A 72,089-nucleotide genomic window follows, 5' to 3' on the forward strand; every position below is an offset into this window, starting at 1 on the left:
AAAAATAATTGTTGCTTGAGGTAAAATGTATATTCACAGACATGGCAAAAGCATATCATCTTCACTAAGGAAAGGCAGGAGATTTATAAAACATTGCTCCCAGATGAAACATAGCAACATAAGGAAAAAATTCAGTGAGCTCAAGGTGAAGAAAGCCTGCAAGCAGATCATCTGATGGGAATATATATCAATGAGTAAACATCTAAAAGACTGTTGAGATGGAAAACACTTTCATCAGTCAGGCAGTCAAGAGGTATCTCAGAGCGATATCCAGAAGATTCTTTCTTTTTTTCTCATTTTTTTAAAAATACTTTGGAAACAACTTTTTGAGAAGCCAGGCCAGTTAATTATTATAAAACTGAGAATTCACTGGAAAATCGAATGGGAGAAGTGTAGTAGTATGTTTGCCARGTGAAGAATGAAAATCACTGATGAAAGTTCTGACAAGGAGCAGGGGGTCTTGAAAGGGAACAGGGAGATGCATCTGGAAYCGTAGCAAAATGACCTCTGATATCTGAGGCTTAAATGGCAGAGGAATGTTCGGACTGCTGCCGAACACTGGGAATGAGATAAAATGAGAAACCTCATGTCTGTCATGACCTAACAGCACTGGAGATGAGGTTTTCACATGAGCTGTTAGAAGAGGTGACCAGATTGCTGAAGCTGCAGTAATAAAAGTTCAATAGCTTAGTTCCTACGTGGGAGTAAATGYGGACAAATACAAAGCATTAGGATGGGCTGTGAACAAGGGCATTGGTTTTAAGGAAAAAAAAAATCAGATAGACATATAGAAAGATGTGGGAGGAAGCTTGTCTCTGAYGTCTGTATTCTCAATACATTGTGCCAATACTTCTGACAAGGTAAGATAGAAAGATTTAATGTCAGGGGATATCTATGTGACCATCAATAAAATAAAGGAAGACTGAAGTCTACTGAAAGGCTTAGAAAGGAAGGGTGATTTAGTAGTTAGACTCTATAATCTGCATCTTGGAAGACCTGCATTTGATTCTGTTTTTGGCTATAGGTTTTCTAAGGAAGCTTGGGCAAGACATTTCAGCCACATCCACAAATGTAATTCTTTGTCTTGGTTTCCCCAGGCCCTGTATGGTGGCACTAAGATGTAATGTGTATATTTGTGTGTTTCAATTCACAGTGTCTAAAACAGTATAGGGACTGCATTGCAGTCGACTGAACTGTGTTTTTATAGCCTGAAATTGAGATTGTATGTTGAATGTCCTAGGAAGGAAGAGATTGAGGATGTATGAGGTATGTTTCAGGATAAAAAATCTGATGAGATTGAAGGATCACYTGAGATTGCATTTTGAGAGGGGTCCTGGAGTGAACTCAACCCAGAACCATGCTCAGATTTTGTCTGGGAGAGAGCTAGCTGGAGCACACCAAGACGGAGCAAAGAGTAAGCTAAAATTGCCTCCTACTGGCTTTTCCGTCTGAGAGTTTCTGATTCCCACAGGTGATATGCGAGGAAGTATCAGCAGAGAGAGTTGAAGCCGTCAGGAACTACAGTAACGATGCTGGATTCCCATTTGAATGGCTGTGAAAACAGCAGCATAAAACACCATTAGATATAGTTACACTGAAGGAAAAAGTAGAGTAAAATAGAAGTTCAGAGTAATGGATGTCACTGGTGGCTGAGATAGGATATCTCTAAGAAGAAGCAGAATGAGGCAGAACTGGGGAAATACAGAGTTTTAAAAGATTGTATGGCATTTGTGTTATCTTTACAGGTACATCCATCTGCCTTTATTAATTCAGCCCTGGAATATGAAATGTTCAGAATATGTCTGCTACATTTGAATCTGCTATCAAAAATTAGAACTTACATTTTTATTATCTGATTGAGAATCTGGAAATTGGTGTAGGCCTAATATTCGAGACTAATGCTTGAATTTTTGGGAACAACGTACCTTCTTTGCACAGAAAGATTTTGAAACTGCAGAAGTGGATTTTGCTTGAGTTCCAGATGGAAAGCCCCAAGTGGGGTTTGCCACTTTCAGAATCCTCCAGAGAGAGTTATTGTTGTGCACTCCTACAGCTGGCCGCTGCCTCCTGGGACTGCACAATGCCTGTGGAGGAGTGCAGTAGTCTGCCAAGGGGGAGCACAGAAAGCGTACCTAATGGGTCTTGTTGAAATGGGACTGTTTCCATAAGATCATGATAAACCTGCAAACTCCACTAAAAAATGTTCTCTTGGAACATTCCCAAGGGGAAGCGCCCATTAGTGACACCACATCAAAAGCATTCAGGCTCCACTCAGTCRTCAGCAGTGAGCTGGGCTTGCTGAAGCTCAGAAAACAGAGTTGTTAAAAGGTACTTGAGTCACAGTCCCTGAAAAATGCCTTGCAAAGTGAAAGCATGTGATTGTAAAAGGCCCCAGTTCTCATGAGCTGCTTCTCTTTGCTGGAACGTGTTGATGGATATACATATCCTCTCGTTTACCTGAAGACAAAGGCTAGCTTTCTGCTAATTAAATCTGTCAGGACTTGTGTGGGAATTTGCTGATATGGATCATGAGGTCAAGATGCAGACTATGAGCATTATTAGTGGCCAATCTTTAGAGAGTCTCTTTGACAAAGTGGAGCTATACTGTGCTGACTTTTGAACATTGAAAAGCTCCAGAAACATCATTGTTTCCTTGAGAAATAAAAACTTCTGGTTATATCTTTGGTGACAGGTAAAGCAAAACAGCTTTTTAAAAAAAGATATGATTGCATGTGAATAGATTGCAATGACTATAGTGATAGCCATAAGCAAAAGGAAATTCAGGACACACCAGCTAAGAAAAGCTAGGATTGAGGGACAATTCATAGTAAGRGGAGGAACTGAGTTTGCTGTAGGTATCTCACATAGATGCTTCTTATGCCCTRCTCCTTGCCTATAATTACTTACCTCTCTTCTGGATTTTCCTGGGAACTTGAGCTCTTAATTTCAATTCTCCAACTTGCACTGAAGTTATATATTTAAAAGCTGCCTAAAGTAGTTCGCATCACACCTACATTGCCCAGCCTGTCTTTTCTTCTGGATCATGCAGGGATTTTGGAGCCTTAGTGCGTGAAAGAAACACTCTAAAGAAGAAATTTTTAAATCTTCTGCACAAAAATAAAAAGATTCGAGAAATGAGGACCTATTATTAAATGAGCTCAAACCTATCAAAACCTGCAGCAAAGACACCATTTGCAAAGCATTGCAAGACTATAAGGTTTTGAATGAGACAAGTCAGAAGTGAGTAAACAGGGGACTGCAAAATCTTCTAATAACCACAGTCCTCATTGAAACTGGAAAGAAAAGCAATAGAAGCTCACGCTAAGTCTTGCAAAGCACGGGGGAAGGATATAAAGTTATGAACAGTTAAGGTCATAGTATTATAATCTGCGAACACGAACGCTGCTGGCAGTGTTTGCTGTAAGAGGGTGCCAGTAGGAGTAGTGATTGCTGTATGATGAATGCCTTGGAGCCCTCTCACAKCCCATGAGTCACTCTGCGAGGAATGGTACAAACAGGGTGAGTGGTCTTGGAGCGAGGGAGGGAGGGAGCTGGGTGCTCAGCCCAACACGCCAACAGGCAGTGCAGGTGGCACTGAAGAGGGACAAGGAACCTCTTTCACCCCGGCTGGCATGAGCCCYCACGGGTATTACTAAGGGGTAGTCACTACCCCAAAGTGCCTGGATCTGTCTCTGCAGAACAATGCCATTAATCTTTTCTTTGCACCCTGGGGAACTTAACTTGCATGAATAGTTGCAAAATTCAGCTTCTTAAAATTTTGTTTGGCTAAAGTTTTCATGGTCACATTGTTGTTGTTATAATGGAAGAAGTATTTATCTCATTCTCATTTTTTTCCCCCAAAAATGACTTGCCTATCAAATTGGACAATGTAAAGGTAATGGGGATGATATAGTACTCATCACTACTACATTTTCCACTTTTTTTTTATGTGATAGTCTACTTTTCTACTCTGGGAGAGACCAGAGATCACTTTCTTCACAGTTTTAAGGAAATATATTAGACATACTTAAAACTCTAAGTGTGATATCATTTGGCTTCATACAGTGAAACACAGACAGCAGTATATTGCAACCATCCCTCTCAGATATTCATGAATATTTTTAATTTATGGTATATTGCACAGGAGCTGGATTAGTGATTCCCTTCAGTTCAGCATATCCTTAATGCACAGTGAGCATCTCTGCATTGTCTGTGCATTTTTTTGTCCATCTCCACCCTATCTCAAATGCGGCCTCACCCCACCTCTCCAATGTTGCTTCGGGGTTTCTCCCTCTTCTTTTCTTTGTCCCTCATTTGGCTCCTACTAGAATTTTATAATTCTCTTATGTCTGTTACCTCTTAATCCCACTGTTTGGTCCAGTAGCACCAAAAAAAAAAWTTTGTTAGTGCCAAACCTGATTTCTAAAATTGGATTATGATGGCTTCACACCAACATGCACGCACGTACACATGCTATGTCTGACAGAGGGAGGTACATTCTCTGTCCCTGAAGTGCAGTGGTGGAGCTGGGCTCCCACAGCCAGAGGAGAGCAGTGGGGCTGCTCTAACCCAAATTTTCAAAATGTTCTTAGGAAATGGAGGCCAAGAATACTCCTAGCTAGCTGTGATTCCTATCCAAAACAAATGAAATTATATGCAGAAATAAGGCAATAAAAACTTTAGCGTTCACTGGCTGTAGCCTGCACCTAGTTACTGCTCCGCATGTTTTTGTTTAGCACCAGTGTCTCACTGGAAACATGGAGAAAGCTACGCACAGAGAAACATGACCTTGCTTTTGAAGGATACCAAAAATAAAATAATATCATATTAAAATCAGAAATTATAAAAAATACAATAGACCAACCCTGTAAGCAGCTCAAACACAACTTGAGCTGACTGTGTCTTCATCCATCTCTTCGTTGCTTCAGCGATTGTCCTAGAGTGAGAAACACYATTAGGAGAATAGCTACTACTCACAAGTGATTTGTTCTTAACATCTAGTAACAGGAACAGCTTGTGAATCATTTTCAGCTTCTGCCTGCCATGCTCCCAAGTACCCTGAGCAGGTGTTTAATGTTTCTTCTGAGCAGTTCACATTTTTTGGGGATCCATGACTACAAGCAATTGGATTCTTTTAGCAGTGRTCTCCCAAATTCTTAATAAGCTCTTGTATTTTAATGGTGGAAGAAGTCTTAATTTTTTGCTATTGATTGTCTTTCTGGTCTTTTTCTTCCAATGCCACTTTTTAAAGACATCCTTAATAGTGTGTCCTGTTTCCTGCAGTCAAGCATTTGCACCTCTGTTACAGAGGAATTCACCAAATGAGTCTTCACATTGCAGTGGCTCTTCTCACAACAGTCTAGGTACTATTTATAGAAATCCTCTTGCTGTGCTGCTTGTTCTGAACAAAGTTTTCATTATGTGCACAACACATTGAACTAACCTGGGCTACATATTTTATTCTGACACTGCTTTGTCTTTTATTCATGTTCTGCTAATTGGATGTTTTAGTGTTGGAAGTCCTCCCTAGGTAATCTCACAGGGTATTTTTGTTAAGAGCCAGGATAATCCATTATTTAAAGAGCCTTTTAATATTCCATATTCACAGAACTGGCTTTTTAGCTGTAAGCCTCTGAAAAATTCCTCTCCTGTGTAGCCCTTCTCCTTTATTTTTTATCTTAAGTAGTTTGTCTTTTCATGAGGAAAATTTGTCTACAAATGAAGAACTTCCAAGTCTTTCATTGTTCAGCAATGCTTCTCTATATTTCCACACTTCAGTCCTCATGGAGTGCACTGAACACACTCTAAAGTCTCTGCCTCCTGCTGAAGAATATGTGAGTAAGAACATATAATGTTCAAGTTGCTGTTTGAATCCTTTCCAGGCATGTGCAATGTTTCCCTGGATTCTTAGGGTTGATGAGGATATTCTTAAACAAGCTCTGTAGTTGCCATTTTAATATTTCACAGGGCCTTCTGGTATGCTACATCTTGTACTTCTGACACCACTAAAAACTAGCAAGACTAGTTTCAAAATAATATTTTATTAAGATCTTATTAGGAAAACTACATGCAGAAATAAGGTAACAGGATGTCCTGCTGTACTCACTAGTGTTATTGCAGTTCTTCACAAAAAACACAAAAAAATGAYGTTCTCTCAAGATATCATCAAGAGATTTCCTGGTTAATACTTGGGTAGGTGAAGGAGTCAAAGTACACAAGCTGCAGGGTGTTGCTCCCAGCAGACCCAGCTGAGCTTGGAGATGGAAGATGAAGTAAATCTGCTAGATCTACTTTTATATGGGTCTCAAAAACTGTGGACACAAGGTCATAGTATCACAGAACCACAAAACAGCTKTGGTTGGAAGGGATATCTGAAGATCATCTGGTCCAATACCCCTGTTCAAAGCAAGGTCAACTAGAGCAGGGTACTCAGGACCATATCCAGTCATGTTTTGAATATCTCCCAGGATAGAGACTCCACAACTTCTCTGGACAATCWGTTCCAGTGTTCAACCACCCTCAYAGTGAAGAAGCATTTTCTTTTGTYCAAGTGGAATTTCCTGTGTTTCAGTTTATGCCCAGTGCCTCTTGTCCTGTCACTGGACACCACTGAGAAGATTCTGGCCCTGTCCTCTTTACACCTTCACATCAGGTATTTATACACATTGATAAGAGCTCCCTGAGCTTTCTCTTCTCCAGGCTAAATGGTCTTTGTATGCTTCTCTTTGTATGTCAAATGCTCCAGCCCCATACTCATCTGGAGCAAAACTCAGTTCTGAGGTAGGGAACTGAGATCTAACTTAATGTTAGTGCCCTTAAATTCACCCAGGTATATCTCAGTGATTAATGATACCAACACACAAGATTAAACACAATGTTGCATCCCCTAGGAAAAAGCTTTTGTTGACTTTAGGTCTTGGCCTGAAGACTTCAGGTCTGCTGTGATCTGCTCAGACAGCACTGACCCAAGAAAGACTTCTCTTGAATATTAATTCTATCTTAGGGAAAGTCTTACTAATAACAGTTGTGGATAGGTGGCTTGTAGGACCTCTAACTCATTAGGCAGTACTGAACCGCAGGCAGCAGAAGATACATAATCACATCACAAACCATCAGTGTATCTCCGCAGGCAATGAAAGATCCCTAGACAAGCTCTAGGTTGGCAGTGCTGTCTGGACTACATATTGCTGCTCTTGATACAGGGACATTTCTTGTGCTTCTTTTAAAGTTATTTTTTAGATGAGCCATATAATTGGTAGGGAAAGATGACCCCACAAAATCTGCCAGCTGTTTTGTAAACAGAAAAAAGTGACAAAAACTTCTTTTTACAAYAGTGTTTGAAATGTAAATACTTTAGAATATATTTTAAAATTGGTTGCAATGGGTAAGAAGCATAAAACTGTACTAAGAAGTTTATCAAAAATATGAGAGAGAAATGGGTATTCTGACTTGGTCATCTGTGTTATGTGTTGTGCTTTGCTGATGATATATCTGAGGGTAGCATAAAAGGCCTCAGKGTAGCAATGCATTTAAGCTTAGGAATATTCCCACTTTGACTTTAGATATGCTGGGTCAAACAGTACCTTCCTGTCTGACTCTGAATTSCATATGGATACAGGGGTTCACTCCCATGCCAGACACTGACAGATCAGCATCAGCCATTTAAAATAAGTTATTTCCATATGCAGAGCTTCAAAAGTCATGGAAGCAGCAACAATCTGTTTCTGCAGTTTTGGAATTATTACTAATTTAAATGATTTTTTTTTTATCCAAAGAAATTGCAAATGTCTGTTTAAGGAAGAAACGTGAGACAAACATTTACTTTTTTCTTAAAAACAAACCCAACATTTCTCTAATCCTATTTTTTACCCTGACCTATTATGCAATTTATAGGTTTACTTTCATAATACRTGAACAATCCGAGTGTTTGATTGCAGGTCAGTACACTAGACCTSTTAGCCAYTGTCATCAATTTTATAACCTRTCTTTTTTCCYTAAGAACATTTGCTGCCTTGGGTARCAGAGGAAGCATTGGTTTTGCTCCAGGCAGGAGAGATGAAGGAAGTCACACCCCTGTTTTTAATARTTGTGCTCTRTTTTTCCTTCAATACCTGCATGTTAATCYCCCTAGGCATATGAAATTGATAGTAGGAGTGTGAAATTTAAGAACTGGATTTCTGTAAACTTTCAGCCATCAAAACCAAGTTTTTACATTGTCTCYCCTTTTCATCTCCAAGAGAATTTTGCAGTTTAGGAACCTGAAATGGCAAAGAAAATCTACTGTTTTTTGATATATCACAAATAGCTAGACTAGAAGTACATGCAAAAATATGTTGTGATGCAAGTTGACTATTTTTATTCTGAATTTTTGTTATCTCAGTAATAAGAATGCTATTAGCATCCTTCAACAAAAATTATTTGGACCCAAATTGGTAGTCTCCTTCCTTTTGTAGGTCCTATCTGAATGCATTATAAATGAATGTTTGAGTGCTAAGTAGCTAGGTYTGTGTGCACTAGACATGATCAAGAAGGACATGGTGCAGCTACAGAGCATCTCCATGGAAGTGACTCCAGACCAAAGATATGAATATTTAGTACAGTAATCRTGTGACTGTCTGTCATGGACCAGAAATCCCTGGGTTTGGCCTTTGCTGCTTCTTAGAAGRAGCCAGTTAGGCTTCTGACTGAGGCACCTGACTGAGCCACTGGGYTCTGACTAGCAAAGAAATAAATGGACTCGTCAGATAGCATGCATCTCAGGCATCTCCTATCTTAATTCCTTCTTGGAATAAAGAAACTATTTTGAAACCAAGAGARAGCTGAGTTTGGAGCTGAGAGCCAGTTCATGCTGGCTCAGCATGAACCTTGTAGATGACCAGAGCAAAGTTGCTGACTGTCTTTCTCTTCATGGAAGATGTAGGAGATCCCTAAAATTCATGGCTTTAGCATGGAGCAGGGAGTTGAACACAGTGCAGTGTAGAGGGGAAACTGGCAGCCCAGTGAAAGTCCTGGCRTGGACAGGGTGCATTGCAGACCATCAGTGGATAAACACATAAATACAAGGGATATACAGTAGATGAAGGTGTAATTTCTGCTCTGAGGAGCTCATGTACAAGACATAATAAAACAGTATACAGGAAAATACACAGAAAAGAGAGAGCGGAGAGATGCAGCCAGGGGAAGGTTTATGCAGAGGGCCCTGCTCGTCCTTCCTTGCTGTGTCCTTTGTGGATCTGGATCTCACCCCACCGCACATGATTTAAAGACTTATTCATAATGTAGAAAGGGCATTTCTGCATCACTATTCAAATGCTGTGCTTGTGGAAACCATTTAATGTGCTTCCTTTTATGTATTACTCACAAACACRTATTTTCAGTCTCACTAGAAGTCAGGGACTGAGCAGGGCGCTGCAGTTTCTCTGAGCATCTTCTGCAAGRAGAGCTGTTCATAAGCATCACTCCCAAACTTCCTCCCCTCCCCAGAAGGATGTTAGAGGAGTGAGCCCATCCCAAACTACTCTGGGATGGGGATGGGAGTGGAAGGCATCTCCTTCAGGGCACATCCCTCACAGAGCTGCCAGCAGCAGCAGCTGCCCCTATCAGAATCAACCKGGGGAAAAATTTCTTTCAGCATCTTGGAAAAGTGCCCTGGGCTCGTGAAGGAGCTACCATCTTTCCATCTCGGACGCATAACATAGTCAGCAAAGGCTGTGTGTACCACAAAGCCCCCACCTGTTAGGGACAGCAGTTCACTRACAAACTACTAGGCCTAGCTTCTGCGTTTCTTCATACTACCAGTTCTATGACAAAAAGCCGCACTTCCTATGTTTTTGTCCGTTGACTGAAAGGCCCAGATGCAATGGAGGCCTTGGGGCAGAGGCAACTGTCCTATCTCAGAAAGGAAGAGTATATCCTAATGAGAAAGACCATCATAATTACTTATCGCTCTGTCTAGTGTGTTTTCAAATTCCTTTGGGTATTAACAGGCCTTTCTATGCATATTAAATCCTCTCATGGGTTTACTGAGGCAGTATGGAGTGCAGTGAATTAGAGGTAGTCTGTATTCTATTTTGAAGCAACTAATGACAAATTATTTCCACAAAAACAACAATTATTCTTTTTTATTGCAGTGAAAATCGTAAATGGTTAGTGCAAATTTGTAATTTTTCCTTGAGAATAAAAACGTGGGATTAACTACATGTTCCAAATTCAGCTAGGCTTTCCTTGCTTGTTCACAATCCTCTGGGCCTATGTGCTCTAAACTTCTCTGGATCAGCAGGGCTTTTTCTCCCATGCTTCCCTGATACATTTCCTGGACACAGGTTCTGTGTTTTTTACCTCTTGTGAGTGCCCACAGCTCCCTGAACCAGCACTGAAATCTCACTGGCCCATTTGCTCCCACTTCTTTATGAGGGTCCTTTGGGATTCCAGTTTAACTTTTCAAGGCATCTGGTAAGTTTAGACCATAGACAGGCTGTGCAAAAGATTTTAAAATATCCTAAAATGTGTTATGGAAAATCACCACTAATAAAGATATAAAGACATTAAACCAAAAACATTAAATGCATTTGCATTGCATTCCTTCATTTTCAGTTTGCTTTTTCTGGCCTTKCTTAGTTTCATGGTAACACTAGGTACCGTACAGAAGTCTGTCCATCTTTTCTTTTCTCCTTCATGAAGTTTCTTCTGTGAATACTTTTTAAATCCCCAGCATTACATTTGTCTTTGACCTGTGCTCCTTTCTTCTTGGGATACATTTGAATTTTCATTTTTGCCTCTTAAGCTCATTACATGATTTTGGTGATCATTTTGGGGTCCTACGTGGTGCCTAGAGTACCTCTTTAACCATAAGCTCGGCTGCTGCAGGGGCCTTGAAGGACCATTCCAGGCCTATCATCAACTTTATCTTCTTCATTCTTTTATAATGTCTAGGGCAGTTTTCATTTCCTAAAACCTTTCAGGGGCCTTTTTCAGCCAATACCTTTAGCACAGAAATTGTTCAGTCAATATAAACGCCATTGTCCCTTGGCAGAGACCTCCTGAAAATGACATGTTCTCATGGCTAGAAGCCTGTTCTGTGCTAGAAAGGAGCCCTTTCCAACATCCTGTCAGGCTCATCACAGTTCTTTTTCCTCCAAAATGTAGAACTTAGTCCTGTCAACAAGAAGAGTTAACTCCTGATCCTCCTTCTCCTTTGGTATTCAGAAGACCTTCCTGCCCTCAAGTCAAACTAGTCTACCAGAGCTTCATATCCTAGAAACCCTTCCCTTCWGCTGTCATGCTAAGAAAAGAGAAATAGAAAAATAGAAAATATGCTGCTGAGTGCTGTGTTATTGTGTCTTGCTTTGCTTTTAATATCACTCTTCCCATTTCTCAGCTTGGCTGCAGCATATTATAACACTGTCTGGAAGATTAATTAGGTCTATGCASTGCATGGCTTCGAGGCTGTCGTCCACCGTCTCCTGAGGGCATGTTAGAGGCATTATTGCATGGTAGGATCATTCTAAAATGTCTACAGAACAGTAAGAATGAAGTGCTGTTACCGAGATTATGATTCATTAGCACGTCAGATGAATCGTTTCATGCAGGTATTGAAGAAGTCCTAGAAGGTTACCTGTAGAATAKATACATTGTTCTTAAAGTGTCAGATTGCTAAAAGAAGCAACACAAGAGATGCATGTAAATAAATAAGGTAGATTAACATAAGAAGTCCATGGGCATATGTTAATTTTAGTACATCTTTGTATGTCCAGGTGACTGGGGAACAGTTATTCCTAGTGTTACACAATACGTTCGTGCTAAGTTGCAGCTGAAAGTAAAATGGCCCGTAACATCAAACAGGGAATTTTGGTAGGAAGAGTGAAGGATTGTACGAATTGAACAGGACAATGTACTATGAATGATCAGGATTTTTCACACAGAATACTATGCACTGCTGAATAAATGAAAACTTATATGTTCTTGGTACCTGATAATTCTAGTCACCATTTTTTGGGGAGCASGTTAAATAAGAGGGTCATCTTAAGGGGTAAAACTCTTGGTCCAACTGTAGCTGAAGTGAAAACTCTTGTTGTCTTCCACAAAGCTAGTTTTTCTCATCATAGTCTTTCAAGGAAATTGCAGGCCATGTCCAGCTTTTGCTTTTTTAGAAATGAWTTTTTCAGCCCTGTCTCTGCAAGTTATTAAATACCTTCAAAATTCATGCCCCATTACCTGCAAATCCAGATGTTCATAGGGCATATCAAAACATAAGAGTCAAAATCATTAATGTCTTTAAAAAAACTTTACCTAATTTTTTTGGCATGCTCTCCTTTTCRACATATTCCATATCTCTGTATATGGAATTCTTGGTCTATGTGGACCAAGAATGCAAGCAGCCTCCCCTCATTACCATGAGTTATTTAAAAGCACAATCCRCTATTGCTTTACATAGCCCCCTGTAGCTATGGAGTGGGCTTTTTGCTTATTCCAATACTCAATATTTATAAAAATTAGTTTTTTGTTTTTTCTCTGGCAATGARCATTTGCAATTTTAACATTCATTTTTGTCACTAATTTATGAAACCTCAGTTTGTTTTGGGAAATGTTTATGACACAAGCCAAGTAATTAATCATCCCATTCCACAATCTTTTCAGAAGTGTTGTTTACAGAAAATGAGCAATGCTTATCTGGTGAGAGCCCACATAAGGGTGTGAGCACACTGTTGGCCCAGATGAAATACCTGTCAGATTAAGTGACCTCTTCTACATTTACACATGGGCTTGAGCTGCACAGCACCAGTCTGCTCAAATGGGCTCTTATCTCTAAGTGAGAGAGAATGGAAAACATGTCAGATGGCTCATCTCACAGATTTTTAAAAAATAGCATAAATCTTTTTTAAAAACTGAGGATGAGAGATGAAAAGAAGGTATGTGTGAGAGAGAACTCATTTGTCTCTGACACTAGAGAACACAGACTGATGCTTTCTTAGCTATATTTGTTCAGCTAATTTGTTTAGGTCCCTTCTCACATAAGTGGCACAAACCCATTGGTCAGCTATAGCAAGAAAGAGGATTTATTAACAAATAAATAAAACATGAAATTATTTTTTCTCTGTAGTTACATGATTTAGAAAAGAAAATGAAAAATAAGTTAAGACTGTTGAATGGAAACTTGCTATATATTTTTGACAACCTTGCTTTGACAGCTTTTCAGATTATGCTGCTTCCCATGCCAATTTGCATTGAATTTATAGAAAGAATTTATGAGGTAGTCTCATATCTAGGTTGGGGGATTTCATACATTTTCATTAGGCACATTGTATTTTGACAGGAACATTGTCTCTTGGAGAAACTCCATTTCCTTTCCCAATCTTTTGCAACTGATGACTGGTACAGTTCACATTTTTAATGTACAGTTATATATCAACATTGTATTACTTACTTTTTCATTACAATTTCAAAAAGCTGTTAATTTTATTTTCTTACCTTCACTCATTTTTGTCTGTYCTTTTGCCTTCTGATATATATTTCTGCATTAACTGATCCTCCTTTTGTCCAGCTTCCCTTTCCCATGTATCTTTTTTTCCTTAGGTTTCCTCAATGCTGTTACATACTTCTCTGTGTTGTGATTCCTCTYCCTCTCCCATGCTGTCCAGACACTCGCGTCTTTGCTTCTGAGCAATCCTTTAACACYGGTGGCTCTTGTCTGTTTTCCTCCTCTAAGCAACACTGAGGTCACAGGTCTCCTCATWAGGATAAAAGAAAAAAACATCTATAAACCATGAGTTTGAAAATGCTGCCAGAGGGATTATTTTTCTTCATGGAACTGCATAACGAGGGGATGAAAAGTCTATTGCTGTACAGACTGGAATCTTTTTTTGTTTTTTGTTCTTGTTTGCACAGAGTGATCCTAGCCTATGATCGTGGCACYTTAGCTACCACAACAGTATGCATATGTTATTATTTTGAATGCCTTAGATTGATAAGGGTTTTAGGAAAAGATCTGAGACAGTAACTCAGAAAACAGCACCATAAGATCCAGTCCTACCTTGCAAACATCTGACACAGTGCTCTTAAACCAAATCCTTTAGATCTTATATTGTCAATGGAGCAAAGATTTTTGAAAGCGCCCGAGGCAGAACCTTTCTTCCTTCGATAGCCACGTTTAAGTAGATGTAGACAAGAGACTTCTCTGGAACCCTTCAAAAGTGCCTGCCTCTCCATTGATTAGAGCATTTAGGCACATACTTGGAGGATTGCTTCCTCAGGCCCTTACAAATAGATTTGCAAACCAAGTACATAMGTCAGACAGCATAGATCTGAGCTGTGTTTTCAAATTTATTTATTTCCTACTGGGTTGGGTACAATCACACTCTGAAGGCTTCTCCATGTGGGGTAAAAGTCCCCAGTCTATAAGCAGCTTCTATTTGAACAAACCTAAATTAGGAGATTTAATCTCTTCCGCCCTGTGTGCCCACTATGTCTATTTTCCTACTTGCTAACATATCAATAAAAGCCCTCTTTATTCAGGTTAGCACTGACTTCTCCCAGATATTAACTTTATTCCAATCATATTCTTGCTCCTACCCAGCTTAGAGTCTCACAATTGGGACATCTGTATGTTCATAAAGCAATACTTATGTACTGTACAGCTAAGTCATGGGTTCTAGTAACCAAGGCAATACTAGAAGCTTGTAATTCAGATCAAGAAATGGCAGCTTGATTTGCATTTTCTACAGAATAACGTAATCCAAGATAAGGTAAAATCAAATTTTAAGTACCTGCTGTGCTTAACATGTTTTAGCATATTATTTCTGGTTGACTGACTCCTATCAATGGGTATTTCAGGTCTGTTTAAAACATATAAAAACTTCCTTGTTGTGTGTCCTGAATAATGCACAAAAATTTATTGCTTAAATCCAGCTGGATTTTATATGCATAATATAATCAAATAATAAAGACTTAAAGCTCATGGGGTGTTATAAAAGCACAGTCTTATTCAGTCTTACAAAYGAAAAATTCTAGAGACTCAGCCTAGAGATGTATGCATAATTTCTTTAAGAGTTATATGTCCAGGATAAAAGTTATTTGTAAAGCCATCAAAGAAGCTTTAAAGTGCCTGGCTTTAATTTGCGGGATGACAAATAATGTTTCTTGTACTTTCATAGCAGTTTTAAATGGAAACTAAATTGTCTTAGATATACTATTACTGTTAATGGCGTTTCACTTTTTTTTAGGTGATGAGAGAGTTTTCTCTCTGTTCTCACTCTTTTTCCAGTCAAATAATCATTAATCAGCGCTTCCTTCTTGTATCTGGCTATGCTATATTCAGACTGAGGGAAAGAAAAGGAAAACAGAAAGAAAAAGAAAAGGGGAGGCAATGAAATCTGCTTAACTGTATAATTAGAAAAATACAGATAAACAGATATATCTGAATTATTTACATGAAATAAGATGTGGATTTTTTCTTATATCTAGATACATAAGCACAAAAATCTGTATTTGGTGGAAAACACTTGCTTCAAATCCAAACTACCCTGAAACCAAAGAGTGAATCCAAGAACTGAAATGAAAGTGAAGCTTTTCTCGTAATAGCATCCACCAAAAGCATGGGCAGTTTGGGAAGCCCAACTGTAGCAATGTCTCACTGACATGAAAACCAAGTGGATGGAGAGATCAACAACTGGACTGAGATAGACCAGAAGGCTTCTCATGAAATGAAAAAGATCAAGGAGGTTTTGGTCAGTTGAGGTCTTGTTTATATCTTAGACATGACCTATCATAAATATCTGGATAGCAAGAAATCTATTTGTGAGGAAAGCAAGGATCATAATTTATACTCAGATACTATAGAAGAAACTGGACTAGACAGAAAATTTGGAAAAGAGGGGATATTAATCACAGTTTTCTAGCTTCTTTGTAGCCTACAAGTCTCACTGTTCCAGTTCAAACGTTACAAAAGTCTATTCAATATTTTGGGGAAAAAATTCTTGTGGGACAAGAATTCTTGTGGCACAATAACTTGTTGTTGATGTGCCTTGGCATCTTTTCCATAGGATGCTTACAGGTAGCTGCTGATAGTTTATGGATTGCTTCACAAAACCCACTGGGTTTTGCCTCATGAGAAATCAAGCAGTTATGCAATACTCAGATGAATGAATTCTGCATCATATTTGGTCTAAATGGGTTATCCAAAAGTTTGGGATGAAATTTTGAATACAGAGAACTGAAGAAGACTAGTGAGAGTTTAGGGATCCTTACATTTGTCTTATCTCTGTGTCTTCACAATCTTGTGAAATCTTTAGCTCAATCCTTTYTAGGACTTGAGCTGGCTGATTTGTAGAATACCAACTAAGCATAAGAGACCAAATGATTGCAAAGTCCTTGTCATCAAAAATGGTCAGAGCAGCCAGGGAGAATGCAAAATTCACATTGGTAGTTCTCATCTCTCTGCCCTGGATTAACTCTGAGATACATTTTTTTCTGAGGTGCCTAAAAAAGAAGAACTGGAGGCCAAGGTCTTGGTCTTTTCTTTTTTTTTCTTTTTTTTTTTCCCTACCACAGAACTGAGACTCTAACTGTGGAAACTGATGCTGGAAGAGTGAAAATACATGGAGCAGTAAGTATTACTCAGGTCTACAGTGAATGTGAACTTGACATGGAAAGGAAAACTCTGAGATTGTTTAAATGGTACTACATGGTACTACAGTGGTTTCGGACGGGTGACAGAAAGATATCCTGGGAAAAGGAAAAACATGATGAGTATAGCTAAGAATGTATCATCTAAGATTTACATCAGATTATAGTGCTGGGAGAGACCTCCTGAGTCATAAAGTCCACAATCCAGTTACTGCAATACTCCACCACATTATATAATACCTTTCATTACATTATCGAGCTCCAGATTAAAAAGCAATGTTTTTTTTCCAGCTACTCTTTATGAAAGGTTGTTTCAAAACCTCACTGCTGTTATGAGCAGAAGCCTTCCAGTTTGTGAGCTGAATTTATCAATGKCTTTTTCATATCTATTTATTTTTGAGTCCAGCTTAAATATGTCTCCTTCTCTTGCTGATATATAACTTTACAGATAATAACAGATAATTCTTCCTGCCTTTTCTCTACTAGGCTAAAAAAGCCACGCTTTGCATTTGTCTGTCCATTCCCTCATCACCCCAATAGCCTTTCTTTCTCTGAGTTATTGCATGAAATGAACTGTTATATGACCTCAGTGGCTAATAATCATCCAAGATCTTTCTAAAGCCATGCCCTTATACCTTATTTTATTTTATCTCATTTCATCCATTCCCATTACATTTTATTTGCTTTTTTACCCTCTGTTTGGGTAGTAGCTTTTACTTTAATAGGGTCAGATCTATAGATTACGAAGAGATGGTAAAGAGGTATTTGGAGGAGTTACTATGAGTTGGCCATTGTTTTAGTGAGCTGTAAAAAAAAATGTGAATCTGATTTATGGAAACAGTAAAGTATATGTGCAGCACGCTTACAAATGGATGAGAGCTTCCTCACTTTCTTTGTGAAGGTTCACCTGTCTGTGAGGGAGAGGCTAAGGGACAAAGAAAATGAGTGCAGAAAAACTGAGGTAAGCTTAGTGTGGGAATTTTTGGGTCCATATGTCAGATGAAAGATGTTTGGAGCTTTAAGCAAATATCTGTTTTTGATCCTGGTGGTGCTCAGAGGAATGGGGTTTGCTTTAATTCTTTGTAAATAAATATTTCTGTAACAAAGATACAAATCAGTTTTTCCGAACGGAAAGAACCTGGGAGACCTTGAACTTTGGCTAACCACTTGAAGATGTAACGAAATTTTGGCGTGAGTTTAAACAACTCAGATTGCCTAAACCTTTTTCCAGAAGAGGTGGCAACTGAAGGGATGTGGAAGAAATGCAAAAATGAAAAATGTTGTGAGCTGGATTCACCTGAGTTCTTTACAGCTCCTTACATCACACATAGTTCTTTACATTACACAGTTCACTGCTGCAAGGATAGACAGGCTGCCTCTGAAGGAGATGGCATGAGAACAGAAAGCATTATAGTCAGTGAGTCACAGCTGGGACTAGCAGGGACAGCATGAGTTTGGTATTAAAGACAAACCTTTAATACAGTTAAATACAAGAATGGGTAAACTCTCACAGCTGGGCAATAAGAATTGAGTAAACCTTCTGTTGCCCAAGCTAAGAAAAGCAGTGCTAGTTTATTTGTGCCTACCTCGAGCACTGCTGCTTTCTTTTGCCAGAAAGCATGGTCCATGGTACCAAGGACATGGAGCGCAGCAGGGAATTTGGGCAGGAAAGGAGGYGACGCATTGCTGTATTCTTTTTTCTCCAAGTGTTTGTGTCTTACTGCTAGACATAATCTAACCATTGCAGATGCAATTCTCTAGGACTCTGATTGACCTAAAATTATTCTACTCACTCATTTGAAATCTAGAAAGTGGAACTTAATAATAAAGTTTACTGACAGATAGAGTAAGACTGAAAGGAAAACAGAGAGAAATGAAATCTGCTGTCAAACTTATCTTTGCAAGAGGAAAAAAAATCAAAGAATAGCAGACACACAATGAATTAGATGAGATGATATTGACGGCAATATTTTGAGGTCAGAATAGTGTCATTATTTTAAGATGAATGCTAGCTTTGTGATGGTGAAATGTAAATGCTGGGCTTTGGCATTTGCTCCATTTCTGCTCAATGATACTTTCCATGAGCCAGTCACTATAATTTCTTTGTGGTTTTTCTTTCTTGTACAAAAAGTTCTTTATTTAAGTAAAATCTCTGACAGTTTATCCCAAGATATACCACACCATCAGGACAGTGCTTAAGAGACCCGGAGAAGAAACATTAAGAAAAACTGATAGGCTAAGAAGCAAATTAAATCCTTGCCCTACTGAATCYAATGGGAAAACCCTATTGATTACTATGAGGGCAGAATTTCTCTTTAAAAATTAAAATATCATTCAAGTTCAGTATGAAAAATGTTCACACAAAAAATATTCTTAAAATATTTCTCGCTATTTTCCCTTCTATTGCGTACCTTCTGCATATTTTCTACATTCACTCTTCAATAAGAATATGAGCCTGAACAGGGGCTTTTGGGAGGCCCAAAAGATGAAGGGAAGTCAGTCAGAAAGGTTTTGATCACATTGCCACTGAAGTTAGGAGTCTTTCCATCAGCTGTTCTCAAGAAAGTAAAACGGTCTCCAGACTGAGATAAAAAGTTCTTTAAACATCACGTGTTAATTATGTACACCAAAGTGAAGTCACTTTTATCAGTAATTATACAATCAAAGTGAAGAAATCTTKTTTTATTGTTTATTTCACTTAAGAGGTATTGCATCAAGAGGGCAAGCAGATTTTGGTATTCTGGTTCTCTTTCAGCTTCTTAGAAATTATGCAGTTACTGAAGTAATTTATTTTTCACCTCAAGTTAAATATACTGATATTTTAACAAAATTATTATGGAAGCTGAAGTAATTTGAAGTTTTCATCACTCTTATACACTGTGGCTAAAAACATGATGTTTCAAAAGACATATAAACAGAATTTGGCTCTGAAGCTTAAAGTGTAGCTTATAGCATTCTTCRGGTATTATTTCATCTAGCATTTGGCAGCTAATAAATCTTGTTAATTGAAATGGCTTTTCTGAAATTACCAAGAGATCTGAAAAAAAAGACACTTCCAAGTACACTGATTAAACTGCTGGAGAGTCTTCTTTGGCTCTCTTTTGCCAGGAACAAGATGCTGTTGTGTTGACTTGGAGTCATGGCAGGAGAATAGAAAAGATGAAATGTAAGTTATATGTCACACATCTTGGCTGCAAAGGTTTTAAGCATTTGGGAGGGGGATATTTCTTTTCTTTCCTCTTTCTCATCATGACTCCTGTGCAGCTAGTCCTGAATTTACTTGGTGAATGGATTTAAACATTATTTTGCCTCTTTCTATGTAAGAAAACACAGGATATGTAATATTTTCTATTACTCAAATCAACATTATCGTTAGTGGAAGGTCGTTCCTCTTTGTTACAGATTTCAGTGGAAAGTTAGCTAAAAACATAAGTACTTAAACTAAACCCCAATGTGCTTCCTCAGAGAGACAGGAAGATGTTGAAATTTTGAAAATTATGATTATTAATTTACAGAGTTGAACTTAAACTCAAAGTAAACTCTGGGCTAGCTGTATAAAGTCTATCTTCCAAATCTGAACCCTGTATCCAAAAACACCTGACAGTCTTGGAAATAGGAGGTGCATAACAGCTTTACTTTTGAAAATCTGGCAAAACAAATGCATAAAATGTTTTGAAGTTACTGAATCCAGACTTTTTTTTCTGAAAAACATTATGTGTGAAAAAATTTGTTACCTTTACTTCTAAAACCTCTGCTGATATATTTCTTAAAGCAACAGTACCAAATGCTCTTGTTTTTTTCCCTTTTAGAAGCACAAAAGTACAGCACTATTTTAGCACTTAGTCTAATACAGTTTAATAAGGTATCATAAAGCTGTGAGTTGTAGCCTCTTTTGATTTTTAATAGCTGACATAAAAATCAGTACAAGCTACTAGACAAAATGGGCCTATACAGGAAAAATTTCTACTGCCCTACCTATAAATGCTCAGTAATTGTATCATTCAGGCTCATCACAGTCAGAAAACAAAGCATCAGGGAAAAACGTAGYGCATAATGACTGTAAGGGATCACCCAGTTCATTAGTCCAAATGTTTAGCTATCACAGGCCACCATACAATCTCATCAGTAAGTATATCAGGGTTCTTGAAATCTGGTAGGTTTTGAACCTAGTTGTTTTGTTAATGTACTAGTTTTGACTCTTCAAAACTCTTTCTTGGTTAACTATAGGTGTTATTTAAGTAGTATCAAGTAGTAATAATGAAAGTATAGATAACATATTCGTATCCAGCTCATACAGATTAAATGTCAGAGGGAGACTATTTTGGAGGAAGTATTATTTCAAGGAGAAAGTCACAAATCGCTACATGTATTTCATCAATGAAATGTAGGAAATATATGGAATTATTATTTGAAAAGTCTTGTTTCAATTAAATCTCACTTTCTAAACATCTGTTACATAGGTTGTTTTTATGAGCTAGTGAAAAACTCATTGGAGTATATGAAAGAAGAAATCCTTGATTAGGGACTCTAGGGCAGTATGCAAGTGCTTGCTGCTTGATTTGGTTTATCTAAGAAAAATTTGGATGGACAATTTCTGACTCTGAAAAAAAGAGACCACTTCTAGGGGGTAGATTATACAAGGGATGTTTTATGGCTCACTAATAAAGCAATTTTCTCAGGACCTCCCTTCCTCCCCCCAGTGACTGATTCTAAGATAAATTTTCTTTCATGGTAAGTGAAAATTGATATTTAGGATGATCGCTTGACAGAGTMTGACAAATGTGAGGCCAAAAAGAAACTTGCTTAGCAGAGAGTATGAGTGATAGAACTCTGCAAAAAGGTATAAAGGAGTTATAAGAAGAGATTTTCCGAAGTCTACTATTGAAGTTAATAGGGCTGTTTCCATTTAAGGTTAACACTGAGGTCATTTACRTTGCTGAGTGTCCACTTTGCAGTCCTTTTCCTCCACTTGCACCAGTTTGAGCACTCATATAAGCCAGCAATGAATTGCTAAGACCGTTATAAATGCACTCTGTGTCAAGGGATGAGGAGTGGAAGAAGATGCATCACAAATATTTATATTGGGCCAATGGAGGTCAGTGACAAATTTCAGTATACTTGAAACTGAAGTGAGGTTTTGGGGCATATCTAGAAGATAGTCAGATAAACAGAGCATAGAGGAAGCAGTTACTGCTTTGGAAAAGCACCAGCCTCACTTATAGGAACCCTCAGTTAAGAAAAGAAAGTGGAAAAGGTAGTAAAAAGTATGTGAGAAATATTATTTATTTTTTCTTTTGCACATTTTTAAAAATGTCATAGTAGATGGGTCAAACTTTGCTTAATTTGAGTTAATTTCATCCAGTTTACAGGATCGGTAGTACCCATTTTGACCACAGCTTATTCTCTARACAAAACACCTTTGTGCCTGTAGAAGAAGGACAGACTATGGGAAACCATTTACTTGTGAAGCTGAGAAATATTTTGTAAAAGCTTCTCTGCTCATCACTTGAGTTTTTTCACCACTTTGAAGACATATTGTAAGGCAGAATTAAATTGCATGAAAGAAATGAGGCTGGGAGGCCTCACAATGCCAGAAAAACATCTCAGACCAACACAGTATAGAATGTGCTGAGAAGAGCCAGATAATGATCACAATAAATACAATGATCAGGCTCTTTCAGACACTGCACAGAAAGCCAAAGGGTGGACAAAATCACTTCTTAAGACAGAAACTCATTAAAATCCTCTCTGAAATCCATCTGGCACTGCACATACCACACTGATTATCAGTCTGCTCACTTGGAAACTGTCCATCATGGATCTTACAGAGGGGATGGAAACCAGCAAGGCTACCTCCATGGCATCCTCAGCTCCTTCATAAGGGGGTCAATTACACAGTGTTGGTGACTGTCAAGCAGAGAGATCAAAAAGGTTAATGCTGTTGAAGTGATACATAAAGTTCCACCAGCATATAGGACTAGGACTAGGTCTCAGGCTGCAGGGAGTGCTTGGGGCCTCTCCAGAAGGCCTGGGCTGACAGTCAGCTCTGCTGCAGAAGGTGTGCTGTTGTTGACTAACTGTGTTGTCAGGTAAAGGAATTATGGGAGGAAGTCAGTAGACTGTGAAACATTTGCAAAAATGAGCAGGAGACAGGGCATTCTCRGAGACAGTACTGCTCTAGGAGTCCCAATTGCCACAGCAGAGGAGTTGCTGGAGGGCTCTGTGCTGAGTGAAACAGTACATCATAAGACTSYAGAAAAAGRCTGGAAACTGGTCACTTCTCTTGGGAGGAGAAAGGCCCCTACTCCTGAAGACTTGCACATGCAGTTGAAGAACTGCTTAAGTGCCCTCCAGGATGAGGAGGAGTTGGGCATGGCTTCAAGGAAAGCAAGTGGGCTGACAGACCCCGTGCCTTGTGGGAACACTTGGAAGAAGTGACAAGTGATTGTTGTGGATRACTCCATGCTGCGGGGAATGGAGTCACCTATCTGCTGACCTGACCTCTTGTCTGGAGCAGTTTGCTGCCTGCTGGGGGCTCATATACAAGATGTCATTGAAAGACTGCCAAGGTTTGTGCACGTGTCAGACCTTCTACTGCTCTTTCACATGGGTGCTAATGATAACAAATTTAAATTTATGATAACAATTTAAATAAATGATAACAATTGAAACAAATAAATAGGATTTCAGAGCCCTGGGGATAGTGGTCAAGAGTCTGGGAGCCCAGGTGATCTCCTCAGTCTTGCCATTGAGGTGAAAGGATAGGAGAAGGAGTAGATGGATTTTACCAAGTTAACAAATGGCTASACTGCTGGTGCTRTCARCAAGGTTTGGGTTTCTAYGATCATGGGAGCCTGTYTGAAGAYCAGCAAYTGATGGAGAGAAATGGGATCCACCTCATTAAGTGGGGCATGTGTGTCTTTGCCAACAGGCTAGCCAGTCTAGTAAGAAGGGCTTTAAACCAGGAAGGATGGGGGAAGGGGAGAGTTACAGAGACARGGTAGTCAACAAAATGCAGCTTAAGTCAGGAGGCCTCCAGTGGTGCATGCAGCCGGGGATACGCATATGAGATATGGCTATGGGGGATCCCCTTTGATCCCCCCTGYGAAATCTGCATGCACAACTACCTTTCTGAAATGCCTGTACACCAATGCATGCAGCATGGGGAATAAACAAGAGGAACTGGAGATCTGTGTGCAGTGGCAGGGCCATGATCTCRCTGCAGTTACAGAGATATGATGGGATAACACATGACTGGAATGTTGTCATGGATGGCTGTGTGCTTTTTAGGAAAGACAGGCYAGGAAGGTGAGGTGGTGGAGTTGCCCTTTATGTGAGAGAGCAACTGGAATGCATGCAGCTTTGCATACGGGTGGATGAAGAGCAAGTTGAGAGCTAATGGGTAAAGATTAAAGGGCAAGCTAAGATGGGGGACACTGTTGTGGGTGTCTACTGCAGGCCACCTGATCAAGAAGAGGAAGTCRATGAGGCCTTCTACAGACAGCTGGAAGTAGCCAGAAYTTCCAGCTGGAAGAACCAGATCAGAGGACAACACAGCTAGACACGAACAGTCCAGGAGGCTCCTATAGAGCATAGATGATAAATTTTTGTCATAGGAGGTTGAGAAGCTAATGAGGAGAGGTGTGCTGCTGGACCTTGTACTAACAAAGAATGACTGGTTGGAGATGTGAAGACTGGGAGTAGCCTTGGCTGCAGTGACCATGAGATGGTGGAGTTCAGGATCCTGAGAGGCAGAAGCAAGGCAATAAGTAGGATTGCAACCCTGGACTTCAGGATAGAAAACTTTGGCCTCTTCAGGGAACTACTTGGAAGAATCCCATRGGTTAAGGCCCTAGAAGGAAGGAGGGTCCAGGAGAACTGGCTAGTATTCAAACATCACTTCCTCCAGGCTCAAGAGCGGGGCAGGTGACCGGTATAGGTGAGCAAGGAGCTCCTAGCAAAACTCAAACAGAAGAACTATACAKAATTTGGAAAAATGGATAGGCCACTTGGGAAGAACATAGGAATGTTGTCAGAGTRTGCAGGGATGCAATGAGGAAGGCTAAGGCCCATTTGGAATTAAAYATTGCRATGGATGTCAAGGACAACAARAAGGACTTCTTCAAAATACATTGGCAGCAAGAGGAAGACTAGGGAAAATGTGGAGATGCTACTGAATGGTGTGGGTATCCTGGTGACAAAGGATACAGAGGAGGCAGAGTTACTGAATGCCTTCTTTGCTTCAGACTTCACTGCTAAGGAAACCCAGACCTAAGAGATGAGAGAGAAAGTCTGGAGAAAGCAAGACTTTCTTTTGGTTGAGAAGGATTGGGTTGGAGATCCTTTAGGCAAACTTGACATCTGCAAATCCATGGGCCCTGATGGGATGTACCCACGAGTGCTGAGGGAGCTGGCGGATGTTGTTGCTARGYTGCAAGGTCATGGAGAACTGGAGAGGTGCCTGAAGACTGGAAGAAAGTCAGTGTCACTCCAGTCTTCAAAAAGGGCAAGGAGGAGGACCCAGGGAACTTCAGGGCAGGTAATCTYACCTTGCATTCCCAGAAGGATGATGGAACAGCTTATTCTGCATGTCATCTCCAAGCATATGGAGGAAAAGAAGGTGATCAGGAGTAGCCAGTATGGATTCACCAAAGGGAAATCCTGATTAACCAATCTGATAGCCTTCTCTGATGGAAAGATTGGCTGGGTAGATGAGGGGAGAGCAGTGGATGTTGTCTCCCTTGACTTCAGCAAGGCTTTTGATACTGTCTCCCGTAACATCCTCATAGATAAGCTCAGGAAGCGTGGGTTAGACGAGTGGACAGTGAGGTAGATTGAGAACTATCTGAAAGGCAGAGCTCAGAGGGTCGTAATCAGTGGCAAAGAATCTAGTTGGAGGCCTGTAGCTAGCAGTGTCCTCCACGGCTCAGTACTAGGTCCAGTCTTGTTCAACTTCTTCATCGGTGACCTGGATGAGGGGACAGAGTGCCTCCTCAGCAAGTTTGCTGATGGTACCAAGCTGGGAGGAGTGGCTGACACACCTGAGGGCTGTGCTGCCATTCAGAGAGACCTGGACAAGCTGGAGAGTTGCGCAGAGCAGAACCTCATGAGGTCCACCAAGGGCAAGTGCAGAGTCCTGCACTGAGGAAAAAACAACTCTATGCACCAGTACAAGCTGGGGGCTGATCTTCTGGAAAGTAGCTCCGCAGAGAAGGATCTGTGGACAAGAGTGATGGGTGAGTGGACAAGAAGTTGACTATGTGCCAGCCATGTGCCCTTGTGGCCAGGAAGGCCAATGGTCTCCTGGGGTGCATYRGGAAGASTGTTGCCAGCAGGTGGAGGGAGGTGATCCTGCCCCTCTACTCAAMCCTGGTGAGGCCACATTGGAGCCTGTGTCYAGWTCTGGGCTTTCCAGTACAAGAAACACAGGGTATTTTCATCTAAGATTTTTTTTTATTGTCACTAGAGAAAAATAAGCAACTTTAAAGTGTGGATTATCTCATCCTAAAGTAGAAATCTACATATAATCAGAGGCACTCTTAAAGATCCTATTTCTCTCCATTGACTACAAAAGGAACTGGGAGTGATGGGGCTCAGATATAAATCCTTACATTGTAGCTGTCTAAAGATAAATAAGATGAARCATATGCTTGGTATGCACAGTCCCAAATTATTGCAACTGAGAGCTGCACTGAAAAGATGAAATAATCATTCCAAACATTAGGTTCCTACTTCTGGCTATATGTTTTCTCTGAACTAATTCCTGTATGAAATGCAGCACCTTTTTTTTTCAGAAAAATGTTGATTTTAAAAACTCAGTGAGATAGGATATACTGTAGTTATTGGTAAATCATTGCAGTAAACTGAAAATAATAATAAAAAAAAATAGGCTGGCTAATTCTGCTTAACAGACTGATTTTGTTATATCTCTGTAAAATCCTGTACTATCAAGCTTCTATTCCTTGTGTAAATAATTATGGCCTTTGAGAAAGCAACACCACAACCTGCCCTTTAAATAACTAGTAGATGTAATTTATTGTGTGTTTCAGTCTCAAAAATGTTTTTAAGCCCTGTAATACAGTGGTTTCTGAATGAAGGCTTGTTGTTCCCACTGGAATTGCAAACTCAGAAGTAGAAATGGAAGAGGGATTGCAGTTCTGGGAACAGGGTCACAGGAGAAAAAATACCCCACGAACTGTTACACTGTGCTGTAATCATCCCCAGAGCTCTTATCTGAACCTCGTCCAGCTGATCAACATTCTGCTTGAACTAAGAACCCAGCAGTTCAAGGCCAGCTGTGCAAGCAAGAACTGTATTCAAATCTAGTGATATTTGAAAAATACAGTACTTTTATTTTCACTTGAAGGGGGCAACATCATTCTTGATTATTTTGGAATATACCTCCGATCTTTGTGCCATCTTTAGCAGTAAGTGCTACATGGCATACAGAGACTGATCTTTGCAGAACCTCACCTGAAAAATGTTGGTGTGATGTGTGTTTCCCAAAAATTCTCTGGCAGTTACATTTTGAAACCTGTCACTCAGGTACTGAACCAACAATATATCTACTTGTTTTTAGCTAGAATTTCTTTTGTGTATTTCAAAGAGTTTAACATTAACATTCCCTTTAGACATTTAAAGCCCACCAAATTTCATGGTTGTTGTCAAATAAAAGCCCATCTGATGTAGAGTTATAAAGAGAAATGAATATAAAGAGAAATGAATTTGTGCTGGACTGTAGCACAAATGAGATCTGTAGTCAGAACTGCAGTCAACTAGAATTTGTAGGCTTAGAAGTTACACAACAGTGCTGCAAGCCTCTAGATCTGACAAAAAGAAAAGTAATAAGTAAAACTGACTTTTTAACATTTCTATTCAAGAAAAAGCAACAGAACAGCAGCTGAAAATATTGTTAGAATTCTCAATTTTTAAAGTGGGCAATTAAGTATCCATTTCAAGTTCTAAATAATTTCTCTTTAGTACTGATGTACAAATATTCTAATTTATAAATTACTTGGCTGTTTTGATAAATTGTTTTTCTTTGGAAAGGAAACCCAGACAAATTACTGCCATGTGAAAATCACAGAGAAAATATGTGAACTACAATATGTTTTACTGAAGGACTGCTTTTGTCAACAAGTATTAACATTTGAATTCATCTGTACTCCTTGAAAACAGATGTTTAAATGCTGTCATGCCTGACTCAGCCTTTTGACCTTTTAGGACAGACAAGCTATGTATTGTTGTAGGTCTTTTCAGTGACATCTAAAAAAGTCTAAGTCATCAATGTCTCTATGARAAGTAAAGGAGAATGAGTTTGTTCTGTATCTTCATCCAAAACAGCTTTTATTTCTGTGTGTTGGCTATTTTCCTGCTTGCCACCCTTGAGATAATTTAATACTGCTTTATRTAGTTACTTTGTGAAATGGATAAGCTGTAAAGCTGCTGGGAAACTTTCTCATTGGAAAGTCATTATTTTAGTAAAATCTTCATCAGACTTCCTGTTTTTTGGAATTGTTTTTGATTTTCACACAAGCCACTCCAAACCTCAAAAACTTTGGCTGGAAGAAAAAAAGTAAAGATACGTTTTGATTCTCTTGAAGTGCTACTGTGATGCTTCATCTGACTTGTTTTTTGGCAATTCCAGGAGCCTCCTTGCATTTCTAGGCTCAATACTCAATCTGCAAACTTTATAACCCATCACACACCATTGCCATACGACTGAGTTGATTTACTACTATGCATCATGATGAATGATGGGAGATGTAGTTTAGGACAACAACTTTGTCTAGGCAGGAGGATGGGATCATGAATTGTCTCATTCAGTATTCCTGTGAGGCACCATGGGTGCATTTTAGAAATATTTTGGAGCCTGTGTTTGTTTTGTAACTTTTATGAAGTCTGAATATTTTCTATGAAGAAAACATCTCATTTTCTCATCAGTTTTTAGGACAAATCTTGAATACATGTATCCCACCATTATATAAAATCCACTACAGACTTTATGACTTGTATGAGTTCAGTTGTTCAATTCAAAAACAAAGGAATAGTGAGTCTGGGCAGATGCATTCTGTACAACATCTTTGTTGATCTCATGCCTTACAAGGTTAGGGGCTAGTACAACAACTAAACTATGATGCAGTTAATTCTCAGAAGGTCAGTACCATAAGATGAGTAAATTTGCATTGGTTGAAATAAAGCTTGAGCTAAAAAGGTGGAGAAATGCTGATCTTGACAATTTACAAAAATGCCCTGGAATGAAATGTAAAGCTAAAACTGATATGCTGATTTAATTTTTTTTAAAAAAGCCTTTTGTGTCACATACAAGCAGTCTATTAAGGACAATTGTGTAAGGGATAGTGAAGAGTATTGGTACAGAGTGACTGGGAAAAACTGTGCTACCAGTTTTAGGGGGAAGACTGTCAGTAACACCTGGGATTTCATTTAGAGACATCAATTGTACGAAAAGACATTAGGGAAGAACAGATCAAAAAATGCCTGAAGGATGCAAAAATGTAAGATGAGGGTCGGAGATGTATGGGCTTCAGATAAACAGAAAAAGCTGTTAYGGCTGACATTTTTTGTAAATCATACACGCCAAGTCCAGCAAGAGGGCCTCTGTTGATCACTGAGAAAAAAATGTCATTCAGCAACAAATTAATAACTTCATTTAAAATTGCTAAGAAAACTAACAGAAACCAACCTCTGATTGTATTTGGCCTGGACAATTTTTTCGAAACCCCTGGGACTGCATTGCTAGGTAACATGCTAGCTAAATAGCTTGAGTAGCTATTTAGCTACTCAATTCAGCTCATTTTGTGAATGTGCTGAATTCTGCTCCTTGCTACAAGAACGATTTTTTTTTAGCCTATGATTTTATAATGTTAAATACATTCTTGAGACCTGCTCTTTCTTAGCTGCTGCTGCAAATTTTGCGGTCACATGTTGTAAACGTTTTGATTGTCTTTGTTACAGCCCATGATCCATCATTCTTGGCATCATGACCCACCTTCAACACTGCAGGATAAGAGAAGGTGAAGCAGACAAAGATGCAGATTTGTGTCCTCTTGGACTGAGGAGAGAATGAGATTCAAATCTCTCATTTCTCTGTTGTGTGCTCTGCTAACAGATGAGTAGCAATTCATATAGCTTTTTGTTTTTTCTAATTAAGGGTAGTTGCAGCATTTTGGACTCAATGCTTTCAATGTCTCTTAAGCTTAGAGCAAATCTAATGTGTTGGACACTTCTGGGTATTCAAGTGGTCTTTAGATACCTCTTTGCAGAGCCCTTTCTGCTTTAGGTTTAAATCATGCCAAAGCACAACAAGAACTAAGAAGCATCTTCTATACATGCTTAGGTGTACACTGAGAAACCTGGGGAAATATTCAGTGTATCCATATAGCAAAATAGGAGATGTCCAGGGAATAAGCTTGAAAATCACATCTCTCCCATACTGTTTGCTTGTTAGCCCTCTCATTGTCTCTGTTTTGGACCTCTCCTGCTACCTCTTGCCAAGACAATACCCAGGTGTGGTCAAAGGAAAATCCTCTTAGGGACCTCCAGAGAATGTGGACAAGATTGTGCTAGGTTTATCTCCATGATCCTTGTACAGTCCTCCAAAACTATCTCAGCAGGCTTTATACCCTCAGAAACCCATATATACCCTCAATATATACCCTCAATCTAATACATCCTGAATTTTGCCATCTAAGAACATAACTCAGGTGGCCATAATATAACCCTTGCATTATTTTGGATGCTTTAAAATGGWTGAAATGCACAGTATTAATGATAAGCCACACTAATGAGCTACAAATGTTAATGAATGTCCACACAGAAACAAAGACATAGGGGGCTCATCTGAGACATAGGTTAAGTTCTAGTTTATGCGGAAATGATCCAGGTATCATGTGGCTTCAGGATGGCAAGTGGTTCATGATCCTCTTTTTTATCAGTATAAACTTAGTCTTTGAGTCCAAAGCACGGGCATCTCCAGGGTTATGGAACCTGTGCTTCATACTTCTTTCTGATACTTTAATACTGTAAAGATATTCTGTATTTCAACCCAAGTAATTTATCTCAGATCCCATAAGTACCCTTCTGTAGCAGAAAAGTGAATTGATCTCAGAACTTTAGTATCTAAGCTAACTGATGAGCTAGTTCATTTATCCACACCTTGCCTCAGAAAATCTCTGGATTTCTGGTAGCTGGAAAATAAATAATTTTTGATCAACCATCTTACCTCTACAGTCCGTATTCTTGAAACTAGTTTATTTTCTGGGGATGATTCTTCATGTTCAACAATTTCAGGCTTCAGGGGCACCCCTCCTACCTAACATATTTTCCCAGGGCCAAGATTATGTACTGTTAAGTCACTTATTAAAATTAGCCCCAAACAGCACACATATCAGTCTAGTTGTCAAGTTTGAATTTTATCTTTTCTCTCTAGAAATACTGAAAAAATACTCAAAAAGTAAGTGGGAAAAGTTGCTCACAAAATGCCATTCTTGACTTTGAATTTCTTAAAAGGCTACATATGACATCATGACACTGATACTGATTTATGCTGGGAATAGGCTTTCTTCAAATATAGGAAAAAAAGTAGAGAATTAACAGAAAAAAACTGTCAAAACTGTGTTCTGAAAGACGACATAAGAGATGGACTGGACTTCTTTTTGTTGCCAGTCCTCCAATGGCCACTAGCAATTATTCTACAATATCTGCAGAAACAGTGGAAATAACTAACTTGCATCCCATAGTCAATTTGCAAACCCCAAGCTTCTTGGCATTTTTCACATTTTTTCTTCTGACTGTAAAGAGACTAGTCACTGAATATTTTGCACTTGCCCCATGCCCTCCACTTTAGCTAAAACCATATTTCAATGCTCTTAATGTGTAATGTGTCCCAGCTTTCTGGANAAAAAAAAAAAAAAAAAAAAAAAAAAAGTGGCTGAATATGATTTTTTGAAAATAGCATTTTTTTTGCTATAAAACTGAAATTTGGTCCTGAGAAAGATGCAAAAAATGGTGTGTATCCCTCAGTAATACTGTGAATGGTTTTGGACCAGATTCTACATATTTAACTGTATATCCCTGATTACTTGCACTGACTGCAGTGGTGTTACTCACTAGGAAGAATTTAAGAACTCACTCAAATATTAGTGGTCAAGAAAAGTAATTTGTGTTAAATCAGTCCATCATTCCTAGCCCTTGTCCATGCTTAGCAGTCATTGCTGGGGTTTCTGCTAATGAAGTGAAACCCCCCAAGCAATACCTCAGAGTACTAGCTTTGATGGGTTCAAGAATTACTTAGAAACAAGACTAGGCAGGACAGTAAACCAAATCCATCTTCCACTGATTTAGCAGGAATAGCCATTTGAAACTGCTCTAGTATAACTACTAGAGCACTATAACACTTCGCTATAGCTGTTGCTTGTCAGTATCTCCAAGTTTAAAACCTGTAKCAGAAGAATATGAGACTTATGAAAAGCCATCAACTTTGGAATAGTTCAGGCCCTCATGGAGAAGGACTGCTGAGAGAAAGAAGTCRAAAGCCTGGATTTGTACCACCTCACATCAGGTGTGTATGTATGTATCAGGTATGTAAGATACTGTAGTCACACTAAGCTCCATCTGTAGTCAGGGGAAAGAGATCTCTGGGAAGATTTTACCACACTTTTGATATCTAATATAGGCACTTTGAGAATGTAGTTGATCCTAATGCAGATATCCAGAGCAGATCAAATAAACTGTATTCAAAAGATAACTATTTTCTTCCCCTGACAATGAAAAAAATCTAGAATGACTATCTCAGATAATAAACATTTATACTGTGGTTATATAAAATTAGATGAGCTGAATCCTAACCACCTAAGTGCTAATTAATACTCTCTTGTCAGTTAATATGCAGAGACCCTGAAATAGCTACACTACTAAGTGCCTTGCTCAAGTGCCTAAATTTACCTGCAGCTGCTTTTCTGCAGGAATTGACAATAGCTAGTCTTTGAAAATCAGTGGAAGGTGACTGTAGAACTATTGTAGGGTGATTTGAAGGAAAGAACTGAAAAACTAGGATATTTCATGCTATTACTGAATGGTTCCTGAGAAGCTATCGAAAGGACAAACCCAGACCAGTGTGACTCAGTTTTGCCACTGACAAGAAACTGTACAGAACAATACAGAACCAGTGAGGGTAAAGAGGAAGGAAAAGAGGGTAGGATACAAAGGATCTGTTTTCTCACAGTCGGTGGACATGTACTTGCAGAAAGAGTAGCAAGGGTCCAGGGRTGGTTAGAACTCTCCAGTCTGTGATTAAAACAGAAAACAACCATGTACTCAAGGCTTTTTCTTTGAATAGATTCAAAGGGCTATGACATAGATCTTTGTCTGTAAGCAGAGATATTTTATATCTTTTTATTCTAGCTTTCRCCTACTGTTAAGCACAGTGAAGCCCCTAAACACTGGTAGGTCAAAACCCAGCAGCCAGAAGTTTTTTCTTCCCCTAAATAAATTGCACAGAAATTAATTTGAACTAGTTATCTACATAGGGAAAGCTAATCAGACTGTTTTAATTTTAAGAGGTTCATGCTCTATTTCCATAACTGTGCTATACTTATATAAATATTATAGAAAACAGATATGTTAACTAGCACATCATGCACCCATGTGGCTTTGCATTTTTTATGAATAAAAGTTTTTTGGGGCTTTTTTTTTTTTTTTTTTAACCACATGAGCTACTTCCCACAATGTTTTGTAATCTATATAAATGCTTACTTTAGCAAAGTTTCTGAGGAATCAGATTGTTCTATAAACTCTCTCATGGCTAGTATGCAGAGAAAGTTGCCTGAAAACTGTTGTTCTGCTCCTAGGACTGTAAGTTAGATGGGAAKATCTGAGTCAGTAATTGTAGACATATGAAATAAGATTTATTTCACCTTAATTGCACAGTTGTAGAGATTACATAAAAAATGTAAATAATCAAAAGCAATTGCACCTTCCATATTTTTTWTATATATACACATATATAATTGGCTGGCTTTATCCTCGCTGACACAGAAAAGTGTTTATCGCTAAAGATTGCAGATGATACTGGCATCAGCTCCATGGTAGCTCTACCTTGTTATTTCTAGGATATTGATTCACTCTGGGTCTTCTGTGTAACAGACTTTTAAAGGCTTCCCTAGATGCCTTATATCTTCCCTGCACCAAAGAAATGCTTTTCTATGGGCACTACAGAGTAAATTAAGCACAGTATAACTTAAGGTTAACTCTAAGGGTATTGTAGATTTCTAAAATCCTGTATTTTTTTAATAGTTCTTCTTGGGCGGATAAGTTTTCTTCTATTCTTGCATAAATCACAACAACAGCAGCCACATCCAGTCATATGATCTTGGATTGTGGAATCACAGTTGGTAATTACATATACTCTTTTTTAGGGCAAAACTGTTCCAGCTTAATTTCCACATTTTGAAGAGATTAGAAGGTGAAGTAATGACAGTTAGGGAAAGGATTATATCTCTGCCAAACTACTTGAAACTGCTGACATTTTAAAAATTGCCTCAGGCAAAGCTTCACTTCAGATGATCTAGTGGGAAGCATACAACATTTTTTCAATGAGGAAAAAATCTTAGCATTAAAATCAGTGGATAGAGTCAATGCCTGATCAATGTTTTTTAGGATGTCACTGCTAGGATGAAAATAATTAAAAATATGTTTGCATTCTTAATAAAATCTTTTATTTGTTTAACCAGAAACTATTTCTTAATATCTAAAGCTTCTGAGCATGCTATTTGCCATTATCCAACATGGATAATGATACCTGGAGATGATCAATTTCCCTGCACTTTCCAGCTACAACTTCCCTTGAAGTTCATAAATGTTTTTAAGCTCACATACTAGTAACAGTATGGAATTAAGGAAATCACTTGTACGGAAACAAACAAAACCTTCCTGTTTATCAGTTTTACTCAAATATTTATGCTGATAGTCTTTCARAAACAGTATTTGCTTTCATAAACAGAACTGTAGAGTTAACCTAGTTAGATTGCRCTCTTGAAGCTTATCTTACTGAACAGTCTCCATTTTGAGAATTTTTTGTCAGTGTGACAGAGCTTGCTGTCAGAAATAGAGTTTTCTGTTAGAAATTTCTGTTGTTTACCTATCTATCTTGGAATTCAAAAAAAAAGCGTCTAAGCTGTACTTGGTAGAATTACCACAGTAATAGTTTTATTGTTATTCTAGTGTTTGTATTGCAGCAGAAAAGTCCTACTGTACTGGACAAATGTATAACAGAAAGATGTTCCCTGCTTCAGGGTATTTAGTCTTTAAAAATATGTTTTTGTAGCTAAATTCCAGGAAAACTATGGTTCATTCTGCTATCTTGACCCCTTGACTATCAAATTTAGAGAAACCTTCTGGCCTCCCCACTGCTGCTCTCTTAGCCTGATTCTCGGATGTACTTCCAATTGAAATCTGTGCAAGTGCAAGGAGGACGATGTCCAGTAGCTGGGTCATGCTTTGATATGGATTCAAGTTATTTTTCGTGTTTGCATCCTGAGTTAGGACCTGAGACATGGTGGTACATTACCTCTTTACTATTATTTGTTAGTCCAAAAAAATGTTATTAGCTATGATTACATTGTCGTGTTCTTGGTCTTACTAACAGTTAAAATATGAACATTCTGTTGTTACATGATCTCGCCAGTGTTAAATCAACCAACYGGCATGGTGCTACCAGTACTGCCTAACACTTTTCATTATGGCAGGATGGATGTCTGTGATTGTTAAGATGAAGTTTCTAGTTTAAGCACAGCTCATGTACTATTACCTTACAAATCTGAACTTAATGTGGTGTGAAGTTCAAAAAGCAAAAAGATGTGAAAATAATAACCATATTTTTCACATTTAGTGATTTCAGGTTTCATTTCCAGGAAATTTTGTAGCCCTTTGTAGGGGTCACTGGGAAAGGGAGAAGTCAATAACATGATTTTCAAATATTGTGATCATCATCATTGTGATCACTTACAAGGGAACTGCAGATGGTCTGCTGGAAGTTGATTGTGTTCATATGATTAGTCACAGGATTGCTTGTCTGTCAGTCTTGAAAGAACAACAATATCAGATCGGTCACTACGGTTCCATCTTCCGACAACAGGTAGGAAACAAGGAAACCAACCAATCAACCAGAGTTGTTGTTGGTGGGTTGTTGCAAAGATCATTTTTTGTATATCTTCTGCACAAATCTGGACCACCCTAACGAGGTACTTAATTTTGATGCAAATACACCTCAAAATGTAATCTTTGGATTTCAGACCTTTGTCTAGCAGGGTGATCCTAATTTGCTATGATAGCACCTGGATGGAGGCCCCTGAGAAACTCTGAGGKAGAGAAATGCCCATTAGGAGGCCCTGTAAAAAAAGTTTCAGATCTAGCCAGTAGCAAGCAAGGTACAGAGGTGGGTATCTACTGTTTTTCACAGTTTTARCCCCACAATTCAGATGTGTGAACATCAGGTGTACTTATAATTCAGGGTATCCTGCTGGGAATGGAGAGGCAGAGTGCCACTCTCTAATGCAGCRTGCAAAAGGCACAAAATTGGAGAGCCCTCCTAACAAGTGGCAYATTTTAGGTGCAAGTCCTTCCAAGAGTAGGCATATATGAACCTGTATTGCCATCACTATCAGGCTAGAAAGCACTGCAAAAAAYTGGTAATGCCATACTGTTTGTTAAAAACGATGATGTGGGGCCAGAAGATAGCACAAAAGAAAKAAAACAGTGGAAAATCTGTAAAATTCCCCTCTAGCTCCCAGTTTGTAGTTAGCACATGTAGGCAAATTAAAAAAAAAAAAAAGTTTGGAACCATCATGCTGGACAAGGAGATGTCCTTTGCTTTAGACAGTGCTGCTGGGARCTGGGGAGTAGGTAGTTAGGATTGCTTTCTCAGATTAGGTGCTTCTAATTCACTTGAAGTTCTGATTTAAGTGATCTGAATATAGCCTGTGAGTGTTAYTGTAGTCATAAAAGGTTTTCAGCTCAGTCAAGCCCAAGTACTCATGCTCATTTACAAATGATAGATCATAGTACCTTCAGCAACAGGACAGTCAAAAAAAGAAAGCAGCACTTCAAAAGAAAAGTAGCAATGAGAGAGTAGTGTGAGCTATTTGAACAAATTTGCTTGACAGGGAATGAAGGCAGCAAACCTAGACACAGACTGTACAGGAAGTGGTTGGATGGCATAAATTACTGTCCTAAGCTGCGGTATGCTGAAGTGTAAGGCTGAACACAAGAACTTGGGTACAACATGTGCCTGGCCCCTTTAGCACCTAGACTGTAAGGCAAAGAGGAAGRAAAGACCACATAACTTGGATTTTCTTCTTGCCCGTCTTGCTACTTGACACTAATCATGCTGCTATAATTTCTTCTCTTTTAGCTGTGAAACTACTTTACTTGTTTTCTTTTGAACAAGGGCAAGCATTAAGAAAAGCCAAATGACACAGCAGCTTTTGACTGCTGGAAGCTAGAATGCAAACAACTTTGCAGACATCCTAATAAGAATAGGAAACTAGTAGTGTTTCTTTTTCCTTTGTGTTTTAAAAATAGCTCTAACTTAATCACTCTTGAGGACAGACTACCTCAGGGAATTGCTATGAATACATGGAAGCCTGTCAACTCAGCTGCATTGGTTTGAAACTCACTATTATCAAAAATGACTAAGTGCTGGACTGGAAATGCATTGATTTACTCAGCCCATATTGAAGGATATATGCCTCTTTCATAAGAGCTATCACTGATTTTCACCTTTTGGCACTCTGAGAGAAGAAGTGTCTCATCTCTGAAGGGGGACTTTAACTGGAAAGAGGTGAGTGTCAGGAAATTTGTACTTCTGTAATAACAGTTGAAATTCAGGGCTTGTAAATTTGCTATTTGAAGTGACAGCAGGTCTTGATCCAAGGTTTAATAAACTATGAGGATATTATTTTTTTGGTAACCACAGTGAATTTTATTAGACTAATAGAGATACTCCTGCAGTAACTCCCCTATCAAGAATGGAATCTCCTCAGTGTGGCTAGGACCTGCCACAGCTGAGCCAGGAGCAAATACTGATGTTGCCCAGAACTACCTCAGAAGACAAAACTGGAATGAATTACAGTCTGGGTACTCAGAGCCTGTAGGGCCTGATTGTCTGGATTTCAGTTCTAATGGAGAAAGACTCTGTGCTGTAGCGTGCTTCCTTATGGAAAGTACTGGATTAGAGCACAGACCTTGGCACTGTAATTGCAGGATCTTAAAGTCTCTAGGACATAGCGTGAGGAAACCAGATGAGTTACATTAACCATATGTCCGCAGCTTCTAAAACTGGCATGGGCTCATGTTTCTTTCCAGAACAAGGATCTCACTGATAGAGCAATGTGACCACTGAGATATATATAAAGATATATGAGTGCATTTATATATGTACATACAACATAGTTTTTGGAATATATAAACACATAAAAATATTTTTAAAAACTCTTATAAATGGGAATCAGTGAGAACTTGCCTGCTGGAGACTTGCCTCACTGAAGATGATGCCAAAATATGTATAACCTGGTGGATAATATGAAATTAATAATCTCAAGCCAGAGGAGTCACATGCCTCTTGCACAAGAATTTAAGCACACACATWTTAGCTAATGAGGTGCTTTTTCTTGGAGAAAGATTATGTGCAATATTTATGGTCCATGAAAGCATTCTCCTATTTTTCCTTAACTCAAACCACAGTCATAGGGATAGATTTTGTCCTTCTTTTATGATGAATAGTATAAAGTTTGTTTGCTCACCTTTCATTGTGTGTTTTGTTAAAAGTTATTCTTGGGCAGCAAAGTGGATGGCTCTTTTCCATGTCTTGGATGGTGCATTCCGGGTTGGGCAGATCTCTCTGAGAAAGGAGGAAATTCTTCTTTCCACAAGAGCAATAGTAGGCAAGACAGAGGAGCTTTASAGTACAAGGGGTCATGGGAAAGCGCATGCAAGCAGAGGAGGAAAGAAACAGAAAGCAGGGTGTGTGCATCAGGAATGCAACTTGAGGGACATCTGACTTCCTAAAGCACCTGCTCAGGACTGTGTAGCATGTTTAAGCACAGGACAAAAGAGTTGCCGGCCTGGTGGGCAAAACGGATGAAAAGGCCTCTCTAGGAGGTCCTTGTCATTTCAGAAGGTTGTGGGTCTCCTAGAAGTCCTCTCGCTCCCTYGTGGATAGCTTGGATAACGAAACTTGGATAACTCCAACAAGGTTTCAAATATCAAGAGGAACCTGTGGTTAGATAAGTTAGTCAAGCACCTAGTCAATACAGTCAAATGGAGTCTGGAGTGAGTGCAGGTAATGAAACGTTGSCTAGTTTGGGCTGAGCTAAAGAGCTTTCCAAACTTCGCTGMCCATATTGACTGGATGTCTAGCTTATACTTTATTATTTAGTTATTATCTAAATACAAATGTATACAATTTTGATTTGAATTCCATTCTARATATAGAAAATATTTTATATTGCAGGGACCCCTGCTGGCCCAGGAGAAGCTGGGGCTTCCAAAGATCCTCTGTACACAAGGCTTTGGCTTAAGCCTCAGCAACATGGCTCCACAAGTTGTGCCTGGCACTCTGCTGACCTTTCCCTTTCCGTTTTAGATTGCCTTCCCCAGGCAGGAGGAACACAGCGTGGCTTGCTGCTGCAGATAGCACCATTGCCACTCACACCTTCAGCAATACAGCAGTGCCAATGGTGAACGGGAGGTTCCCTTCTAGCAGGAGACATCTGGAGCATAAAGCCTGGCTGTGTCGGGGGCTGTGCAACTGAACGCTTTTGAGTTGGGTGCTGCAATTACAAGAGTGACGACATTCATTGGTTGTGAAGGCTGGGGCAAGGAGAGGAAACTTTTCCAGATAAGCAGAAGAGGAATAAGAATAAAAGTGGGCAGTGGAGAATCAGCCTACTCAAGTCTTGCTGGAAACTTGATGAGCCTGGTTGTGCAGGCAGGAAAGCACTCTCGCACGTCCTTGCTCTTCAAGCCTTCAGACACTTAGAGGGCAGGAACTGGGAGTTGTCTAGGAGGCAGTGGTACACACAAGTACAAAGTTGTGTTCAGAGCAGGGACCTCTTAAGGTCCTGAAGTCTTGGGAGAATGTGAGGAGAGGTCCCTGTATACCCAAAGACAGGATCAGGTCCTTTCTAGCACTGGGAAAGGGCTTTGCTGTGTAGTGGTCAGGGAGCAGTTCAGCCAGGAAGATTTGGGGTCAGGAAGCCAGTCTGACCTAGAAGAAGAGAATGGCTTCCCACTCTGACAGACAAACTCTGCAGACACCTGCAATTTGCTCTATTACTGCAATGAACACTTTTATTCTCTCCAACACTCTCCCGTGGGCTCCAACCAGAGCTCTTTGCTTCAGTGCTGGCCAGCCTCCCATAATATGGCTCTTTCATCCCTGCTGAAGGTATCAGCTTCTTCAAGAGTCTGTGTATTTCTAGAGATTTATTAAATCTCTTTTGGCACTATGCAGGTTTATATATAATGGTCATGAGCCCCTTTCCTGAAGTCAGGAGATAGCTTCAGGTGAATCTGAAGCGATGCACTCAGGATTATACAGTACAACAATCCTGTGGTGCAACCAAGTTTCCTTCAGGGTGGAAAGACCCCACCCCCTGTAGTATTACTTTGTTGCTACCTGTATATATTAGTGATCCCTTCAAGTTTTACTGTATTGTAGAAATCACAACTTCGTTTCTGCTGCTGTAATGTCTCCTTATCCAGATACTTGGTTCAAAGGTTTTGAAGCCTCAGCTCTTCTTTTACTGTTAGCCTTCTCAAAAAGGAAAGGGTTCTCTGGAAGTGTTCTCAGTTGCTTCTTGATTGTTACCACAGCAGTGAAAGTGAAGTCTTCAAAATGTCAGGATCAGATGTTGGGAAGTACATGTGGTTCCTGGACATACAATAGACTCATGCAGCAGAAAACACCTTTCTGGCCCTGATGGTTCTCTCTAAGACAGGGCTAAAGGCAAACTCTGTGTTTGAGCAGGCAGACCACTTTATGTGCCGTGTGTGCTCTCTGATTAAGGAATTTGAGGAATAGAGGTATTTGATGACGTCTTCTTCCTCCAGATGATAGTTCCATTCACAGCTCAGGTATCTATACTAAAGTTACTTGGAATTTATGAGCTACCAAAATCACTGGATTACCTCTATGCTTCCCCCATGACTTTAGTCTGAAGTGTTGTAGCCTGGAAGAGCTCAACTACTCCAGACTTAAAGAACTGAAGTGCAGCTGAAAAATCTAATTTGTTAGGTAAGTGCAAACAGTAAATCAAGCAGTTACCAGTCCCTAGAACAGAGGAGTACAGATTAAATTATATTCTTAGCCTCTACAGTAGCCAATGAACATTAAGAGTGAAACACTTTTGGTTTGATGGATAAAAATACTTCCAGATATTTTGAAGCTGAATGTTTTAAATGGAAAATTCCTATTAATAGAATTAAAAATCTGATCTTACAATACGTGCTGCCCTCTCACACCTTAGTAGAAGAGAGGCAGAAGAAAGCTGCTGAAAGCCACTACCAAAGTAAGTTATCTCCCTTTTTCCTTCCCTTTTCCTTCTTAATCCTATAGCAATACTAATTTATAATAGAACGAGTGACCTGTTACAACTGATTAAATAAGATGGGAAATGATCCCATGAAAGGAGGAAAAAATGGTTGTGAACACCTTCTACTAGAAATGGTGTCCATTGATCAAAAGTAACACAAAAATAGAGCTGTCATTACTGTGTAAGTAAGCAAGCTAGAGCTATTACAGAGCTAGTAGAGAACGTAAATATCCCACTGACAGAAGATGGAGATAAAGAGACCTAGTAGAGAGCACAATATATTGGCATAGCATATGGAGGGTCAGCAAACATTGCAGAACAAGCCATTTCCTATCATATTGTCAGGGCACATTGTTTTTTCAGTGTGTTATTTTGTGGTTTCTTTACCATTTAATGGTCTGAAGAATCTCTGCCTTAATGGTAGAGTATAATCTTTCAGCAGATTGTATTCTGCCTTTGACAGATGCACACTCAAAGAGATAATCAAGGTGACTAAGCCAACATACACAATAAGGTTCAGAACAAGTAGCTAATGAGTAGAACGGTCATGTGAGTGGGAATTCACAGGTGGGGAATTCTAAAATTTTTTAATACGTTTTTCTTTGAAGGCTGGGAAATCTGAGACAGAGATGAAGATGACTAATAAGACAGCACCTTGGGCAACTTGTGGGACAAGAGGAAGACTTATGGGAATATGTAACAATAAAGGTAAAGTAGAAGAGATTGTCTGGTAGAGGAGAAACCTAACTGAAACACAGGAAAGTCTCTGAACTGTGAAGAAGGACGTACAAAGACTGTGCTGAGAAAGTATCACTATGAACTTGTCCTTCACTTACTATTAAGCATCTGCTGTTGACCACAGCGGCAGGATACAAGGCCAAAGGTACCTCTGTTTTGACCTAGTACAGCAATTCTTATCCTGTTTCATTTCATAGGAAAACAACAGTGAGCATTTCAAAAGACAGGAAAAGACAATGGACCACTAGAAGGCAGGCACTAGAAGAAACAAGGAGTAAATACAAAGAAGGCTGTGACAATGATCCTTGGAACAAGCAGGGAAAGAAACTGAGATTCATACCAGCACAAAGAAGAGACAGGTCTACATGACTCCTGTTAAAAACAACAAACTCTTAAGGAGAATGAATATGACTATTAATAGAGCAGAATCAAAGAAAGAAAGGAAAAATCTATGTCTACCACTAGTATGAGTTACAGGATAAAAAAAAAAAAAAAAAGAGAGAGAGATGATATCATGGAAGTATTCATGTTTTAAGATGGATGTTGAGCAAATCATACTGCATGGCTCCCACTGGAACGAACTGAGATAAACTACAGCAGAGCTAGGCAAAGAGCTCAAAAAAGTAAAGACTAAAATTTTCTTAGCCAAAATTCTCTCTGGACCAGTCTTCAACAAAGGTAAGATAAGCTCAGTGCCCGCACATTGAACTGTCCTGCATCCACACAAAATTTTTACTGTATATGACAGTTCACCTGAAGACATATGGATATCTAAAATAGAAAGTAAACAGCAATTAGTAAAGGACAAAAATACCCACAAATAGATAAGCATAATGACTACTGCAAAGAATGACAAAATAGTAATGTATATAAATGGTGAAAGCATTGCACCTAATCTGTTTAGAGAATCCCCGGAAGACAGTCTTGGAGAGAAGAGGGGGTCTAGGAAAGCTGGTTGATTTTCAAGAATAATCTTTGCCAAGTCCAAGAATGGTCCATCCCAACAGGCAGGAAGTCAAGCAAAGGTGGCAGGAGGCCTGCACGGAGAAAGAAGGAGCTCCTAATAAAACTCAAACATAAAAAAGGGAAATATAGAAGAGAGGGAAGCAGGGACAGACTATCCAGGAAGAATATCAAGACACTGTTGTAAGGTGCAGGGATGGGATTAGGAAAGCCAAAGCCATCTGGAGTTGATACTGGTGAGGGATGTGAAGGGCAAGAAGAAGGGCTTCCACAAGTACATTAGCCGCAAAATCAAGACTAATGAAAATGTGGGCCTGCTGCTGAATGGGGCTGGGGACCTGCCAACAAAGKACATCGATGTCTTCTCAATGCCTTCTTAATGTTGGTCTTTACTGGTAGGATTTGCCTTCAGGAATGCCAGGTCCYTGAGACCAGTGGGAAACTCTGGAGCAGTGAAGACTCGTATTTTGGTTTTCAGAGGGACAATATTGATTGTCCTAACTAAAGGAACATGCCAATGAAGTTACATAGGCTATTGAGCTCTGAGATGGAAATATGAAGGAAACTTAAAAAAGATGGGTAAAATTTATCTGGAATTTATATTCAAGTGGATGGAAACAGCTTGTGGGAAAGATATCCTAAAGTAATTAGATAATTAACCGCAGAAAAGGATATTAATGACCGAACCAGAGAATCTACCAGGAGTGGAAATCCAGATTGATCTGCAGAAAAGTTTTGTCCTGGAGATCAGAATGCGCAGGAACCAAGTGAGAAACTGTAGAAAATGAAGATGAGCTCAGCCTTGTAGCAGTGAAAAAGACACTAGTGATTTCTGGCTCTTTTGGGTGCAGTCATTCCTATAGAAAAAGAGAAACAAAAGCAACAAGGCACAGGCATAGCCYTGCCTAGTACAAGACTGCCATCCACATGCATAAAGGAAAAATTCAAATTGGATGAAATGCAGGTCTGCTGACTAGCTGAATACCTGATAAATTGTGGGGACAACCTGGGGAACAGGTGAAGACAACACAGGAAAAAGCTGTGAAGATGGGATCTACACCTAGACATCTAAACTACCTGTCTAAATGAARAGAGACATATAGGCTCTCTGAAATGCCATGGAGATAGAGAGGTAACTGGAAGGCTATCCATCTGCACCCACTGCAACCTTGGGCCCTTGATAAACACCAAGGTGCTTGTAGCCACATGGGGACACACCGTCTCCTGAGTGAGCTAGGTGGCTTCCCTGCCTGTGCTGGTGCAAGTTCATTGCTTGCACAGACTGCAAATCTCCTTCTGGGGTTTTCAGCAGGGTACAATACAGATACAGGTACTATGCTCTCTTGGGAAAGAAAAGGAGTCTGGAGTATAGAATGAGAGAAACCAGTTGTATTCCTGAATGGAAAAACAGAAAAATCTTCAGGTTGACCAAGACCTGGAAAGAAGACATCATCTCTGTTCCTCTCTATATACAGCTCATTAACTTCACTGAGATGGTAGAGACATCACAGGATTAGATTCTGTATCTTCTTTTTTTAATCACTGTTTATTCAAATTCCTAACTCCATAAAACCATTTGGGTTTTACAAAGAAAAATGGGCCATGACACTGGTTTATGTGTCTTCACTATGTTTTTAAACCTAATTTTTTAATACAAATATTTCTTTTTAAGTATATCAAATCCAAGTGGTCAAGATTTCTGTGAACCATATAATATAAACAAACTCATTTGTTGTTGAAAATTTCCTTCCAGATTAGAATTTGATTAAAAAATGTTAACAGATGTTCTTTAAGATATTTTTCTAGTAATAACAAAAAGAAACATGTCATGAAGTGTCTTTATTTGTTTCTACAGCCATCTTGACATCCAGAAAGAATTGAATAAATTAAGTGGACTTTTGTTACAGGAATGACAAACAGATCTTTAATTTACTCTACTTAAATARATTCTTTTTTATTTATTTTTTACATAGGATCATCATATTATACAAGTATCTCATATTTATCATTTTAATAAGCACAACAGGCAAAACCACAAAGATAAAGGAATACATCAATACTGGACAATTAGAAGTCAAATGTGAAGACTGAAGAACTGTGAACCCTTTTGGATTTTGCTGTCCTTGTCTGTGTCTCTCCTTCGTCTGCACAAATCAAGAAATAACCCAAGTCTTAGCTCCAGTTCCATTGCCACTGAACTCTGTGAAATTTGGGTTTTATCTTGAGGTTTTGAGTGAATTTGTCCCCAGTACTTATTCCAATCACTCTGATGCATATGTAAAAATATATTTCCAAAATATACGAACATATATYCAAAAAGAAAAAGACAACAAAACAGATTACTACATAGTCAGGAACTATCTGTTTGTTCACATTCTCTGAAATCTCCTGATATAWGGCCTCATAGTTCACTTGGAGGGCTATGGTTTTAGCACAATATCTAGGATATCAAATTAAAGAAAAATCCAAACATATAGGGTTTATTGGGGTTTATATATATTAGATAAAATSCCTGTGTTTATGAATAAAACCAAAGAAGTTAAAAGGGTTAGGAGGTTATATAAATTTCATCTGAAGCTCTGAGTATGTAGGTTTTTTCCTTAGTTCCTTCAAAAATATGTATCTCTATCTCACTATACACCTACACATACATATAKGTATATATACACATATATATTTTTATATACATACATATACACACACACACACATATATATATATATATCAAACACATGACTTCACTACCATGAATGAAAGACTSGAAAAAACAGAATCTGAATAGCCCTCCTGATTCGCTTTGGTTAGCTGAAYGTTTCTAAGTTCTTTGTGTGCTTACAGTTGGTTTCACCTTTTTGGTTTTTGCACATTACCTCAAGCATCTAAACATATTCCTCTAGGCAGTTCTGCTGTACAGTGGGTCTAGAAGGAGAGATTCGGCTACTTGCCTCCCTGAATCAGATTTTCCTTAATCAAATTTTCCTGCAGAAAAGCCAGAAGCAACRGCAGAATACAATTAAATAACTAAAAATGAGAAATGCAGAAACACTAGATTTCTTCTGCAATGTCTCCTGCAGTCTTTAAGATTGTTTTAAGCAGCGCTTCAGCCTCTGGAAGTGGAAAATCACACTGGAGTGCAACAGATTACCATCCCAAAGACACATAATCTCTACTGTAYCTGTTGCTTTCAGTAACTCTTTTATGTGATTAATTTATACCATATCCTGCTTTATAATAACAACCCAAAATAAGTTCMACAAGGATGTTTGAGTTGGCAAGCTGTTGTATCTGTTGACTTAGTTCCTACCTTAGCACACCCAACCTTTCACCCGAGTGAGAAAACAACATATGGCTACTGATCCAAATAAAGAAAATTACAGAGGGAACAGAGTATGTCCAACATGGATTTGCTGGGAAGGCGGGAAATGCAAAATGATGTTTTTCCACAATGCCCCCATGAGCTGATATGGTGCAAGAATCTGAATCATGAGGAGGCAGCTGTGCAGTCTCTCTCTCTCTCGCGCCCTCATCTCTATTCAGATCAGCATGCCCCTTGGTATTCCTTGTGCTCTGCACCTAGGATTAACATTCCTTCCTGGAAGACCCCCACAGCAGGAGAAACACACCCAGGAATGTTTTTCATCATCTAGCACTAGATCAGAAGACTAGTTTTGGAGAAAATACTCTATTTTGATCTCTGAGAAGATAGAGCACAAGATTAGTTCAGTGTTTTATAGAGGACATCCAAAAGGGGAGGAGAATTAGAATGGGAAATTCACAGAACATGTCACTATTKCAAAATGTTGAATTCTGAGAAAATTTGCAAACTTTTGAATTTTCCAGTAAAATTGGTTTTAATTTATAAATAAAACTGTGCAATTATGTGCATCTGTATTACATGATACTTGATGGGAATGGTCCGTGTTGTAACTTTTTAGTACCTAGAACAATACCACTGTGTTAAGCGGAATACAAATAAGTAACTAACAAGGTTTTGGAAATCTGTGAGAAAGAACAGCGGTTGGTTACATACAGATTCTGTGGCTAGAAGCCACAGAATCACCATGAGAAGCAGTMAACATGAAGGTCAGAAGTTGAACAGTAATGAAATAGTGACCCCCAAAGTCAAATGTGGCCCCCAAAATAAGTCTGCACGTATGCACAGTATCATAGCCCAGTTATGCAACTGGGGTGGAGTTGGGCTAGACTCCCTGCACTTGTTGACCCCATGTGTCAGGACTTCTGCCTACCTCAAATAATCATAAATAATAYYGGAACTTTTCCGAAGGAGAGAGAGGCTGCTACACAACAGAGGACCACGTTGCCTTCTCGGGGACRCCCAAAAAGATTGTGCCTGCTGACTCTCTCTCATCATGTAGATGAYTGGGACAAGCATTGGAGTGGTCCTTCTCAAGATTACCATTGGGTCGGTCTGTTTGTACATATCTACTAATAAACTGCTTGCTACTGAAGAGCGTTTGTGTGTGTGTGTGCATGTGTTTGTGCTGGCTTGCCAAACTGGATGTTTGGCCCCTGGGAATCTAACTAGAACATTATGCAAGAAATTTGTCCATTTTTTAACCTGTTCTGGGGATTAAAATACTTTCACTAATTTTCAAAAAAAAAAAAAAAAAAAAAAAAAAAAAAAAAAAGAGAGAGAGAGAGAGAGAGAGAGAGAGAGAGAGAGAGAAGTACTGTTTATCCAGAGTTGCTGAAGTATGTGCAGGACTCTTACATGCTAACTTTTTAAAAATGGTAACTTTGGTATATGAGCTATTTACTCAGCTCATTTACACTGAGAAGCTGAGAAGCCAAAGAAGTTCACAGCACTCCATATATACAAATAGCAATGTACGGTACAGGAATGAGGCCCAGCATCTCAATTTTTACTGTCTCTGAAGGTTTTCAGATTTTTCCAAAGCCAAAAATCAAAATTGAACTAAAGAAATGTAGTTCAGACCAATAAAAAATAAAATAATTTTTCTAAATTTCTGAGTAGTTTTTTTGAGAAACTATATAGCTTTTCAGCTTCTTTTTCAGCTGACCTACTTAATCTCCTAGCAATTCAAGATTCTGTTAATCTAATCTCTTTAAATAGGTGTATTTATCACAAAATGGCAAATGCATTTAGCATCCTYCCTGCTGTTAAAGGCACCATTGATCACAAATACTGCAATAGCATTTAATATAGGCTTTTGTACAGGGGACTGTTCCAAATAACAGAACATTGAGTTTTGTCTACCAGCAAAATCATCTGTGCATCTAATCCGTATTATAAGTAGGTCTTATGAATAAAGAACTAACCAAAAATAGTTTTTATGTTCAAATCTCCTATGACAGCAGGAGTTTTTAATAGCTGTTTGTAAGAACATTTCCGCATGTGGGAAAAGCACAGCAATATATAGTTGTCTATCAGGCAATTTGTTAATTATATGTCAGTTTTACAACAGCAAGTATTTAAAAGACTAATGATAAAGCATCCATACTCACAAATCTCTTTTACTGTTTCTTTATTTTGGCACTGGAAGATTTTCAAGCATTTCTTGTACATGTAGATTTGTAATTCATATGCCTTTCTGCTTTGATTATCTTGCTGTAACTCATAGCTTGTGTCATGCTGTTTTGGTGATTAACTATGAAATTCTAAACTTCTGTGTTCTGGAATATTTAAAATTGGCGCTCCTTCTGGCTGACCTCGCCTACAGGACTGCCACAACCTCAAGCTCCCTCCGACGCCACTGCAAAGCTGGCTAATTTCCATCAGAGTTGTGTCTGGCTTTATTGTTGGGTGCTAGAGAGAGAAGAAAGCTACTTTATAATAAAAGCACACAAGCTGACACCTTTCCTTACCTGCCGTTTTGTCTGTTTCGGTAAGCACTGGTTGTGAGGCTGCTGGCTGTTGTGCGGAGTGATGGTGCTGAGGAAAGCCCCGCGTTGCCGCCCTGGCGGTTGCAGCTCTGSTGCCCACCCTGCCAGGCGGGGGCATTCCCACCGTGTGCCGGGGCACGTGAAGGGACAGCTGTTCTCCCGAAGAGCCTTAAAAAAACAGACACAGAGCTACAATAATTTAATCAGAAACAACCAGTAACCCACCTAATTCTCTAGTCTTTAACATTGTTGCCAAGCTCTGTCTATGAACAGGCTGCGCCCGCCCCGTGCGGGAGGCGCCCTGAGCTGCCCTGGGCCGGTCACAGCCGGTTCCAGCCGGCTCTGGCCCTTCCCGTGCCCAGCCGCAGCCGCTGCCCCTGGCCCTGGGGGCAGCCGGGCGCCCCATCACGCGGGTTAGAGGGAGGGCGGCAGCCCGTGGGGCCGGCGGGCGGCGCGGCGCGGCGGGGGGACGCGCACCCCGAGGGGCTGGGCTGCGGGGGACCCACACTGCCTTGGAGACGGTAGCAAGCAGCGTGGCGGGACAACCTCGAGAACGAAGGAAGAGCAGAGAAAACAAGAAGCCCGGAGTGGCAGGAATAAATCAGTAACCGAAAAAAACAGGTAGACAGAAGCCATTATGCGAACAGGCGCAAGCAGCTATGCTGCCTGTCACCTCCTCAGAGAAACTGGGACAGAGCCTAAAGTGAAAATCAGAAAGGTGAGACTAGGAAAGAAGTTTTCTTTCAGCTGAGCCTGGGGAAGTAGGAGGAAAGGTTTCTACTTAGGATTTTTTTTTTGTTTTCTTTTTTCTAATCATCACGGAATCAGTAAGCAGGATTTTGTTTTGATGTGTGCTGGGGAAATGGGTGTGAACTCAGGTTCCTAAGTGCCTAACTTCTTGTTTCTTGCTCCTAACTGTCCTAAGTACTGGAGAAAAACCACAACTTCTTGTGTTGTGTTTGTAACTTCTTGTTAAATACAAATGTATTTAACAAATCTATGTTTTCTACGAGTACTCTCTCACCCAATATTATGCATTCATATGTTTTGTTGGAGATGTTCCGTTGTATATATCAGTATTTGCAGACTTTACGTTTCATAATGTTGTTTGTTGATTCTATTTTTCATTGATAATGTTTATTTCCATAAGAAATTACTATTCTAAAATAGGCATACAGTGCCCTGCACACTGGCACTCCAAGGAAAACAGAAACATGCCTTCAATAAATGAACAAATAATAACAAACAAATGAGTACATATTACAGACAACTCACAGCTGGAAGTAAAATCTGAGTTCTGAAAAGCTTATGAGAAGCGCTGGAACTAGATCATATAAAGAACTGAAGGCTGTTCGCTTCTGGAAATAATGCTTTCACAACTGATTTATCTGGAACAAATCTTAAGGGATTCTTGGTTAAGACCATTTTAAGCATCTGGAAGTTGTCCAAGAACTGAATTCAGAAGTACATTCACAGAAACTCTAGAGTTTAAAATGCACAGACAGACCCCTATCAACCAAAAAGAGTGTGAGGCCACAGACGTTCCGTCTTTTGCCACCTTGACTTCTGACACATTTCAGATTTTAGTTTAAAAGAAAATTATGTATGTAGATATACATCTGTATGGTAGTTGAGTATTAGGTATGTATTTATATATATACATACACGTATACAGATACGCATGAATATGTATGCTGACAGGAAGCAACATATGCATCTTATTAAATGAAAACTTTCATTTCCCGAAGGCCAGTCTTAGTCCAAATAGCCTGGGCTGTGCACTACACTTCCATTTTTTACCTAGGAAATAGACARTGTGTAGCACTGTTCCAGCATATCATTTCTTGTTAATGTATCAGTTGTATTTAGGAGTAGATAAAGATGAGAGAAAGAAGTAAAATAAGATTAACCTTAAGAAAATAATTAGTGTGTTCTTTAAGGCTTGGATGACAGCCATGAACGAATAGATGCTATCTAAAGTAGAACTGCACCTGATATTTTTCTTACAGTAATCCAGCATAGTAGGTAAATGTATTGCACTAAATCTTGTGGTGCCTCTGGTTAGGAGTGAAACTAAGAAAACTTCAAAAGGGAGACTGAGGTAGTATTACCAAGTGGTCAGGTTTCACAATTTTCTCTTTTCTACCTGAAAATCTTAATGCAAAAGAATTGGATGACATTTTATGCTTGTCTAGGTTTTCTGGACAGTTGGTAGGCCCACTGGAGGTACTATACAGTACCTCTGACTGCATTGCTGTGTGTTTCTACAGAGCACGTACTGTACTGATCACTGCACAGTGTATCTACAGTTAGTCCGGGAAGGTTCACATACGCTGTGTCTGTGCACACACAATAAATCCAATACACCCTGATAGCATGAAATTTACTGTATGTATTTCTCATCAATTATTCAGGATATACAGAGACTATATAGTGTTTCATTCATGCATGGAAAAGACAGTTGCCCAGAGAAATGGATTTAAATCTTAGGCTTCATCTTTTGAGTTTTTTTCCAAGGTGTGCACACACATGTGTGTGCCTGTGTGTGTATGTAAGTTTGCCCCATTCTGAGCCTGTCACTGACAAGAATAGAGTGGATGTAGGTAGACTTTAACCTGTACTCACATTTCTGTGAGCACAGTACCTTATTTCTCTGCTTAAGTACTATTGAGAATGCTCTTTGAAAAGACAGTTGTTCAGAATCTGATTCTGTAGTCCATGAGAATGTTGTTGCTGCGTTCAGCATTAGGTCAGGGACTTTATGATAGACCACATCAGRTATCGTATTAAGAAAAAAAGATTTTTTTTTTCAGATCGTTGGCTACTCAGAAAGGTACTTGCTGCCAGTGCTGTTCTTCATGAGCCATATCCACCAACTTTTCATCCTAAGTATATTTGTTCATTTTTTCTCAAGTTTGGCTGATACTGTTCTGCTACTTTAGTTAAAAACAAGATATGTAAAACTACTCCTTTGGAAGGGAACTGACAACAGTCTCGTGTTAAGTAAGGCACATTTTGGAAGAAATACTCTTAGTAAAGAGACAGTTTTAAGAGTTATTATTAATTGGCTTCAGTTTGTACTAGAATTTCATAGACCTGTTTTAATTTATTCCAGACTGTAGACAAATTTTTTTATCTGCAGTAATGTACTCTCCATAGAAAAAATGACTCAAATCCTTACAACTTGTACGTGGAGTTTTTAACATGAGGTAATTCCAGATTGTATTATGCTTAGGAAAATCCATTGTGCTGGTGTCCTGATTTTTCTGCCATGGGAGTCAGTGACAAAATTCAATGGGTCTGTGAACAGATGAATAAATGAGTTTCAAATAAAATGGGGTTCCCCCCCCCAAAAAAAAATGTGGCTGGGGTTGCTTTTCTGAATGGAGGCATTAGAGCAATGCAAAATGAAAGTCTAAGACCCTTTTGCAGGACCAGGGCCTGATTACAAACACTTTAGAGAAGCAAAATACAAGCTAAATTAGTTGGCTAGAAACCAAGTTAAAAGGCACTTTGTGTAGCTATCTTTAAGCCTGTATTCATAGTCATGGCATGGTGCAAAGCTGGGCGGATGCCTGAGCTCAGCCTGAGCTAAAAGGCCCTGAACAATCAGAACTGATGTTGAAGCTGGTCCTGCCCTGAGCAGGGGCTGGACCCAATGTTTTCTGAGGTCCCTTCTCATCTGAATTAGTGAAAGACACTGTGTTCCCAGAAAAATACATAGCTTCTCATCAGGTGTAAGCAACAAAGAAGTTCAGAGCTAGTCAGATGTCTTTACAAGGAACTGCCTTTTGCTATCCAGATCTATTTTATCTGCATGTCAGTGATGAAAATTGTTCCCTGACTTGTGCTCTTCTTTCTGTTGCATAGCGAGAAGCCTACGGTGATGCTGGGCTGGGTGATGCTGGGTGATGCTGGGTGACTGAGGTACTTCCCTGAGCAGTTCAAGTTAGAACTCATCCAGACCTTTGACCTATCGTTCAGGTCCCCAAAGGCACTCAGACTCGCATTGAAATAGATACTAATGATCTTTAATTACTAACATCTGAAGCCTTATGGTGTGTTCAGAGCTAGTCTCCTTTAAAGCAGTCTACTAATAYACTGCTGTAGCATACAGTAAAGCACTTTGAAATGTTAACAGTGGAAAGTGTAGTTAAAGGTTTAGTCCTGACAAAGTGCACCTTGGGATTTACAGTGTAAATCTGACAAATTGATCTTTTATGTAATTCCTCTACCATCAGGAGAGTTAAGCTAGGTGGAATATGTAGGTGCACATGGTCTGTGCACATGGTCTGTCAAAAGAAAGAAGCACAGGACTATCTCTGCCTTAGGACTGGGTCACCTTTGAAGAAAGAAAAATATGTAGCCCCAGTGCCCTATTGAGAAAGATAAAAAGCATGCTACTTGAAAGTTCCCTGCTGCCTAGGGAGTGCCTTGTGACATGCTAGGAGTGTCTTGGCTCTACTTTTTGTCACCTCCTTGCAAAGGGGGTCTGTATTAATCATGAAGGCAAATTTCATCTGTGAGGTGCCCCTCATGATACCAGTTTTTRTCACCTAGCGGGAGATGGACTCAAAGTCTTGAGATTCCCAAACTTAGCTCATGTTGCCCCCCCCAGCATTAAATTTGCAGTCACTGCTATTTCACTACTCCCTGGCTTTGCTTCCGCTCTCAACTCCAGACAACTGACAAGGTGAAGGAGTAGAAGATTATTCTAGCAAAACAAATAGTTAATTTCTTGGTAAAATATTAGAGAGTTGCAAAAAGAGAAAAGTGAAACAACACAAACTATTTCAGAAAATAATTGAGCTGTTGTCTGAGGCATATCTTGACTATAAACAAGCTTCTTGCTCCCCACATTAGCATTGCAGCTGACTGATTTGGCATTTGGAGTGCGTTCACTAAGTAGTTTCTCTCTACTCTCTCTTTTCTTGTCCATAGTTCATGGAAAGGGGTTTACTTGAGAAAGAAAAAGGGTAAGAGAGGGTTAATGTGGCTTTAGTGACTCCTCAAACCATTGCTTGGTACAAATGATGTTCTGTTCAATGTGTGGGAAGAAGTCTGTGCTTGCCTCTGCTGCAGCCGGTTGCTGCTGTCCTCTGTTTGGACTTGATCTGAGGCCTATATAAAACATTTAATCATAAGAAAAATAGAGATACATTTAATAGGTTCCTTTAAATTGAAACTCATTTTTCTCGTTACCTCAGGGACCAGTTATGAGTTACAGCAATTTGCCTCCCTTTACCAGTGTTCATCTCTCTAATGTATGAAAAGTAATTCCTGTATGCTTACAGCTATTTTTCAGGAGGTGAAGTTGCATAGTGAGTACAGCAGTAGTGTATTACTGTATTTGAATATTCTTTCTCTACGTCTGATTTGGGAAAGCTTTAAAGAAGGGAAACAAGATTTTCAGAGAGAGTATATTTACTTCCTTGGTCTTTTGAACAATATTTCTCATCACTCCTGAGCCAGTGACACTGTTTTTCATGCATGYCCATGGCTAACACTCACTGCTCTATTTTGGCACCTTTCTCGATAATATGGCAATTGACAAATACTACAAGAGCAGAAAATGAATTTGCAGATCTCACTGTGAAAAACACAGGTTGGTGCCTACAAAAACAATTGGGACAAAGCTTATTGGGATGTAGGTAGGGTACTTATTTCACAAAACAGATGTTACTGACTGAGCTAAGTTGCAACAGCCTGTTTCAAATAACCTTGCTTTAAGCAACAGTTGTATTCCATACTACATATCCAAAAAGGGTTTCAGGACATAGCCCCCTCTTCATCTTAGGTRAGTCAAAATACTTTACTGAGGGCATGAAAAAATGTTTTCCTGTGATATACTAATAAGCAGTAAAGAATCTACGCTGCTTATTTCTCAGATCTCAAGGTCATTATGTGAGAATTTTCCGTGTGCTTAGCAAAATGAAGATAATATCTGCCCTGATCTGATACACATGCAAGGAGACTGTTCAAAAATTAGAAAAAATACAAACATAGAAGAGAAAAAAAGACATAAGTCCATGACAGCCTTTTGTTTTCCATTAAAAAAAACCCAATATTTTCCTTCAGAAGTAGGACCTGGATATCAAGCTATTTTTTCCCAGCATCGACTGAACAGTTCATAGACTTCTTACCGCACTGTTGCATTTAAGATGCAGCTGATTCTAYCATATATTATGAATCCAGAATGAAGAACTCAGAATCTGCCATTCTRGTACTGAATTAATTCAATTAACTTGATAGAACTTAAAATTTTTATTTTTTAATCTTCTGAGGGCTATATGAAAATAAGTGGCATATCACAATTTAATGTCCTTTGTAACTTAGAAATGGAATAAAATAAAAACTCCCCCGGGGGGGGGGGAGGGAAAAGCCCTTCATTTTGTTGTGTGCTGAAACTATAACGGAAAACTATAGAAGCATTTTGAGCCAGACTGCAAGGTATGTGTTAAAGGCCATGTTTATGTGATAGATTTGATAGTCTTAAAAGTACTTCAAAATGAGGAATTCTGTCTTGAATCCTGAAATTCACTCAGGTTGAAAGAACATTTCATCCTGTTATAAACACTCATCTGTGTTTCATACTGTTCCATGAAGGAGCTCTGGTAATGTGTCTGGCAATTGCTAYGTTGCTTGGGTGAACAAGAGAACTGTGGAGAAAAGTCTTTTACATCCATGCCCAGCTTTGCAGTGTTTGTGAAAGAATATTTATACTGAAATGTCTTTGGGATTTGCCTCTCCTTAGTTTACCTAAATGCTTAACCCTCARAGGGAATCTGCTCACATAGCTAATTCTGGTTATTGTTTAGTAATACAGTGGTTTCACTGTTTCCATAGCTTTGTTCAGTATTTTTCCTTGGGCGATGATCTCTAGAAGACTAGAGACTAGATCTTACAGTCTCTAGAGGTAATTTTCAGAGAATCTCATGTTACCAAGATGCTTTGAATTTAYAGAATATTTTAAATGTTCAATGAAATCTGAGGTTCACTTTAACCTAAGTATGTCATCTTGATTTATTTCACATTTCTATGCATACAGAACCTCATGTCTTTGGCCTCACAACTGTATTATACTCTGCATGCTTTTTTATTATTATTACTGGCTTTCATTGGCCAAAATTTTTTTTAATCTGCTTTTCATCTAGCAGATATATAGAACTCTGTTCTCCTCCCTGGTTGAGCCTTTTATTAGTTCTTTCATGAATTTGTTTGCGCATGCATACACAAGATTCCAACAGCTCTCTGAAAAACTGACACAGAGGCTCCATAGACAATACTGAATTCCCTGAGCAGAGCGAGTATGTTTTAGGCTGTAGGATAYGAGAAAACTTACTTCTGATGCTCTAAAAAGGAAGGAAAGGAAATATGTCAAGACTAATGATACCCTTCTCACTTCCCTCCTCTATCTTGTGCAAATYTATGGTGTAAGAAACTGGAAAAAAATCTGTGAAAAAAATACTTTTTCAGCAGAATTTTGAATATCAAAATATTTGAATCAACTTACCAAATCTTTAATGGGATGTGCAGGTTGGGTACTTTCTGCTGCCATTTTCCATAGCTTGAAGCAGACTGCTACAACTTGGTCTTCTGAAGGTGAAGAATGGTGTGTCATATTAAATTCAAGCACTAAAAATTACAGAGGTACAGAGTGTTCAGCTGAGSCTATATTAAGCAGTTGAGTGGGATCATGACCTCTAGAAAGCTATTCAATGATTAAGATTTGTTTCCCTCCTTTCACAATTGATCTGTTCTGTCCAAACTAAAAAATCCTGGAAATAGGATCTGAYTCTGCAAATAGCATGCTAAGCTGCTAAAATGGTGAAGTGTCCCGTGGAGCTTTTCAGTGAAACAGACTTTCTTTAGAAAATGGCAATTTACTGCACTAAAAGTTTTTTGTAGAAACATCTGACCTGCAGCAAAACTTTCATGAAGACAAATTGTTGTTGCTAAGGTATGCTACTTCTGGTTAAAATCAGAAAGTAAGCAAGATCAAGAATAACCAATAGCTGAAAGGATAAGATATTCTTTCTGGACTTAAACCAGAAACTGAAAAACTGTCTTGCATATCCCAGTCAATGCTGCCTATTCTCTCTGCTGTTTTCAGTTTTTAAAACTTTGCAGAAGTAAATAYTCATGGGTCTTGGGAATGGGGCCAAGGTTTCTCACATACAAGACAATGAGCATAACTGCTAGCCTGCAGTTTCTTGCTTTCTTTTTCTGTTTACTTGGCCTTTCCTTCCTTCTGTCCTCCCATCGTCCCTCCCATCCTCCTGTCCTCCCTCTCATCTTCCCTCATCCTGTCCTCCTTCCCTCCCTTCCTTCCTCTTTCCCTCCCTCCCATCTTCTCTCCCTGTAACTGACCAATAACCCCTGTAATGAAAGAAGGCTCAGAGAAGATGAACTAATGCAAGATGCTCTTCAAGYTCAGAAAGATGCAATTTAGTAATTACTACTGTTGGATGACTTTAATCTTAACAGACCCGGACAGGCCCGGGTCTTAACAGGCCCGGAGAGTGACCTTTGTTTTAGATAAGTAGCCATAAATTTGGTGAAGAAAAAGGGTGTTTCCTTCTGAGTTGAACAAAAGGTGTGAATGTCTGTCTGAGATTAGCCAGACCAGCATGGGGGAAGTGAATATGTGGCTCAGCCCAACACAGAGTATAAAACCTGAACAACTAAAAAATGATTTTTTGAAGAGAACAACGGGCTGGGGCTGTCTTCAACCCACTTATTCCTTACCGATGATTGGKGGCGCCCAGCGTTGTGATGGTGAGCGTATTATAGAGACTGATAATAGCAATTGCACTTATATTGTGATTTCATTATATTACTGTATCACTCTGCTAAATCAAAAATCCCATCAAATATCTTTAAATAAAATTTTTATATTAAACTTTGCAGTTTCTGTGTTTATGGAATATCTAAAAGAACCTGGTCAGAGAGTATTGGACTCTGAAACTCTCTCCCTCCGTTCCTTCCTCCCTTACATCTTCTCTTCTCTTCTCTTCTCTTCTCTTCTCTTCTCTTCTCTTCTCTTCTCTTCTCTTCTCTTCTCTTCTCTTCTCTTCTCTTCTCTTCTCTCTTCTTTCTTCTTTTTATTCCTTCAAAATTCTTCAAAAGCTGTTAGGTGTGTCCTAATGAGGGCTAGGAACATTTCTTTAAGCTCATAAAGTTTTATGAGTTGGAAAAACTGTTTTGAGGTAAACTCTGTTAGGAATTCCTAGGTTCTCTATAGCATAAATAGGTCACCAGTAGGCCAGTTGCAAGTGTTGCTGGAATTTTTAGCAACAGACCTAAGATTTTTTGGTCAGAAAGTACAAGATATTTTAGAGGGAACTATATTTTGAGGCTAGGAAACCTCTTGGAACCCTGGAAGCACACATGTTATTAAGCTATATGATAGAAACTTCTATTTATCAATATCGGTAGAACTATATTTTTGTCTGTGTTGACTAATCACATGCCTGTCTCCTCACCTGGTGTTGGCAGATGTCCCAATAAAATGGCAAGTCCCAGATTTTGGTCCTCTGTCCCAGTGGAAATGCTGAGTTTTACTGGCCATGTTCTAGCAGCATGCCTACAAACTATTTGTAAATCATTCTTCATAATTGCTGCCTTCAGTAGGCAGAACTAATCACTAGGGAGTAAAGAGGATGTGAGGTGCCTGAATTTGCGTGCAAAAAATCCCATTGCTCAAGCCATGTGAAGTGAGTACTCCTCCTGATGTAGATAACCCGTTTGATAAAATTTTTAGCTGTGGAGCAATTACAAGAGACGGAGGGCTGAATTTGGTTCACCCTAAAATAAATACAGATGGCTTTAATCAGTTGCCTGAATATCTGATCCCTAGAACTGGATGCTTCAGTGATAATTTGGCTTGGACAAAGCACGATACAATCACTCCAATCAATATTAACACATGACATTAATGCATAATCTGTACATASGCATATCCTTCCCAAATGAATAAAAAATGCAAAAGTTTAGCTRAGGAGAAGCTAGGAGACAGCTAACCACAGATGACAGATCTATGGTCGTTACTGGGCTACTGGAAACTGCTCAGATATAATCATGAGACAAGTACGAGAGCCTACTGAGAACAAATGGAATGAAATAAAAAGGATGTATGACTGAGGAGAATGAGAGCCATCAGTTCTGTGAGGTGACCAGTCAAAATAATAATAGATTCTGGGATTCTTCTATGCAAGGTAGACTCAGAGTTAAGATTAGAATTCATTAAATTTATGAGTGAAGGGTTTTCTTACTGTCTGCACTCCTCCTCTGAAGGGCACAGGTTTTTTTTCTATGTCAGGGAAAAAAACTCGTATCAGTCTTCCTGTAAAAGGGAAAAGTCCAGTATTTTTGTACACTTCGAAGTATTGGTAGCCTATTGCTATCTAGCTTCATTCAAAAATTCTTTTACCAAACAGTTTTATGTGAATGTGGAGATGTAGTAATTAACTTAGAAACCATTCTGTACAGGTGAATTAGTAAAGAACAAATAAAACCCAAATAAATCTTTTTTAAATTTGGGCAATTCTGGGAAAGTGTTAGATCATCTATGTTGCAGTCCAATATTTCATGCTATAACATCATTTAAACTAAACCATTGAATAGCCATTCCTCTGGCAGTTGTCACTGCAACGTTTGAATATTAGATTACATTTTCATATTAGTAGTTCATTAAATGCTGCCTTGGGGTAAGGGAATGTTTCTTTTCATTTTTTTTATTTATGCCATACAGACTTCTGAATAAATATATTTTGTTTTTGAAATCAAAATTAATGTTTTTAACCACTGAATTATTTTAAAAACTTCATATTATGACTACTCATTCTTCTATGGCAACATTTTTTCTTGCTAATAATTTGTTTTTCAGCTGTTAAATTACAGTTTGTGTTAAAAACATTTTCTAAAATCTCAGACTCATTAATGGCTTGATTTATTTTAYTGCTCACATATCTATTGAAAAAGATGGATTGAATCACCTGTCTCAAAAATGACCTCTTTCTGTTTCAGGAGGCTCTTGGAATATGCAGGAAGTACAAAACAGTCCTGTCCAGCCAGAAGCACTCCTCCATGCTGAGGAATTCAACAAGTAGAAGAAATCTGAGTCTGAAGGACTGGCMCTCAATTAGCCAGTCCTTTCCTTAGACTTTGTGAGTTGACTGGGTGTCAGGTCCTTCATATCCCAGTAGGATTCAGTCTCCTCTACTTCCTTCAAATCTGTTAAAAGGGTAGGAGGGAACAGAAGAGCCTATTCCATAGCCCCTTCCTTGGGGGACACTTACCAAGTTCAAGGCTGTGCTTAAATAGGTAACAGTTTATCAGAAAACCTTTTGCAAGGTCAAGTCCAACTGAGTCTTTTGGTTAAAATCAAATAATCTGGTTGTATACTTCGTGATATTTGTAGACGCTTTAAGAATTTATTAAATATACATTTATTTTTAAAAGACTTAAACAGAAATGGAAAACACCTATTAGGTCATCTAGTCCCTGTCTTTGCCAAAAGGGGATTGTTCCCTCAAGTACAATTTCTAGGATTTGGAAAAGATTTCCAGGATTTCCTCCTGGTATCCTCTTCTAGGAGTGAACCCAGGATTGTAGCCATATATCTCAGATTGTAAACTAAAGCAGAATGTTTCCAAGCTATTCAGACTGCTGATCCTTCTGGAAATTTTGCTCCATTTCAGCCTATGTTCCTGTGGTAGCTGGAAGAGAGAAATGTCCATTATTGTCCATTCAAAATAATCATTTTGAAGATGATAATGTTTCCTAAACCAAAAAAGAAACCCTCTGTTTCAGCAGTATTTGTTAATGCCGTGAAATACTCAGCTGTCCAGCATTCTGTCACCTTTCTGTAACCTTTCTGCTTTGGGCTGAAAAAGATATATTTCAAACAGAACCATAGATCAAAGAAATGTTGGCTTTTCTTGTTGAACTATAGTCCTTTCTCACTTACTGATCTCTCGTTATATTTCAAAATAAGAAGTATTGAAGAGAAATGCGGAGAGTCATCCAGATAGAGATCTAGTTGAAGAGGGGGTTGTTAATGTGTTTCTATGAGCTAAATATTCTTCAAATTTCTTCTTACTTAAAATTAATGCTCTGTTTTCTTAWATTGAACTTTTTAAAGAAAAACAGACTGTAAAGTTTTGTTCAGTGTGATATAAAATATTTCCTGTTCAAATTTGATCAGCTTGWTGCCTCACTTCAAGTGAAGTCACATCACTCACTCGCAGTGACTAAACTGAATCAAGTGTTAACCCCAGATAAATGTGTAAAACTAGTCACAAAGTTACACAAAGACTGAAGAAAATGAATTAAAACAGAGCCATAGGGATAATCTTCAGTTGCAGTGTTGGTATATAATTACTTAAAGAAGCATTTCACCTTGAAAAATGGCCACACTTGTYGTGTGATAAGAGAGATGTGCATTCTGTGAAAATCTTAGCTCAGCCTAAACAAACACTCCACTGATAAATCATCGAGGCTGATACRTCAACAACTGTGCTGCCATTCAGGGAGATCTGGACAGGCTTGAGARCTGGGCAGAGAGGAACCTCATGAAGTTCAACARGGGCAAGTGCAGGGTCCTGCACCTAGGGAAAAATAATGCTATTTATGCACTAGTACAGCCTAGAGGCTGACCTGCTGGAAAGCAGCTCTGCAGAGAAGGACCTGGGAGTTTTGGTGGACAGAAAGTTGACCATGGGCCAGCAATGTGCCCTTGTAGCCAAGAAGGCCAATGGTCTCCTGGGGTGCATTAGGAAGAGTGTTGCCAGSAGGTGGAGGGAGGTGATYSTGCCCCTCTCCTCAGCCCTGGTGAGGCCTCATCTGAAGCACTGTGTTCAGTTCTGGGACAGGAGAGAGATGGAGCTACTGGAGAGAGTCCAGCATAGGGCTACAAAGATGAGCAGAGGACTGGAATATCTCATAAATGGAAAGGCTGCAAGAGCTGGGTCTGTTTAGCCTGGAGAAGAGAAGACTGAGAAGGGATCTTATCAATATCTATAAATACCTTAAGAGAGGGTGTTGAGAGGATGGGGCAAGACTCTTTTCAGTGTTGTCCAGTGACAGGACAAGAGGCAATGGACACAAACTGAAACACAGGAAGTTCCATGTGAATATAAGGAAGAACTTTATTGTAAGAGTGATGGAGCACTGGAACAGGTTGCCCAGGGAGGTTGTAGAGTCTCCTTCTCTGGAGATATTCAAAACCCACCTGGGCATGTTCCTGTCTAACATGCTCTAGGTGACCCTGCTTGAGCAGGGGTTTTGGACTAGATGATCTCCAGAGGTCCCTTCCAACCTCAACCTTTCTGTGATACTGAGATTCTGTGATCTTAATTTCAGTGAACTAGTTGATGATATGGGAATAAAAGGCTGAAAACAGATTCCAGAAAGATTCAGGATATAACATSAAAAACTGTCTTTGCCCAAGTAAACAGGGTCATAGGCTTCTCAACTTGCAAAAAGAGTATCCTATGTTTGCTTCTGCACCTGTTCTTTTGGGAATGCTTTTCTTTCTTCTTAGCTAACTCAGCTTTCTTTTTTCTCTCCCTTGAATATTTTTACATTTGAGAACTTACCATTTTCTAAAGAATTTATCTAAACATGAAGGAATGCTTATCCTTTGGGAGTATCTGTGTGGGGTGTATGGGGTGKTTTTTTTTTGTTCATTCTTATAATATATTTAACATTTTCATTACATTATAATAAAAATAATCTATTACTTACCAGAGATGGGTTTCTAGTTTATTATTTTAAATCTAGTTTATGATTTAACATTAGTAGCTAACTTATTCAGTCTGTTTCTCACCAGTTGGTCTATAAAGATGCTATGGAAGACTGCATTGAAGGCCTTGCCAAAACCAAGGTAGACAGTATCTACTGGCTCTCCTCTTGTCCACASAGCCAGTCCTTGCATTGTAGAAGGCAAACAAATTGATCAGCTGTGATTTGCTGGCTGTTCCCAGTCACCTTCTTGTCTGTCATGTACCTGGAAACAGCTTTGAGGAGGATTTGCTCCATAACCTTCCCATGGACTGAAGTGAGACTGACCACACTGTAGTTCTTCAGATCCTCCTCCTTGCCCTTCTTGAAGAAAAGTGTGATATTTTCCTTTTTGCAGTCATCAAGAACCTCCTGATCACCGTGACCTTTCAGRGATGGTAGGGTGAGGCCTGCCTTGGCCAGCTACTTTGGCACCCTGAATTCTGCCCATCTGGTCCCATGGACTTGTGTATGTCTGATGGTGTAAGTACTCCCTAACTGTGTCTTCCTGTCCTGTGGGTACTGCTTCACCCCCACAGACTCTACTAGCAGGTTTGGGGAACTGGGAGACCAGAGGCCAAGCCTTACCTGTCAGAACTGAGGCTTTTYCCRTGTCCTTTGTCACTAGGTTTGCCACTGACTGCATTTTCCCTAGCCTTCCTTTGCTGTCAGTGTACCTGCAGAAGCCCTTCTTTGCCCTTCCTAACCTTTTCTACTCTAGCTTTAACTTCAGATGAGTTTTGCCTTCCCTAATTTCATCCTTGCACACTTAAACAATGTCTCTGTATTCCTCCTCTGATTTCAACTTTTCCGGAGTTTAGTTAGGAGCTCCCTATACATCTGTGCTGGGGTTCTGTCATGCTCAAGTTTCTACACACTGTAACATGCGCTGAGCTGATAACTATCCTCTCTTGCTCACGAGGAGACATGTATAAAGTGGTCTGGCCCATCTTGATTTTATCACAAGCATTTTAACTTTGTSGGTTGTGCAAACATAGCCCAGGGAAGAAGAAATTATTTTAAGAATGCCAGTGGTGTGAACATAAACACAAAGGCAAAATGGGCTTCAGGAACTTGAGTCAAGTAGTAATTTTTAAAAATGTTACCCTGTTAAGATAGAATCTTTAGAACAAACAATGCTCTGTCATTATTATTTCTAATGTCTGAAAAAGTTTGAATCTCAAGAGTTAGTGTAGTCCAGACTGTGACTTCAATTTCAGCTATTCTAAAAGTAGAGTTGTTTGCAAATATGATATCAGTGTTTGTACTTACTGTTCCTGCATTTGCTGGTGTCGAGATGGTTTGCATTGATCCATATATTTTAATTCACAATCTGTAAGTGATGCCTCCTAAGTRCAAGAAATGGAGCCAGCACCTAAAATACATACATTTCAGCTGATTCTTCCAGGCCAGCAATCCTCAGCTTGGATCTAAAAGTAATAGAAATGAAGATTCAGAAGACTCAGGATTCAGTCATCATATTCATTTGAGAAAACAGGTTTGCCTTCTGGATTCTCTACTGTCTAGTCCAATTCCAGATATGCAACAAGCTGAATAAAGAACCAACATGGAGAAGCCAGATGGCTTTTTTCTAAATATTATCTGATGCTGCTTCATCTGGAAATGTTCAAAAACTATAGTCCTGAACAGAAATAAAATGGAGGAGAGATGAGTCTAACAGAGCACATATGTGCAGAGAGGAAAAGCTGAAATAATACAACCAAACAGCCCTAAGTATTGGGCTCTTTTCATGAGGCATATCTGAAACTCATAGGATTTGGATGGGCCTGAAGTTTCATTATACTGGGTAGTAGTTTGTATGGATCTGAAATTTCATTGCACTAGGTAGTAGTCGATGGAATGAGGTGTTCTGTCAAAGAACGGTAATGAGAAGTTCAGTCAAGCCAAGCTGCTAATATATTAAATGCTCTGTCTGTAGGCACTTGCTCTCATCAGTCGTAAATAGATAGTGTTCAAAACCAAGTTTTGAAAATTTTTATATTTGTGGGTTTTAGTGTGGTAGTGAGGTCTTAATTCTACAGACTCTTCTTTTAACAGCAAAGCTCATTTAAGCTGTTCCTGTCTTCCTTCCCTGAATCCAGACTTATTTCTGTCTCTGTATCATCTCATTTGTGCCACTAGAAATATTTATGGTCGTGTGTGGCAAACCAAATTTGGCAATTAATCACACATCCATCAGTCAGTTGATTCTGAATGAAAATGTGTCTTTTTTTTTAAAAAAAAATGAAGTGCTATATATAACCTTGGCTCTTTTTATTCAGTTCCTCAACTTGGTTCAGCGCAGTCTCAAAACCAGCTGTACAGCACAACTTGTGTGTGAGCAAGAAGGAATACCTCTAGGCAAGGGCAAAGAGAACTATTTACACCAGATGAGGTGCCAAGAGAAACATCCATGGGACCGCAACTTAAACCACTTGATTTTGATTAGGACTGGATGAGGCAGGTTGCCATATACAAAGTAAGAATTAATCCTTGCAGGGAAGAGCTTATAATGGAGAAAGTCAAAACAGAGAAAGGGCTAAARTGTCCCACTTGCCTGATATGGGCTAAAATGTAAATGCCAAAAAAGAGAGAGCTGGCGTAGGAGTTACGATCCTTAGTCCCTTTTCAGAGAAGGAACAGGGACTTTCTCCATCTGATTACGATTAGGGAAATTASGATTAGGAATTAGGGAAAGCCTTGGGATGAAATGAAGTTAAAAAGTTTACTAAGGAATTGTAAGGTAATGTAAGACTGAAATGTTTTTTACTTTTAAACATTTCGTTATAGACCATAAATTCTTGGAGAGGAAATACATTTTTTTTTTGTTTTTTAATAAAGGAAGATGAGATTTTTGAAGTCTGGAGGTTTGCTGATTTCTCTGTCAAAGCATCTCTTTGTATGGCTTCTTAGAGTAATCGACATAATACTTTCTTTAGTTTCATGGAATTCAGATTTATTTACACTTGTTCTTGATTTGAAATCTACTACTTCCCATTTCTTCAGCCCATCTTTGGAGGGTTCTTTAGCTTGATAATCAATTCTTTCCTGTCTCACAATTACCTTAGTCCAAGTTTAAGTGATCCRTGGCCTAAGCCCCAAAGGTGCAAGACCCCCATTCAGAAGGACAGCACAGAATGAAGTCTCTCTCGTGCTAGCACAGGCTTCTCTGAGGACCCAGAGAGCATCCCAGGGTGAGCCCCATTGGGCATGATTCCCCATGATCTGCTTTGACCTCGCCTTCTCTAATGTAGACATATAAGGGTGTATATAGAAAGCAACAAACAACTGTCAGACCAACTGTAGGAAAAAAAAACGTAGAACACTCAAATAAGCAAAAAAATTCTAATACCAARGATGTTTGGGGGAGAGTTGGAGACAGCATGTGGCCACGTGAGTCACAGTGGAAGGCACAGATGGAAGGAGGTGGGAGTCTGGGGTGATCAGTGTAATGCGAAAGTTTGTAAAAAATAGAACACAGTTGAGACACTTACTGTTTCAGAAATGAGAATTCTCAAAGTTGGAGCCTTTGCTGTTTGTGTTCATGCAAAGTATGATCCTAGTAAAGTAAAGAAACATTGTTCTGTGTTCTGTAACTTAGGCTCAAAGCATTGGGGCTTTACAGATTGAACCAGTTTGAATATTTTCCTCAGCCTAAGTAATAGATACACTTCTCAGTGAAAACTGTTGGTTTGTTCCTGACAAGCACAGTGGATAACAAAACTGAGAAGTATCCAGGAGAGGAAGAGATGTGGTAAATATTCCTGATACTTCTGCAAAGGAACTAACTTTTCACACCTGCAAAAATGGAAAATGATTTAGGAGAATTCAGTTTGTCCTTTTTGTAGGGAACAACGTGAAACATTTTAGGTTAAAGTATTGCTTTACCAAAGGCTATTGGTTTGCTGGCTAAAACAAAAAAAGTGAGGGAAAGATAGAAATTACAGAAATTTGTTTCAGGACAATGAGAAAAATAGTGCTTCCCTCTCTTCCACTGCCCCAGACAGAGAAAAAAGCTAACAAAAATAAAAACAGAAAATAAAATTTTGTGGTTAAAAAAAAGGGGGGAGGGAATCTTTCAGCTTGAAAAATGTATTTTCTTTGACCATGGCCAGCTGTGTTGATTTGGTTTTGTTTGGGTTTTGCTTTGCAAAAAGCATTGACAGTTCTTATCACAAGCATGTCATTTCTCAATGAAAGCTGAAATATTTAAAATGATACAATCAAAGTATTTTAAGTTTTTCTTTATTTCTTCTTATTTACAAGAAATAAAGCATTTCTCTTGCTCCATGGCCATTAACAGGATGCTCTTATGATTTCTTTGCTCACTGGCTGTGTGGCTGAAGGTCTCTTACAGTTCTGGCACTCTAACATCATTCTGGGACTAAGGAGACACTGCATGAAGAAACACACTGAGGCTGTGGTAGCTAATGCTTTTTTAGTTCAAGATCTTGGAGCTCCCAGTACACTGCGATTACTAATCACTGTCAAGATCAAACAAGGTATCTAATATGCACTAACTTCTAGCTGCATTTTTGTTTGTTTTTTATGCCTGCATATGGGACAGTATGTGACACGTAGTGCTGGCTGATGTCTTAGAGAAAAGTTCTCCTGGGAATACTATCTCTTCTAATCAAAAGATAGTCATTCAAAGTGTTCCATGAATGTTTTCCATGTCCAGTTTTCTTGAAAAAGAAATGAGAGGCTGCTCTCAGGATGAGAAGCAATGGGCATAAACTGAAACACAGGAAATTCCACTTGAATGTAAGAAAACAGTTGTTAACTTTGAGAGTGTTTGAACATTGGAATATGTTGCCTCTGCTTGAGCAGATAATCTCCAGAGGTCCCTTCAAATCTCAGCTCTTCTGTGATACTGAGAAAATGATCTTGCCACAGAAACAAAGCACACAAAATCATGGAATGGAAGAGCTAAAGGTTTTAGCAACAGCTCTGGAGGAGTTATCTTCCTGTTTTCATTAGTTACAAGCTGTTCAAACATGAAGATATGCTCAAATTGTTAAAATATATCAAGTTCCTTTAGAGGTGTGCAAGCTTTGATTTCATCTAAGTTGTTTAGAGTCTTATGAAAAAAACTTGTATCCTCTTGATTATAAACACAGTAGTTACACAGATTTTATAAGAAAAGCAAAGTGAAACTTGGGTAGATGATGTGATATACGTGTGAAATACCAACACTGAATACTTCTTCGGATTAACAGATGCAACGTATTTCTCAGCCAGCACTGAATGCTTCTTGGGATTAACAGATGCAGCATATTTCTCAGTAAGCAGCCTCAGTTCAGTTCAGCAAGTTCTCTGCTGTTGTTGCAAACTGACAGAACAACATTTCCCAATTAAGAGGCAGTTTGTGTKTGTCCCCTTGTTATGATAGTAAGTATGCAAGTATACATGCATATATTTATATAAATATATAYACACACACACACATTTATGTATACCTTAAGAAACCAAACTGAAAATTATGGCTTTCCTAATAGAATCAGACATTGCAAAATGATTTTCAGATGTAATCTATTTGACTTGCATTCCCTAAAGCCCCTTGTAGCCAGAGAGTCCACATTTATCATTTCTTCCTTAAAAAGAACTTTGCAGGAACTTTGGAATGCTAGTGGGGAACCTAAGACATGTACAAAAAATCACTTTTTAGCTTTGTCTCTGAGAAGAACTGAAGACTGCTGTTGTAGGAACTCTGATAGAAAAATGAGTAGCACAGTGACAGGTAGGCATTGTTTATTATGCTGTTGTCAACCCTATCCTGGCTCCTGTCTGCTATTCTGTTAGATTACTATTGTATTTATGTAACTAAAATTAATACATGTTGATTGTGCTCCTCTCTGTCTCTTCAGAAAAAAAGAGGCTGACCTATTGCCTGTGGTCATTTTCTGCCCAAATTCTATCACCAGSTTCTGAGAACTTCCTTGCATATCTCTGAATTTTGCAGTAGTAGTTTACATAAGTGTGGCTGGTTTTGATCATCGTCTTCAGAAGTGCTCAGATGACCCTTCAGCTCTGCCAGCCCTTTGAAACATATGTATTTCCATGTCAAATCTTAGTCTGTAACTTGGACTCTGAAGRAAACGTGTTAGTCTAATGCATATAGAATTGCCAAGACATTGAAATAGTCACGTTGAATCATGTTTCTGGTGGTAATTTTTTACTCATTTTCACATGTACCATGGAGCTGAATTTTGGCCTGTTCAGAGCCAGCTCTTCCTTGAATGTCACTCTTACAAAGTGGTGTATTGATAGAGTGGACATTGATGTGTTTTTACCCATTGCACAGTTCTATGCAGGAGCATAGAGAGGAATATATTTATGCGTTAGGCATGAGGAAATGCACAAATACATGAGAATATCCTCATAGTGCTAAGAAATTGGTAGCAAAGCTGCATATTGATATTATGCATACATATAAAATATACTAGCATAAACCACTTCAATGTATGATATTAGTATAACACAGTATCACAGCAATTTCCACAAGTATGTTTACTTTTGTGTGTGTGTGTGTTTGTGTCTATACAGAATAAAATGGAAGGAGCTGAGTGAACTCTGAATAATTTGCKTAGGGGCCAACAGAAGATTAAATAGGACAAATGCCCAAGTCTTACTTGTTTGCAGAGTGAATGGTTCCTAGTGGATTTCTACCTAAGAAAATCAATGGTTTTTTTGCACTCCCTACTAAGCTTTCACTGGAATGCCTTTTGCAGAAAAGCAGTACTTAAACCATCATGAGCTGACTATTCAAAATGTCATTGAATATCACTTCAAAAAGAAAGTAATTTGCAAAACATTGCAATGCAATGCAATGCAATGCAATGCAAAAGCATTGACCACACTACAGAATTAAATGTGAATTATGTTATAGAATACAAGTGGGAGGCCCCATACACTAATTAATCCCTGAATTGAATATGCTTGCAGATGAGCTATGTATGACATTGACTCAGTATTCTTAAGATGATCACATATTTAATGAAGGGGAATAACTTAAAACAATATGAGGCTAAGAATTTCCAAAAATATTATTTGCAGAAAATGATAATTTTTTTAGATCTGATAACACGCCAACAGAATTCAGTTTAAATTAGAAACAGTTTGTATTTTATCTGACTAATGTTTTTTTTTTTTTTGGCTCAAGATCATTTAAGATGAGTACATATGAGCGATTTTGATTTTGCTTGCTGCCAACATCAACCTTTTTTTGTCTATTGATATATGAAATTTAAATAAAAGATTTTGCTACTTTGATGTTAAGTACTCGAAAGCCTCCACTAAATCACATACAGAAAGAGTAATGGTTCTGTATCATTTTAGGGATATGCATCCCTAATAGAGGAAATTCTGGTTTTCAAATGTAATAGTTTTCATTAGGCTATGGAGACGCTATATGGAGAAATACTTGCTTTTATTTGACATGTATGTTTTAAATCAGACCATATCATCATTCTTTAAGTTTCCTTGGGGAGATAAAATTCTARTATCCAGATTAGTCAGCTCAGGAATATTTTTTTGTGAAATTCATATGTTTACTATATGAACAAGGCAGCCTTTTTCTACTTCAAACACTGCCTCCCATTTTGGCTTTTTGTGTGCAGGGGTTTCAGCACCTCAGAAGGATTTGCTGGGAAACCCATGGCTATTGAAGAAAAACTGAATGGGAAAAGTTTCAAAGTGAAAATTTTAAGATGGTATTTAGGAGGCTATGTATTTAATATTTATGCAGTGAGTTAGGAAATCATCTGTTTAATTATTTTAAGTTGTACTATATACCATATTTTTGTATTGTTTATGTAGAGTGACTTCATGCAGATAGATACCAGCAAAAAAAAGCAGTACAAGGAAAATAGTTGTTAATGGTATTTTGAACTGTTATATTGCCTATTTAATGCTTACTTCTGCAAACTGAATAACATTTACTCATAGAAGCAATCCTATTAAAGACCCGAAAATTACACACATACTCATCTTTACGTCCTCGGAATATTCCCACTGAAATCAGTGGAAATACTCTCAGGCCTCAATTCTGCAAGCTAATGTTATACAGCAAAGTACTAAAACATATGCTAAAGTCCCTTTGTCTTTTAAAGAAGTGTAAGGACAGATTTATAATTAAGTAGAGAGTTATGAATTCTGTTTCTCAARCTACATGTATGTAGTTCAGCCAACATCTTTGTTGTTTTTACCTCCCCTATGCATATGGCTATGTTATACAGCAGGCTTTTCAAGTGAAAGAATAGATTCCTTTAAACACATAACTATTAACATATATGTAACCACAAATACACTAAAACAGAATGTCAAAGATAGTGAAAATTAACATGCAGGCCTTAATTTAGGGAACATTTAATGGTGAATTTATAGGCATCTCATTTAAATGTTTATGTATACATAGACCTAGTGATAATATCTGTATGTTAATGGGAAAGGATTGTCCTCTGTCCCTAAGGCAATTTCCACTGTACATCTTGTGTCTATAAAGCCAAGCTGTCTTACCTCAGCTGCTCCTCCAAAAACAGATTAGCTGCATCCAAATTGACCAAGAGAAATGGTCCATGGAGCACACTCCTGAACTATGCCCATGAATTGCTGGAAGAGTGCCAACTGGTGAGGGCCAAAAGCCTTCCAGAAACGGTGCTGAGGAGTTAACGTTATGGATGGTGATGTGCCACTGTTCAGGGCTAGAGCTAGTTAGTTTTCTAGCACAGATATATCTGTTAAGGCAGTACTCTGGAGAGCAGAAGCTTACAAATGAAAACTTAAATAGCAGCCTGGCTGTGGGTAAATTTCATGAATGAAAACAAAAGGTCATGGCTGTTCAGATTTCATGTTAATACTAATCGTCCAACCACTCAGAATAAAAGAAAACAAAATCAGTTATGAATCAGAGAGGCCTTTTTTCCCTTTGACTGTCAAACCTTTTACACCACATTTGCGGAGTAAGATTCCTCACATCCATCTTCAGCCTTATGAAAAAATAGGTTTCTATACCAATTGTCTAGGAGGTGTCTGTGGTCTATGAAGAAAGAATGCCTTCCCTAGGCAATTCCTTTCATGTTGAGCTGTGTGGCTAAGCTAGGAGCGATGAATTGCCTATTTTTCTGGAATTCCACTTTCAGAGATGTTTATGGAAACCTGTATAATGAAGGAGCATAGACAAGATGCCTAATGTTTAGATATCAAAAGGTCGATGAAATGAACCTCATTTTGAACATCTAGCTTCAATATAACATGTATGACAGTCAAAAGGGTTTCTTAAGAATAATAGTATAAATAAAATGAAGGCAAGTGTTGACATATCACAATTGCAACCAATATAAGTTTTTAAAATAYAGCAATTTTTATTATTCTTCCTACAGTATCCCATATGCAATTGTAAATTAGCATTATATTTACAAATATAACAAAATTATCCTGTCACCTTTACTACATCCAGTAGATTTTCTCTGCTATTGATAAGGTATAATGTGCTAAAGATGTTTCTCA

The sequence above is a fragment of the Rhea americana genome, unplaced genomic scaffold (assembly GCF_003343005.1).
Source record: "Rhea americana isolate MKP2758 unplaced genomic scaffold, rheAme1 scaffold_65, whole genome shotgun sequence".
Taxonomy (NCBI): Eukaryota; Metazoa; Chordata; class Aves; order Rheiformes; family Rheidae; genus Rhea; species Rhea americana.